Source organism: Porites lutea, chromosome 8 (assembly GCF_958299795.1).
Source record: "Porites lutea chromosome 8, jaPorLute2.1, whole genome shotgun sequence".
Lineage (NCBI taxonomy): Eukaryota > Metazoa > Cnidaria > Anthozoa > Scleractinia > Poritidae > Porites > Porites lutea.
In genome coordinates this window covers 17,096,495-17,168,583 of record NC_133208.1, presented here as the reverse complement: position 1 = coordinate 17,168,583, position 72,089 = coordinate 17,096,495, and the positions used below count along the sequence as shown (strand labels likewise).

The window sequence follows — 72,089 nt, the reverse complement described above, 5'->3', positions numbered from 1 at the left end:
GTCTTTCTCGGTCTTTCTTTCGATCTACGTCTCAAGAATATATTCTGTAGGTATAAAGTTTGCTTGGCATAATGGTTGGAAATGTTGGACTCTGGCCAGCAAAAACTTTCGAGTGGAGGAGAGTAAAACAAGGCTTGAGAAACAGAGGGCCACTTGAAATGCTTACAATAGCGAAACTGATAAAAAATTAAGGTACTAGTGCATTAGTTTTGAAATTTAATCATTAATTTACATTATATGTGCCTTTAAAGCTATATTTCGCCTCAAAAATATACAAACAAGTCGCACAGTTAATGATTAACAATCATTTAACTGACAACTGACAAAAAACCTTAAATTTAACTGACAACTGACAAATGGCCAAAATTTTAACTGACAACTGACATTTGTTTTCCCTATCCAGACCCTCTTATTTGTCAGAGAGATATGTCGCGATACGCCGTTTACACTATACTTAAGCTCTCTACGTTTTACCCGTTCAAATGAGTTAAATTCTGACAACAATCTAAGTATAGATTCCACTTAAATCTATTTTTTACCAGCTAACTTATATTCTCAAGTTTTTTTTTTTTCTCGCAACGGAGCTACATTATTTGTAAAACGGCGCCCCGTATAAACGTCTGGCCTAATTCTTAAAGTAAAAAGATAGATTCTGCATACAAGCCAAGGGACCCATCCAAGGTTGGAGCGTTAAAAGTAATTTTGTTTCCTTCCCTTTGGATAAAATGATATTCCATTGCAAGGTTACCCGATGTGATAAGAAAAGAAATACTATTGCCATCATAAACTAAGGCCCACGGGTCGTGGAGGATACACACTGCCATTCCTTGGGGTTAAAGATTTTATACTGACTTTTAAGTATCTTTAGTAGATAAAAGATTCAAGGCTTTAGGGACTGTGCAATAATTATCAGGAGGGGGACTGAAAATGAGCCCGACAGAGAGTGATATTATGTAGTGCCCTCTCCCAACTTACAGTTGCATGTTCTCTCCTTATGTTATACTGTAACGATTTTTCGACAGCTGCGACTAGAGCATTACCTCAAACTACGCAGTGAGGCAAAGCCAACCATTTCAGAACAGTCCGATTGCGTATCGTCTTTAGAATCCTCCTGTGAATCAATGTATTGAAGCTTTACTTTGGAACAATGTTGTCACTATTCGAAACAATGTCGCAACAATGTTGCAACGCTGTGTTGCGCTAAAAATCGTCGTTGGGAATCGTCTCAGTTGTAACATCACCTTTGGTGAGACAGCTAACCCACAAGAAAATTAGATACAATTGGCAACCCCCCTTTTTTAAAAAAAAAATCTGATATGTTGCCCCCCCCCCCTTCTTTGGGCTTTGAATTTAGCCGCTGCCTCCCCCTCCTCTGGTCTTGACCCCCCTAAAGTAATGCCCTGTAAGCATGGTAACTGCAAAGTGACTTCATTATAGCATTACTCGTATTGTAGTCTACATTAGACCAATAGACCTTTTTCATAATGACGGCTATTTGTTTATTCTTTTAATTAATGTAATTTATTTTCAATTGGTAATTAATTGTTATTTTCTGTTGTATTATTTTATTATTTATTCATGATCTATTTATTTTTGCTCTTTCTGGTTTCTCGCCTATATATATTAAATTTTAAACCAAACGTTATTGTTGTTATCATAGTGGTGGTCAATTAGAAAAACAAATGGTTCACTTGGCCATCATGCTCGCACTTTAATATTAATTCAATAGAAACGTTTATATTGTAAACAGCAATCTGAAAAGGCTGTAACTTTTCACTAGTTAAAATATTGACAGAAAATAAACTGAAGTGAAGTGAACTGAAATGAGCCTTCCTGGTCTCGTTTGAAAGGAAGAATTATTTTGAAATTTGCACTGATAAGTAGTTATGCTTCTCAGCAAACTTAACCGGATTTAGGTATAGGATAGGTATACGTATACATACACGTATAGGTAAATCATTAGTATTCACATACCTTCCTGCAAACTAATTCGGTATAGATATAGGTAAATCATTGATATGCATAAGGTCGAGTTTATGACGTCACCCATTGTTATATCCTGGGGAAAAAGTGCCTTCCTGCATATTAATTATGTGCCTGGTCAGTGTCTAGCTTGCTAGGTAAAAATGCCTTCGATTCCTACATCATAATTCGGTATAGGTTTACTAATGAGCGTCTCTCTACTACAATAGACACAAAAGGCTTGCCCGTTAAGTAACTTGAGCCAGGTTTTCGGACCGTTTATTGAAAAAATACTAATAAAAGAAGCGTTCACCAAGCAACGCGGGAAACTGCTTACTATATCTTATTTAGCGCTAAAACTCGGATATATAAAGAAAACACACACAGAAAGTGGTGCTGGAAAGTCTTATTTCAATTTAGCTTATGTCTTCCTATTAAGCGTTAAAACGAGGCTTTTCAGCACCACTTTCTGTATGTGTTTTCTTTATATATCCGAGTTTTAGCGCTAAATAAGATATAGTAATTATAAGCAGTTTCTCGCGTTGCTAGGTGATCGCTTCTCTTATTCGTATTTTTTTTTTTTTTTTTCAATAGACGATCCGAAAACTTGGTTCAAGTTACTTAACGGGCAAGCCTATTGTGCCTATTGTAGTAGAGAGATGCACTGATTCAGGTTGTTTTGCGCAGCTTTGTCTAAGAGGGAAACAACGCGATGGCAAGGCTTGAAAAAGCGGACCTTCATATCCGACGTTCGAGGAATTAGCCGCTTGGCCACAAAAGTTTTGAAATAAACGTTTCAGGCATTTAGTTCTTTAAGACAAACTTTTAGTATAAGGGGAATTGGAAAACACATATAAAACACATTAAGCTCCCGTCCCCCCTCTCCCATTCTATCTAATCTAATCTTAACTAGGTGGGCTGGAAAAAGTTTATAGCTCTTTTCAGCGCTTTCAAGGATCAACAATATCCAAGTATTATTGTATGTAGCAAATGAGATTGCTAAATCGGTGGTTTGACAAGCAAATGCTCCTAAAGTTTAATTTAAAGGCTAAAGGAATAAAATGTTTAAAAGACCGCGTATTTATAAACTCATCCCAGTGGTGCAAGGGACAGAGCGGGTATACTATGTTGATATATTTCGTGAATTTTCACGATCTTGTACCAGAAAATATAGGGCTTATCAGAGATGGAGCAGCAGAGAGCTGTGTTCGACACTATCTAAAATTATTAGGTTAAACGCGTCTGTCGAGCACTGGCTTGGTGAACCAATCTTGGACCCTGACAAAGAGCATGGAGAAGTCTTTAGATACATGCATGCAATTCGCGAATACTGCTTATAGCGCTCAAAATCCTATAAAAACAACATACTACGAACAAGGAACTTTATTGCGAGTTATGAAAACTAAATGAAAGCTAGAATAGGAGAAGCTTGTCATCCAGAGAAAGCAGCATCAAAAGTTGTGCTGTAGCAGCCAGCAAGAAAAACCGTTAACCGTAGACGAAGTGAAGACCTTTTCTTGACAACCTGATGAAGGACGCTGACCTCCAAAAACTATACAACGCCGTAAAGGCTTTGTCGGCCATACATGTATATTCTTTAAATGTGATGAATTGAGTTAAAGTACGGCTTTCACCTTCAAAACTCTGCTTATTTTCCTTGAATATATCTTTGAATTGTTGATAAATACAGCTCCACCAGTAAAAACAGAATTTTCAGGCAAAAAGCTTTAAACATTACAATTTTTACCCCGTTTTTTTTATATAACCTTTTCTTTTTTTGTTTTTTACCTATTGGTTGGTTTCAATTTGTTGCTAAAACTGCATTTACTCCGGCCTTCGCGAGGGGTTGCGATTAAAGTATTTCTGGTATAGAAAATAATCAGATGAACAAATAAAAATGACGTCATCGTACAAATAGGCTATTTTACCGTCTGCTGAAAGAAAAATATACATGGTAACAAAAAAGTTAAAAAAGAGAAAAACATGAAGTATATTCAATATTATTATTTGAAATGCTTATTTTATACTTTTTTTGTTGTTTTGTTAGAATCCATCGGTGGCAGCTATGGCGAAACCTCCAACGCATTTATCTTTTCTCTCAACAATAGTGAAGGGCTGGCACCGTTTATGAGCAAGGTGATGTCAGGAAAGAAAGCATTGGCAATTTACAAGCATTCAGATAATGGTCCAGGATTTGGTGACGACCTCGTCATTGAAGCCACAATCAGCAAGTCAAGAGCACGCTTGGGCTCTGCCTACTCTGTTCCAGCTTCAGTGAAGGACAGATTCGCAATCCTGAAGGGGCCTGAACAGTACTTCTCACCTGATAAGGTGGAGGTATTTCATCTTGACCCATCCCGCTAAATCAGTGCAAGATAACAGGAACTGAGTTAAACTGAAAGCGAAGTGATGCATTTAATATAACCCAAACTTCCAATCAATTCATTTCCTTGTTCTTTTCTCTTTTTTATTATAGAACAGAATTAATTTCTGGAATTAGGAAATGTAAGGTTGTCAAAAGGAATCATCAAAAAAAAAAGCTCAACGTCAGCCTTCTAACTCTAAAAATTTAATTGTCTGAATCTGCAGTGAGTATTGGATTATCAATTGCTTGTCTTAACAGCTTATTTTCTGGGCATGTATTAATGTCAGAATAGACTGTTTAGGTCACAGGCTCTGGATTAGTAATGCACGATATCAGATACTTTTCTTGCTCAGGCAACTGTCGCCGATCAAAGCTTAAAACGGACCGTTCACTGCTCATCACAACACCATAATCGCTCGAGAAACTAAACACGTGATCACAAGTATGATAACAAAAAATACTGAACTTTCTCTTCTATAATTCTGTTCTATAAATCATTAGTAAAACACAACTATACATAGGATACCCCGTATGCCAGAAAGTGCATGCTTTCTTAAAGTGTTGTTGCATCTCCCTGCGACTTATCTTACGGGCCGTGTAACTCTATTTTTAACCACTGCAATGTGGCCTTTTTTTTGCAAAATTAGGGTTGAACTCAGCGTCTTGCAGGCCACTTAAAATCGTTTGCCCAGAGATTTGTTTCGATTTTCTGATAGATTGGGGCCTAGTTAAGCAGTAGAAAGTCCATTTGCGTAATTTTAAATTATAGCGCATTGTAAAAATTTGCATTATTTTATCCCTATAATTTTGAACGGCAGAAATTGTCAATAAGGCCTATTTTTAACAATACCTTTTTGGCCACAAAATTGTTACAGCTTTCACAAATTTATCGACTTATAAGAAAGAAAGGGTCACAAAAACTATTCGTGTTTTTCAAAGGGTGCCAAATCGTTGTGGTTTGACGTACGAGTAAATGGAATTTGTATAAAATTTCGCTTTACCGGAAGTGGATTTTGAGCTCTGAATCGGCAAAATGCGTTTTCGCGAGTTTTAACAAAAGAACACGTTATTTGGAAAAACTAACTGCAGCATGGTCATTACTCATTAAGGGTTATCGATGAGCCAAATATGAGCGAAATCAAATTTTGAACTTGTGCCGACCGTGGGTCGATATTTACGGAAAGCAGCTCTTAAGCCAAGTGTTTCTTAATTTACGACAGTTCTTTTAATCTACGTCACAGTTCCCTTGTTTCCGGGAGGCTTGCGAAAGAAGACTAATTCAAGGTGTGCCAAAATGGCGGCAAATTTACACGTTTCACATTTTAAAGAATCACTTTGTGTTCAAATCGCAAAACATATGATTTTTTCGGGGAGGCTCTCGTAGCAATGTGAACTTTTAATCAAAAAATAAATGTGTTCTCGTGTAATGTGTACTTTTAATTTTAAAATAGAAATGTTTAGTTTATGCCGGGCACTTTAAGAAGTGATGCACTACTGAGATAAGCTTTTGCTCACAAAGTGCAACACTAAACAAGGTGCATAAATGTATACGTAGTTTAGCAAATATTTCAATGCGCATATGATTATTAATTCCTATACGTAAGCAACGTTAATTGCGATATATTTCCATTTATATTATCCCAACATTTTGTTCTTCAGTTGATACTTAACAAATATAACTTGCCACAGTACTTATTCCATGCCATCAGATCTGATGTGATTTTGCATTTTCATTACTTAAAGTGTTTCGATGCAGTTTTTTCCATACTGAAATGTACTGAGAGAACAGGTTACTTTTCAGGATTGCAAGAAAGAAAATATACCAAAGTTTCCAGGTAGCTAAATATGATATTAAGCAGCATTCTGACGCTACTTAAGATTAATTTGAGTTACTGAGAACTTTTTGGTCCTTTTTTATTAAATAATTTATTAAGGCTATTGATGGGTTTGGTTTGAAATACATTTACGTTTTATTTGAATTCAAACATACACATTTTTTTATTTCTCACGGAGGCTATTTGCTAAACACCACACTTTATAAGTTCCTTGTGTCGGATTTTCAGTAGCAGGTCTTAGTAGATCGCACAAAAGTTAGCTTTTATAGATTTCAAAGCTTTTTGTTTGTTGTTGTCATAGTAGCCAATATCGTGGCCTGAAGTGCTTCTTCTCTCCCCAATCTTCCTCTGTTATAAATCAAAGATGGCGGCTTCAAGAATACCAACATAAACAAGCAGCTTTCGCCCGCCATCAAATACGCTTTGCACCACAGGCTATTGTCATTCTGATATCGATTTTACTTAACACTGCAGTGGTTTTCTCGATAATATTCTATTCGCATAATATTTCAAAATGTTTAAGGGAGATTATGTAGTAAACATTATGTAAAATCGTACTATTATTACACTATGGTAACTATACTGTAGTTCATTTAAAATACTGTTTAAGTCTAGCATCTTTACTATTTAAGTTACATTTGTGCGCACACTCAGATTAGAGGAAAAATGTAAAATAAAGAGAGAGAGAAAATCCTTCTCTTTGGTCATTTCATGTTATTTTGCGAATTTAGAAAGTAGCAAAGGAAATTCTTTGGGTCGCCTGGGCTGCGAGCTTTACATATAGTATTAATTATTCAAGGTTAAAACCATGCCGGCCAGATACAGTTTTTCTAGTCAAAGTCCTTATTCTCTTAAAAGGTTCAGGAGGATTCAGTGTGGTAGTATAAAACACATGAACTAAGCAAGGAGCCTTCGTTGCTAGTGAAAACAGTTCGTTGCAGTGTCTCTGAAAATGTCTGCCGCCATCCTTTTTGGCCGTGCTTTAACGTAAATATCATTTGGAGACTTTACATTGATGTCCCTGAGACAGGTATGTTCTTTGTGAAGCTTGGTCACATGCTTGAATACCACTTAGCAACGGCTCACTGGATGGCAAGCCATCCAAGCGTTAATTTACGCCCCCTCCACAGGTATCCTGATATTTTTTAATCCGCCACTATTTCTTTCCGGATTTAAAAATTTCCACGCCCACGCGTATCCATTTTGAAATCGAATTTGGCCGTCCACACGTATCCGGATAATAGCCGGATTCACTCTTGACTAGTACTCGGTTCTCCTCTGGGAATATTGGTAAACAGAGCAGGCGTCGTAAAGTCGTAAAGACGGGTAAGAACAAAGTTAAGAGCAAGAGAGAAAACCAGGGAAAGAGGTTGCCACCTTAAATACAGCAGTGATGGTAAGGAACTGGGCTGGATCATGAAGAAAAAAAAAAAGCGGATTTAGCATCCACACGATTCCGGATTCATAGCGAATTCAAAAATTTCCACTCTGGAAAGCGTAATATAGTTCCAGCGCTTATAATTTAACCTTTTAAAACTTGATCAGTTTCATACAACACGAAAAAAGACAACAACACAAGCAGCACAAACGTCTTTATGACTTGCTTATCAGCGCTAGGATACTGAAGGTGTTTGCTCTGGCTTACTTTGTCTTTGCGTCGTTGCCTTGGTAGCACCAGTAGACCAACTCAGTCCAGGGGCAGTTCTAGTCGTATCTCATCATCTGACTATCGTCCTACTTATGAAAACTTTAAAACTATCCATCGGGGGTGCACGCGTACACAGACCTACCAACGTGGTACAAGGGGTGGGGGAGGGGGGGGGATGGGAGATAAGCCCCCTAGAGGTTTTGATATTTTGGAGTATTTTGGAGTATTCCGAAACGATTTTGCCTTCGGGGGAAAGCCTTTGATCTTCTCTACAAGATAAAGTATGTTTTATGAGTGGTGTCGCTGCTGGGGGCCTGTGACGTAACCGAGGTCGCCATCTGTGACGTAACCGAGGTCGCCATCTTGGATATCACCAAGGTTTAGAAATCAGGGTAAAACAACAAGGACTGGTGATTTTTTTGCTTGAGATGAAAAATAACACATAAATAAGCACTTTGTATTATTTAAGGGCCACAAGATTTATTTTTATTGTCGTAAAAAGTTGAAAAAACATGTACTTTCATCAAAAATGGCGTGACCACCTCTTACTTATGACGTCATATGACGTCATATCTCGAAACCATAGAAGCTGACCGTCACTGAACTTGACTCAAAATGCGCGCGACTGATGAACGAACAGCTACTGAAAACATCATGTGCTGATGTTTTATCCGGTAGAACAAAACTCAGAAAAGGAGTTGCATGTACCTTCCCCCTTGTATGTCCGAGGGTTAATAGATGATCGTTTCACTGTCACGCAACAAAAAAATAAATTGGAATGTTATAAAAGACTTATCTTTAAACAATTTGTCCAAGTCTCAGGTCTTTGTGGGCCACAGTTTCTGAGTTATTTGCCGAAACGTTTCACTCACCTTTGTAGAGCTTTGTATGGAGACGCCATATTGGTGCACTGTTTTGGTGCACCAATATGGCCCCCGGAAATCAACAGAAAATCTGAAGTTCACTTTTTCTAATATATAGATTTAGCCAGGGCTAAAAGCGAAGCTCCAATTAATAAATTTATAATTTAAATTAAAAAATAAATTTTTAATCCTCAAATCATTTAACTTAAGGGCACATTCATGTGACTTTTGAGAGAAAGGCTAAGTTATTTTAGAGTGAAACATCTTACATCGAATTGATAACCTTATATGTACACCCAAAAAATAGCAAACATCTTCGATCACATTCAAGATCACAGTGGATTAGGCCTCGAAAACAAATTCTTGGAAAACAAATCACGCCGAATTTTTTTACGTTCGAGAGGTTTACTTTACAAATTCTTGCCAACAAATCTGGGGGTGTTTAAACCAACCTTTTATAATTTTTATACATCACATTTGAGGTGAAACAGTACTATTTATCACACAGACCTCGGACAGAATGCAGTATTTCACAATTTTTCAAGACAAATTGCACTCAGTCAATATTCAGGACGATCAATCGTAAAGCGAAACCGTTTAGTGGGGCAGATATGTGCAGATTTGGGGCCGGATTGCTCACTTTTTGTTAAAAGCACCAAATTTTCAGGAATGACAGAACTAATTATGACTATTAATATGTGATATGGTGCCATCGCAAATTTTTCCTGTTTAACTGGTTTTTGGAGTGAAAATTAAACTGGCCGCCATTTTGACCGGAAGTAAATATCATCTAACCGAAAGTACACAAAATTAAGCACTTTTTTACACCAAAATAACGATGAAATTGTTTATTATATAAATTAATCGTGGCTATTAATATGTGATATGGTGCCATCGCAAATTTTTCCTGTTAAACCGGTTTTTGGAGTGTTACTAAAATGGCCGCCATTTTGACCGGAAGTAAACATCACCTAACCGTACACGAAGTACACGAAATTTAGCATGTTAAGGTCAAAATGAGGACAAAATTGCTTGTTCTATGTTTTGCCGGATTTTTATGTCATATAAAAAAGTCAACCGTGTTACAAATTAGCGGTTTAAATGAAAGAACCGGAGGTAAAAGCGGGATAAAATGGAAAATGCAACTCACTCAAAGCAATTCATTTCGTTAGTGAATTAAAAAAAATGTGAAACAATGATTCACATTTTTAAGCATAGGAAAGGCCAAACATACGAACAAATTAAATTAGCAAAAAACAAATGATTTCTTTTTACTTGTTTTAACCCTTTAAGTCCCAATAGTGACCAACATCAATTTTCTTCTGACTCACAATATCCCCTGATACAAGGTCAAGAGATTAGGTTTAAGAATTAACAAAATTATCACCTAAGAGAAAATACTTTGATCTTTTATCAAATTCTCTCAACTTATCCTTTTAAGGAAATGTATAGAGACCAGTTTGAAGAATTTGTAAGGGTTAAAAGAGTTGATCCACTATTAATTAGAATGCAGAATGCTTTACTGCTTTCAAAGTAATTTGAAGTATAATAGCTCCACCATTTTGTGTTATTGAGGAGTACAAATAACACTGTGCATGTACATATTGGATTGAAATTGCTTTCACGATAACGTCTACTTATTTCAAAGTTTACCATTTTCAAGAACCTTCCGGGAAATTCGTTTGGAAAAATGGGTAAATGGGTCCCCTACTCAGCCTACTCAGCCTACTCTTTACAAACAGTGTATAGGTTCTTTTACTTACCACAGCATTTTATATGAACAAGGACCGTGAGACCGGGCCTACAGGTTTTTTTTTAATTCCAAGAAGACTAGAACTGGGGTGTGACCGTTTACAGATGACATCGGAAAGCACTTTACGTCAGTTATTTAAAAATCCTGATCGACGATTGGTCCGGCCGGGGTTTGAAACCGCGGCTTCCCACTCATTAGACCGGTGTTTACATCCACCTGGAGCTAACCGGGCGGCGGTTTAAGTAATGGTCCAGATATGAAGGAAAGGACCAAAACGCAGTGAACACGTCGGAATGCAAAAAGGTGCTAACTTTACTATTGTCTCTACTAAGGTTCTGATTGGTTTAAACATCAAATTTCACGAAATCTTCGCAAAGCAGCATGTATATTAATCCCCTTTTTTCTATCCAACTTCCTTATAACACAATCTCGTCTGAGTCAAAGTAACACAGAAATCGTATGTGCGGATCATGTAAAATTGCGAACATTTCTTGGTCATTGTTTGCAACTCTTGTGATTGGTCGAAATGTTTTAACTCAAAATCACACCCTTTAAAAGTGGAGTTTAAACACATTGTCTTTCTTAAACAGCCTTGCTGTGGATTTATGCATTCTCTGCGTAAAATTGAAAACATTTCTATGTGAGGAAAGTGTATTGCGCCACAACAAAACAAATTGCCTCCTTCTTACCTGGATCATTACTTAATTCAGCTGTATTTCACTATCAAGTGAATGTGCGCCTCTCTTAACAGAAGTGAGAGTTCAATGTAACTCCCATGTCATTTAATTATCATGGACTGAGCAGCACTGATTATCACGTTAAAGTCTACACGCAAGAAAATAAGGAAAAACCGTTTTCCGAATGTGCATCACTTACGTTAATCCACAGAGCATGTAAAACGTATTCTCTTGGATATAGTATGTGACAAATATGTCGCGCCGAGAACAGCTTGAAGACTAAGATCTGGGGTAAACGTGTATCAGGAACTATACTAAGATACTGGAAAAAGCTAGTTCTTTTGTAAAGATCGAAACAAGCAGGTGCATTTTAGATTTCTTGCATATTGAGCAACGCATGTCGTCTAGGGCCAGATGTCCAGTCTTTTCCCTGCATCGTTTGAAGTCAATTCGCTAGAAAGCTAGAAAGCAGATTCCCTTCTTTTAAGTCTCTATGTTCTTTGTGTCCAAGACATTTTCGTTGAGTCCACTCTCCATTCTAACTACCCATGAAGCTTCTTTACCATGAAGCCAAGTTACCTTCCCTATCATATATTTGGTACTAATGTACATCGACGCTACCTTGCAACCTACGAGATTGCTAACGTATTTACTAAAAAGGCTGCACTTGCACTTTCTCCGTTCCATGCATTCACAGGATGTGACAAGGTGAATACTTCCGGTCACCTCCAGAAATAATCGGAGTTGCTTTCGCTTACACGTTCTTCTATGCGATAGAAAAAGTAGTTCTTTACTGTCAACTGACGAAACCAAAGGTAGTTTCTTTGTCCCGGCGGCCTGCATTACTTAAACATTTCAAGGGCACGGCGAACCATGCTGGCCTCATATGGAGTCAGCAGGCACTGGTTCCAAGCATCTCGGTTCCTAGTCTGCAAGATTGGGGCTGGATATCTCTAAGAGGCGAGTGGCGACTCTCCTGCACACCACTGTCAGTAATTACAAAGTTGAGGGTGGAACTAATCAAGTACGCTCGCGTAAGAAGGGTTATGCCCAGAAGAGTAACAATCGTGAAAGGTAAATCACAAACTCTTTTTTTCGATTACAAGCACTCGTCTGCATGAAGTATCAAGTCATTAGGTCACCGAGATATCATCTGTTCTTCTCCGATATTCTGTATCATAGCCAAAGTAGGCTCAAGTTTAGTACGTAATGGATTATATATGATGAAAACACTAAATTGAGTGTATACATTAGATTTAAAGAAAATATTAAAGTAAAGAAAATTAGCAGGCACAACAGAAGTTTAGGCTCATTCCTTAAAAGTTCCGACTCTGGTAGTTTTACTTCCGGTCTAGCTGGCGGCCACTCATATCATGTCTATTCTACTTTTTTAGACAATTTGCGTTAAAATAATATCTCTTTGAATAAAAAAAACAGCTGCCTTAGGCAGTTGCTGAAATTTTCTTATCCAAGTTGCTAAAATTCGGACGTTTAAAGAAAATGTTAATTTCACTTCCGGTTCAAAATGGCCGCCATTTTAAAACTCTTATTTTTCACACTTAATGGACTTTTTGGCGATGGCACCATATCCTATCTTTTTTAGGGCCTTGAAAACTATCATCATGCCAAATTTCATGCTTTTAACAGAAAGTGAACAATTGAAGCACATATCTGCTCTACTAGTTCAAAAATTTCCAAAATCACCCATATGGCTAGCCGGTTCTCGTTTCTATAGTGCAAGCTGTCAGTGTGGTCGAGTGTTTGAATGAACTTTAATAGCGTTACACTTCAACATAATAGCGAATTTATTTTTTTTTTGTTATTTAATGGTTTCAGTTATAACGATGTGTAATCTTATAAAGCGTTTGATACGAGCCACATTTTTGAGTACTCCTGCAAGCGATGTTCATGAACGATGAAAACAAGCGGCACAGACAAGCGATTAAAATTGCAAGAGAGACTACTAACAATCAAAAAAAGAAATATAATTCGGTGAAACATTTACAGAGATAACAATTTTCATTCATGAAGACAAGTATTAAAGTGTCTCTAAAAATCCTGAGTCTCGGCGTGAAGCTTTATAAGCCGGCTTCCCGGCCCGGGTGTTTACTGTTTTCCAAGGTGAACTCCTCGAAGCAAGAAAATCGCTCAAAGTTTTCTTTCTACAGCCAAATTTATAACTAAATATTCTTCGGAACGTTTTCTATCTGTGGTGAGCAAATATATCTGAAGGCTTTTTAAAGTTCTGTAAGCTTATATTAAACCGTTCAAAGCTGATACTAGGTCAGATCATTGACTCAAACTACGGCTACAAACGTGCATAAACTTGCCGCATAAACTGTCAGCGTGAATGTGCAAGACTTCATGAAATTAGATTTAACAAAAACAAACATCAAATACAATAGTTACTCAGGCTTACCATTCGAGATTCAGTTCCTGAAAGCTATCAAGGAAGGCCACAGTTGCTTGAGACTTTTAAACCCTCTTAAGCATTAAGCAGAGGTGAAAAACGAAAACGATGCCATCCGAAATCGAATTACCAAATTTTGACAAGCGACGCGTTCCTCAACCAAAAACCCAGTAAACAAACCAGCCATGAATAACAGAAGACTCTTGATAGCAGCTGTATTTCATTTTGTACATCCAGAAGAAAAAGACAGTTAAAAACATCACAAGTTGACACAAAACTCTTCAGCTTCAGCTGTCAAAGTAAACAATTTTCAAGATGCTGCATAATTTTTTCGCATGAACTCACCTGTCAAATTTTGACCAATCACAGTAAAAAATTGGACGTAGAGCGTGACCAAACGCGTGACTATGGTAAGATAAGGTCTTCCCCGCCTGTACTTTTAAAAAAACTGGCTGAATTTTCGCTTCCGAAGTCAGTTTGAAATCAAAATTCTAATAGTGCGGGGCCATAGTGACATAAACACAACATATTTGATATGAATCCTTGGAAAAAATAAACTTGAGCCTGCGATCATTTCAAACTGGTAATTTGTCAGCGGATAACTTCAAAAAATACTCGACCTCGATGGGTCGACACTTGAGCCCGCGCTACGGTCAGGTGATACTGGTCAGCGGATGCCCTGTTTTGACAGCTGTCAATTGATCACAACATTGATGTGAAATTAGTTTTCTCTTGGGCTCCCAAACTAGCTAAAATGTGAGAGTAAACATTGGTTTTCCTGTGGTGCGGACGGACGGTCGGTCGGCGGTCGGCGGTCGGTGTACGGTCACGTGATTACCAAATTTTCTGGGATGGGTAGATTTACTTAGCAATGGGGCTCCGCCCACGCGCGTCGCGCGCGCGTGGAGCTCCGCTATAAAAGCTCTATTCACTCGAGAACTAGCATACGTGCGCATAAACATATCTTCTAATACCTGAAATGGTTATACTGCTGTAAATTAAGAGGAGAGGCTCTTTTTTCAACGAGACAGCATTCCTATTTTGGTGTCACGGACTGTGAAAACTCGGAAGTTCAAATTGCTGTATTTTCGAAATGAGACATGCCACGGGAATGGAAACTTGTACAAAGATTTACTTTTTGTTTATCTTCAACCTAGTCGAAATAAGAATTCGTAAAACTTCGCTATTTTGACTTTGCAATTTGATGACGTCACTGTGAAATCCATCCATAAGCCCCGGGGCTCATATTTTTCAAAGATCCTTTTTGAGGGGCTTATTTTTGGACGGGCTTATCTACGGGGGAAATTTGCGTTTCAAAATCGATTGGGCTAGCCTTATAGTTGGAAGTAAATTTACCGTGGTTGCTTTGTTTTAATTTGTATTTGAGGGCAATTTTCCAAGTACAAGCCCCAGGGAGGTTTATACTTGGAGGGGCAATTTAACGGAGGGTTTTTTGCATTACCGGTTTGGGGGGCTTATGTTTGGAGGGGATTATACATGAAGGGGTTTATTTACGGAATTTTACGGTTCTCTGACTAGGCGTGCGATGTTGTTCATCTCCATCCAATGCCTATTTTTATAGGTTATAGTTTATAACTTCTAGTAATTTTTGGAAACGTCCAATATTGTTGTATTCCTAGACTTTCACTCAACTAAACAGGGACTGCCATTGGTTGATTCTTGGTCACATGGCCTTGACTAAAATCAAATGTATCCCGATCGTGATACATCAAGCAATGTACCCCGCTCGGGATACATTACAGTACGTGATCAAGGCATGTTGGAAAGTGGCGTGACAGAGGGCGGGAAAAACACTGCCAGTTTTCTTTTTCGTGAATGAACACAACAACACAAACATGAAGCCTCAAGCTAAAAAGCAACAATTATTGGATGAGGTTTTTGTGATATTCAGAATAATTAAGGTCGAGGTAGGGGTTATCGGCTGAGGCTGATAACCCTTACCGAGAACTTGATTATTCTGGATATCACAAAAACAGAATCAGACATATACATTGAATGAATCCTTTCTTTCTCGCTCCGACAGAAAATGTTTTCAAAGTTTGTGCCAACTCTTTCTTTTCCTCGGGTTCTCTCGGTTTTTTCGCTTTCACGTAATCAGCAACAGCTTCTTTGCCACCTTCGTTGACCTTTTTGTGTTTGTGACTCCTTGTCTTCACTACTTTTTCGATGCCTTGCTCGGTCAACGAAGCAAACCTGGAAGTCGATCATGCTTTCGCTTCTTCACTGACGGCAAGCAACACATAGCGAGCGAACTTGACATGATTAGAAAATCATGTCAAGAAAACTTAGAAATCATGGACCGCGGTCATACATGACATAATTACCGGTGACTTTGAGTGTCCTTGACATGATTATTGTATAATCTGCAGCTAGATGACGTCCCAGGCGCTGATTTCGAAAATTCACTTTAAGCTTTCGGCCAATCAGAAAAGAGATAGTGAGTTGAATGTATAATAATTAAAGTTATCCCAGAGGAGAAACAGCAGCTAGTGGTGGAAAAATATGCAGATAATATAAGGAAAGTACTTTGTAACTCATTCATTCAGTGGTTTTGAGAATTAAATTTGTGTCGTTATAAGTACCGAGTCGACTGTTTTGGTTTACTCCGGTTATTCTTTTGTTGCTGTTAAAATGAAAGTCTAGTAATATAACAAAAAGCACTCAATTTCAGGTCCCTCGGGAAACTAGCTAGTTTTGTTTTCCCTCGAGTCCCGATGTTTCCCTACATCAGCACTCTCGGGGAAAAAAAAAACTAACTGTTTCCCTCGGGATCTGACATTAAGTGTATACAGAAACTCATAAGGGGTTGAAACGTGTAACTGTCATATGTTTGCTTTGTCCGATGCTCGTGATTATTCATTTTCGAAAGTACCATCTTTGAAACGAGAAAAAGAGATAACTGACCAATCAAACTTCGTAAACAACGTGACGTAATTTTACTTCAGGATCCCGCGCCCGCTTAAAAAAATGGCCTACAAACGGGGGAAAAACTCCCGAAGCCGAGGAAGCTTTAAAAGGTTGAGACCAGGGATCTTACCGAAACACTGAGCAGGATATTATTGCCTTACTACCCGGGCCAAACGTAACATTATGAAACCCACTGACGTTCTCGCAACTACTTGAAGTTGTCACTTCAAAAAATGATGCCTCGTTGACCCGAGTCTGCACAGTAAACTTATGCTGCAAGTAGGCTTTTAAACCGTAAAAAATATTTTCGAATAAAATTCAATAGCTTGCTATCGAAAAGTGTCCAAAACCTGAACCTGACATCTTCGCAAAAAGCCGTGTAATGAATGTGAGAAGCATTTAAGCTTAAATTCAGCTTGGATGTTGTAGTCACGATCGTTTGTTGAGCTAATTTATGAATGAACAAACTCAAAACAATAGACAGATAAGCCGTTTCTTGAGAATTTTTATTCAAATTCCAAAAAGTTAATCCTTTAAAGCAATTCAGAAAACACTATCTGGATCGTGGATCCGTTCACGCAAGTGAAATCGGCTGAGCACATGGCAAAATTCAACACAAAATCCATCTCAAATTGGGGCACATTTTGTAATTTTTCTCTTAAGCGCCGAAGAGTAAAATTAATAAAACGTCTATGAAACATTTAAAAATACATAAATTCCCTTTCAAAAACGTAATTGTCTTGGCCATAGAGTGCAAAATGTACCTGAAAAACTTTACTGCCATGGTTGCATTTCAAAACAGACCATGCGCCCCGTCGTGAAGAAAACAAGGTTGAATTCCCTGAAGAACGATTTCTTGATGAAAAGCTTCCCTTCCTCCACAAAAAGAAAGCTGAGCATTCTGTGGATCTTTCTCTTTACAGTTTTTGTCTTTTAACGGTGCATTTTAAACCTTGAAATGCAGAACTCTTGTCTTAAAACATCTGCATGGTGATTGCGCGTCAGCCATTTTGTTGAAAATGGATATCTGTCATTAAGGTTTCCAAGTATGGTAAAAGTGAATATTCACAAGCATTGAACGCGAGTTACACGATTCAATCCCTTATGAGTTTCTGGTGTATAATATTAAACACTTTAGTTAATAACAGTTCCCGAGAAAAACAAAATTAACTGCTTCCCGAGGGACCAGTTTTTAAAAGATTTGTTATAAAACTGAAAATTTTGAAGCTAGAAATTCATTTAACCTCGCTGTAACAGCGGTCGTCGGTCAACATTCGCGGGTAACAGCCCACTGTTACCCTCTGACGTCATACATTTTGCAACGTTGCCCACTCAGAAATTTTGGCGGGAAACAGCTTCATTGTTAGATGGCATGTGACCTCGAAGTAACCAATGAGTGCGCGCACTGTCACGGGACGAAAAAACGGATTTACGGAACGTCAAAGGTGAAGTCAAACGCGCGATAAAGGCCACCTTTACACACCTTTGTACAACTTTGACGCGCGACAAATGTTTACCTTTGCCCGCGGTCAAAGGCGCGTCTTCAGGCGATAAAGGCCGTTTTTGTCACGCCTTTAACCCCTACCTTTGACGCGCGTCAAAGGTATATTTCATTAGCATTTGTACCCCTATCAAAGGCGTCGTCAAATATGTCTGAGATTGAGGCCAAAGGTGTGACAAAAGCGCGGCAAAGTTATGTCTGTGATTAAAGTCAAAGGCTTGTGAAAAGTGTCGTCAAAAGTGTCTGAGCCTCAGGTCAAATGTGTGACAAAGTTGTCGTCAAATGCGTGTGAGATTTAAGTCAAAGGTTTAACAAAGGCGTTGCCAAATATGTTTGTTTTTTTTCCTCCCCTCGCATCGCACCTCTCGCTCGTCTCGCGCTTCGCGTGAATTCCTCGTTCTCCTCGCGTTTCGCGCGAATGCCGCGTTATTGCCTCGCTAGTCATAAGCGCTTGATATAAAGGGTAGAATCCAAATTGATATTTTCAGTCAAATTCAATTGCGTACTGGATACCGTTTAAAAAGGTGGACAGATAAGAGATTGAGTTCTTAATCTTGCACTTTATTGTCCTAAAACCTCACTAGATGATTAGAAAGCTGAATAATTCCGATTAAAACTTTTTTAAACGCATAAAAATGTTTTTTTAAAACATTTTCACGATTTATTGTCTAAAGTACTCAATGCAGTTTGTCAATGGATAATCATAATGACTGCCGCAAATTTTTGAAGCACTATAAATGTTCCAGATTCACGCTGTTGTCACGGACGGCAACCTGAAAAATAGTTTAAAACACTCTTTCACGAAAGCCAGTGCTAAAATCATGGTAAGTAAGAAATGTTCTTGATCAGGAGCCTATCTGTCTTGATGTTATCTTTGCGAAGATTCTCATTCTAGAGTGCTTTTGACTCTTGATGTAAGTGAAAGACAAACGCCATGTATCTAACTTCAATCTTCCTCTGTTGTGTGCTTTTTTTTCCCACTGGAGACTTATCACTTTGCCTTGCTTCTTTTATCTGTGAAATAATTGTAAAAAAAATATAGAAATTTGAGATAAAAAGTTCAGTCATAGTGTTTTAAATAAATTTTTTGGCCCCACTCCCTTTTTACTATCGCACCTTTTCTTCAGAAAATCCCCCTTTCTCTTTACCTTTATCAAAACTTAAAGACCCTGTTAAAAATGTGTAGCGAACCTAATGCTTTTGAATGGAAACATTACATTTCGTGTACATGTATTGTCATTAAGTTCGTCACCTGTGAAATTTGACGTTTGAATCGAGCCTTATTATCACATAATAAAGTCCAGCAAAATTCAATCAAAATTTCCCTCGATGCCCAAAGCTTAAAATTAAACTAAAGAAACACTTTATATTATACCTAGCCTGCATAACAAGCGTTTCCAATCGAGTTATTGCGCGAGTTAGCCCCTCCCGGCCCCTCCTTCCTCTTTTTTTGCCCTCTTGCACAAAACTCGCGCGGAAAAGCTTGCTACGCGGCTATTTTTCTACCTTTTTAACCCGAAAAAGTTATTGTCCAGTAACAATAATGAAGGGACAGCTCGGTATGTTTGAATGATTGTTATTAAATGTTGAAACATACCCAGCTGCCACTGTAGTGGTAAAAAAATCAATGGAATATTTTAAAAATTAATTATGCAGTGTAAGCTCCATTACGTATAGAACCCAGAAAAATCAATAAAAAGAGATACTCACGTTCGCAAAACATCCGAAGTCTTCAAATAATCACACTTCTTCGTTTGATAAACTGCACTGAATCCTGTTCAAATAAGCTTATGTACTTGCTTCAGTAATATGCCCATCAAAGTCTGGTACAGACATTTTTATTGAAGTACACTGTCAATGAAAAAAGATATATGTAAGTCTTATATTATTTCATTACCTGAGTAGTTCTCGCAGATAAATATAAACTGTTAGAAAAACCAGAGTTGGTTAATCTTGATGTTAGTAGGTTCTCGCATGAAGTTTTGAGTTGAATTGCTTTGTGAAATATAAGCCAGGCATTACTTTTGCAGAAATGCATTAACCCTATTAAGAAAAAGGGCTTGATCTAATGTAAACTCTACTGTGATACAGAAAGATTTTTATAGTTTACTGAACCAGATTTAACGATCAGAAAAGCTGCCAAGCACGATATACACGCATGTTCGGAGTTGGTTTCTGTAAGCTTAACATAGTAAAACATCTATGAAGTTTGAAGAAGAACTATTGCATGCACACATAGAAAAGAATGACACGTACCTTTTGAACAAGTTTGTAGTCTAAACTCTATCAGAGATAAGGGCGAAAATATTTGTTAAAAAAAAGCTGGACTGCTTCGTACAAAAAAGCAGCTTTTGTTTTCTTCAGATCTGCGTAGTTTGTTTGTTTGCGCGGGCGGAGAGAGTTTGCAGCCGCGACAATTTCGCGCCAAAAACAGGGTGTCTTGCTTGGGTTCAGTCTTCCATCGTCCAGTTGTTGAGTCATTGTTTTGCGTCGCTATCATTTATTCATCGTATATTAATCGATCAAGGGGAAAATGATCCACTCAAGATAAGACAAAAACAAAACTCACTTTATTCACCTCGAAAAAGTACATATTCCAGAACATTTTCAAAAATAATTATAAACACCAATTACAATGATTACCAGCCTGTGTTCGGTATTGTCGTATAAATATCTTTAAAACAGTATTCATATACAGCTTTTTAATTTCCCTTCTTAAAATCAGTTTCGACATAAGTGTTTGTAGAAGTAATTCATTGCATATTTGCTCTCACCCTTGACACCATTCAAAAGTGTTGTAAAAGTGTAGCGGTCGTATTTGACTTCATTTTTGACTAGTATCAAAGGTGTGGTCACAGCCACTACTCTTTTGACTTTATCTTTGACGTGCGTCAAAGGTAAAGTCAAAGTTACCAGCATATTTGACAACGCCTTTGATAAGGGTTAAAGGAATAGCAAAGCATTGATGCATTTGACTTGATCTTTGACGCACGTCAAAGGAGAAGTCAAAGTTGTTACCAATTTGACTTCACCTTTACCGAGGTCAAAGGAGTAAGCACAGAGGTTATATATTTGGCGACATCTTTGACGCGCGTCAAAGGTGACGTCAAAGCCAATACCATATTTGATTTAACTTTTGACGCGTGTCAAAAGTGTCGTAAATCCAATTTTTCGTCCCGTGTGTAAGGAAAACATTTCCAGCTATATAACACTTCAGAATGTTCAAGGGCGATTGAGCAGTAAATATAAAGTAAAATCGTACTATTATTACCCTATAGTAACCGTAATTCATTTAAAACATTGATAAAGTCTACCACCTTTACTAGTGATCACGAGTACGATTTAAGACACGTTTGTGCACACACCATTTTAGGAAAAAATGTAAAATATACTATGTCAAGCGCAAATAAAGAGAGAAAAAAAATGTTTTTCTCTTTGGTCATTTTATATTTGTGGATTAAGAAAATAGCGAGAGCGATTTTTTGGATCGCTTGGGTTACGAGCTTTTCATCTTATATTGATTATTCAAATGGTCAAAAACATCACGGCCAGAAACATTATTTCTTTCGGTTGCACGAAGCCTTCTTAGGGTAATTCAAAGGTAAAGCAGCGTTAAATAGGCGTTTGCGCCTTTTCTTAGCAAATGTCATTTTTTCCTTTTTGTCTAATTTTTATTATCCCCTACATTTTCCTATTTTGGTTTTGGTATTTATGAATTTTCGATTTTTCCCAGGGACGCACGTGCGTATTACCGCACAGGGAGCTACAACCCCGAGCCATATAAGCCTTAAACAGTGCCTATCCTTTGACCTTTACATTTACGTTCTTTGTAGTCAAGGTAGGAACGCAAAACGACAGATCAAAGTGCAAGTCGACTTGTCTCCCTTTCTTACTAGAGTCGCGCGGTTGGCTGAGGAAAACTGCGAACAAAAACGACAACACTATCTTCTTATTCATAGATATATATAAATATCCAGTTGATAAGTTTATTTTATTCTGCTTGAGATAAAATTGCACAGAAATGTCACCGTCTTTTATCGGCGAATATCGCCATACTTTTAAAGCAATGACCGTGCTGCAACTTTCACTTGTAATTTCTATTTCTTTCAGTTCTAGTTATAGACCCTGTGCACAATAATGCGTTTTCAGTTTGAAATATAGGTTTAGATTTTTGCGCGTTTTGGCCTTGCATTCACACTGAAGCGATCAAACGGAGGGAAATACTATTGAAAGAGGAGTCTTTAGAATAAAAAAGTTTATCGTGAAGACGGGCAGATGAGTGGATTTTCAAAAACGGTGACGTCAGAACTTGTGACACCTTTAAAGGCAGGATAGACGAACGCTTTGTATCAGGGCGTAAGAAGCTAGGGTGTTGAAACGCTCATACGCGCTCTCTGGTTCAGCTGTGATGCGGAGTAGGACTGGAACTAGTTCTCTTTCTGCTCTCGATCCGCTGTCAGGGCAAGAAAAATGGCGCCGTCTAGCTGAAGGTAGGTTCGGATTTATTGCTTTATGTCTTTAGATCGCTTCAATCTATAATTAATTTAATATTTGGCGTATTTCTATGCGATATACAGAGAACATCTAGGTGATATTTTAAGGTGCTTTTTCCCCTTTTATGTTTATGTAGTGTCAAAATGGCCTATCGAATATTATAGGTTGAAGGTTGCGTTATATCTTGTCAGTCAAAACCAAAGGATATATAATAAACGGCTACAAAAAAAAATATGTAATGGTTTTATAAATTTTGTTTGTGCATGCAAATTTTTAGAGTGAACTTTTATGAACCTTTAAGGTTTTTTTACTTCTGAAGTGACGACTTCATAATGGCGATAGCAAGATTTTTGCTTTGCACGTTGGCGTTTAGCTTGTTAGTAATATAAAAGATTGCAGTTGCCCAATTTAGCGATTTTCCTTTTTTTTAATATACACTAAGATGGTAAATATATATTTTTTAGTTACAGAACCGCGATCCAAGAAGGTTCTGACTTTTTTCAAAGTTCTACTAGAAAGTTACATTCGAATGATCTCGTGTGACAGTCGTTACATAAAAAAACAACAAATTCTGCTTTACTGCGGTATAAATCTAAAGGTTGTATTTCACAGAAACAGAATGAAGCGTATGGAGAAATTTGCTTTCAAATCCCCACAAAGATTCCACTGTAAAATTAAGCTAAATTAAATCATACAGTGTGTTTGTTATTATGATTTTTTGCAGGACAACAGTGTGTGTTCGGCCTGAAAAGACTACTAGAACATACACTGAAAAATAAACGAGTTCATAATACCGTGAATATGAAGAAGAACATGAAGAGGTCTTAATTTAATTGCAAGTAGAATAAATTAAGACTGTGTAGCATTGTATTATTGTCATCAGAGGCTTAAGTGTGGTGTTGCAAGAACTACAGTCAGCTCTCAGATGGAAAGTATTGGGACTGGCACAAAATGTCTGTATTAATGGACAGGTGTAACTCTTACAGAGAGTAAAAGAAAATGACTAAAGAATAGTAGGGACCAAATCGATTTCCTGGAGGTGCCTTATCTTTTCATTGTACTACTGTATAATATTTCTAACATCATATCCTCTCTCTTAATATTATATATTGTAGTTATAAGGAAACAGGAAAGTATTTTTTGAGTCAAGTGTGATTAAGCCTGGCTGCAGTTAATAAATTTAACGAACAATGAAATTGAATCATACTGGACATGAAGTATACAAGTGTGCTAGGGTTGCTGGTCACACTGAAAAGTTTGGTTTTCAATGGTTTAATAGCTGTTACAGGCCATTTGTATTTCATTTGTGCAAAATTCTGTATAATTTTCTTGTTTGCAATATACTCAGTTTGAATTTGTATGTTACATAAATGTGTTATGTTGTATCTGTAATATATATACACCCGTTTTCAAAAAGGTTTTCATATAGAGAGATATATAGATAGATATATACTTTTGTTTTCTTGCACGTGCGCCCGTGTGCATTTACACTTGTTATTGTCCAACTTGTGAAAAAACTTGGTTCAACAATAATTTTTCTTTTCGTCAGGTTCTTTGTTCCAATTTGTCAATTAAAAAAAAATAATGCACAAATATTGTCTGCAATTCTCTTGATTTGCATTCTCTTAAAAATTAAAGAATAAGGAATTCGGTCACTTGTAGGTCATATAATTGTTGTCGTTACAGGATAAGGGGAAAAACGCAGATGAAAAGAAAAAAATAATGTGTTTTCGAAACCGCTGAGAAGGAAGATGTGACGGTAGATGGCCATATTGGATATCTGGGAAGGAGCAACAATATTATAGCAGTTGATTAAAACGGACTTAGACGTGGACGAGGTTCATAGAAGCGGACTTTATCATAACCATGATAAGCTGGTCATATATCTTAATTTCTCACCTTTTTTCGTGTAAAATCACGGCCTGTAAGGCAACGTTTCATTGAAGACAGAATAAACTCTCGGCCACAAATGCTTTCAAGTTAGTTTACAGTTTCTCTTAAGCACGCCCCTGGACAGCGCATTTTTTAATACACTCCATCAATAAAAATGCTTCGTTACTTGTTACAGATGCCATGGCATTTGACCTACCAATTCGGTGACGCCGTATTACTCGCGGATCGGCTGCTTCGCGGGATGTTTTCCTCATTCCCAAAATCAGCTATATAATTCGCCATTGCAAATTTGTATCGCAGGGCGCATGTATTTTTCTAAAAAAAAAAACCCTAAACGACATGTCAAGTTGGAAAAAAAAAACCCGACGACGAAAAAATTTATCGTTCAACCGAGTTTTTCACAAGTTGGACAATAACAAGTGAAAAATGCACACGGGCGCACGTGCAAGAGAACAAAAGTATATTTTTATCTATATATCTCTCTGTATGAAAGCCTTTTTGAAAACGGGTGTATATTTAACAATTATTCTTTGAAATCGAGGTGAATAGTGGCAAAATATTTACCGAGACGCGAAAGCGGCGAGGTAAATATTCCCAAAGCCACTATTCACCGAGATTGAAAAGAATAATTGTTTTAGTATATACACACGAAGTGATCTCAACAAAATCAGAGAGGAAACCATTCAAAAGTACGATTTGATTGACAGATCAAATCACGCGTAAGTTTAAAAATAGATCTTTGCAGAAATTTCAAACATGGCAATTCACAAGTTTACATTTCGCAAACAACAGCGTAATGGCTTAAATGGAACCGCTAAAAGTTTGAACTGTTTCCTTACCTGAGAAGAAAAGTAGAGCTGTGTTGTTTTCTGTTGACTCGCCAAGTTTATAGCCAAAAGGGTTTGTTGTGTCGTTCTTCGCATGAAGTGCTGACAAAAAGTTGCTCGAGGTAAGACGTCGTCTTTCTGTATCATTCTTTTTCCTGTTTACTTGAAACGTAGAATTTCTGCAAACATTTCCTTTTAAATTTGTTTGTCATAAATAAACTTCGATTTTTAAGCCAAAATTTTCTTCTTGAAAAACGCTGAGTTCACACAACGGCTTCTTCTACGCGAATACACGGGAGTTGTAAACAATCCATCGAGCACAAAACTCCTGCTCCAATAAATTGAAAAACGCCGTATTGAATCCTTCCAAGTCTTTTCTTGCCTTAAAAAAAGTCAGCCCTAGGATTCTGTCGACTTTTAAAAGATCGTTCTCTAAAAAATGGGAAAAACACCGAGCTCACACATTATCCACTCGCTAGGAGGTGGATATTGTTGAATAGTCCGAGATAGCGAACCAATCAGATTGCTTAAATCACCAAGATCACTGAGTGTGTATATACTAAATATATATATATATATATATATATATATATATATCTACCTGGAGTTTTGAAAACCGGGTTGCCTGAAATCTTAAGTCAAGTCCAGCACATTGCAGGCAATCTTTTAAAACTTAATTTGCTTAAAGCCCTGATACTTTTAGTGTAAAAATAACAATCTCGCTCTTCAGGACTAACCACCCTCACCTCTTAACCATGGGCTTCAAATAACTTCCTGCAAGTGACAGAAATCAGTGCAAATTCCAGAAAATTTGCACGAGGGGGGCAACAGTCCGTCCCGTAGGGACGGGCTGTTGCCCCCGTTGGCCCAGATAATATTTTTTGAGGGGGGCTTCCGTCAAACTAAGTGTCATGTTGTTGCACAGACACAGGGCTATCATCTGGTATGCATTTGGGGTAGCCTGGTTAAATTCCAGGGGGGTGGGGTTGTTGTAAAGACTATGCTTTGTGCTAGAGTGCAGATTCGCTGGGTTTTTGTAGCTGGGCTTACCCCTGTCTTTCAAAGCTCAATGTCTCCCTCAAATTAAGGGGGGGGGTTGTCTCTGGCTGGGTGTCATGTTGTTGCACAGACACAGGGCTATCATCTGGTATGCATTTGGGGTAGCCTGGTTAAATTCCAGGGGGATGGGGTTGTTGTAAAGACTATGCTTTGTGCTAGAGTGCAGATTCGCTGGGTTTTTGTAGCTGGGCTTACCCCTGTCTTTCAAAGCTCAATGTCTCCCTCAAATTAAGGGGGGGTTGTGTCTGGCTGGGTGTCATGTTGTTGCACAGACACAGGGCTATCATCTGGTATGCATTTGGGGTAGCCTGGTTAAATTCCAGGGGGGTGGGGTTGTTGTAAAGACTATGCTTTGTGCTAGAGGGCGGATTCGCTGAGTTTTTGTACCGGGGCTACCCCTGTCTTTCAAAGGTCAATGTCTCACTCAAATTAAGGGGGGGGTTGTCTCTGGCTGGGTGTCATGTTGTTGCACAGACACAGGGCTATCATCTGGTATGCATTTGGGGTAGCCTGGTTAAATTCCAGGGGGATGGGGTTGTTGTAAAGACTATGCTTTGTGCTAGAGTGCAGATTCGCTGGGTTTTTGTAGCTGGGCTTACCCCTGTCTTTCAAAGCTCAATGTCTCCCTCAAATTAAGGGGGGGTTGTGTCTGGCTGGGTGTCATGTTGTTGCACAGACACAGGGCTATCATCTGGTATGCATTTGGGGTAGCCTGGTTAAATTCCAGGGGGGTGGGATTGTTGTAAAGACTATGCTTTGTGCTAGAGTGCAGATTCGCTGGGTTTTTGTAGCTGGGCTTACCCCTGTCTTTCAAAGCTCAATGTCTCCCTCAAATTAAGGGGGGGTTGTGTCTGGCTGGGTGTCATGTTGTTGCACAGACACAGGGCTATCATCTGGTATGCATTTGGGGTAGCCTGGTTAAATTCCAGGGGGGTGGGGTTGTTGTAAAGACTATGCTTTGTGCTAGAGGGCGGACTCGCTGAGTTTTTGTACCGGGGCTACCCCTGTCTTTCAAAGGTCAATGTCTCACTCAAAGTAAGGGGGGGTTGTGTCTGGCTGGGTGCCATGTTGTTGCACAGACACGGGGCTATCGTCTGGTATGCATTTGGGGTAGCCTGGTTAAATTCCAGGGGAGTGGGGTTGTTGTAAAGTTTGATGTGTTTTTGCACTCTTATGCAGTTTGTTTGTGCTGTTTGCATGCAAGCAATGACCCACCCTGTTGATAATGTTCCTAGTCAGCAAGCAGTTGAACTGCTGGTTTTAGGACTTGGTATTGTTGAGCAGTGTTGGCTTAGATTGTTTTTGGGAGACCAGCTTCAATTAAATATGGGGTGAACTGGGGAATTGGCTTTGCAATCGGTGACACCGACACTAAAAATTGCTTCTTAAAATGCCTTATTTTCCAGATTAATGAGGAAAACTTCACTTTTGTTACTTTCAAGACAGATGATTCTATCAAATGGAAGCTCATGTATTCAATAATTTCTTTTTGAGGTGAGATTTTACTTTTCAAGTAACAAGGGCCATCAAATTAACAATCAGTGTGAGAGACTGACATTTTTTGGTAGCCCGGTTTTCAAAAAACCAGGTATATATATATATATATATATATATATATATATATATATATATATATATATATAGTAATGTCTGGTCTCAAATGACTAGTGAATGTCAAGTTTCTTTTAAGTTCCTTAGTATGTCTTGCATGGGTAGTTTTCAGTGACCATTTCATTACAAAAAGCTGTTATTATCAAACAAAAATATTTGCTGGGCTACTTATTTGTGTTCTTGCGACCTCTTTGTTATTTTTTCAAGGGCAGTGAGTTATATATTTTTTTTCATATACTTATTCTTCATTGAACAATAGGAAAAAAGTAATGATGATTTTATTATATTTTAAATTTACCCGGACTTTAGTTTTCACAATCTGTCCAACTGTAATGCTTAATAATGGAGATAACTCAATAAGGTTTTTAGGGAAGAATACTGATGTACACCAACAAATCCAAACTTTAATAGTGAAAACCGATCATCTGGCCTTGAAACTGGGTAGCAAAAAATAAATGCCATAGCAGATGATGAATTACACAACTTCATATTAAACTGAAGTAGAGAACCGATAATATTAGTCTAAAAATGATGTCAGTGCTATCATCTGAGTTGTGATGCCATTTTCTTACCAAGTCACGAAATAGGCCCTTTGCACTAAGAGGTGATGTGAAATCATTTTTATGAAAATGAAAGTTATATGATTTTGCCATCGAAGAACGATTAGTGGATCATTTCTTGAATAAAATAATAGTGATTTAGTTTTTTAAACCCGCATCATTTTCTTAAAATGAGTAAGATCGTAGCTGGTCACGTGACCAAAGTGTGATTTTTAAAACTATAAATTACCTCATTCTGAACAGACATTTTGCACTTAAACTTCAAGGAAATTGTTGGGAAGATGATGTGGTAACGGTTTCAGGACATCTGAGCTTAATTATCAAACAAAGCAAGATATAAGCAAAAAGTAGTCTTGGCCGCCACGTTGGAGGACAAGATGGCGGCCAATACAAATCATACTACTTTGTTGAAAAGTCAAAGTGCCATAATATATCTCCCTTAAATGCGTTTCCTGTCAAATTTCTGGTGTAAGATAATTTTAATGCGCTCCTTCAATTTTTTGGCATCAGCAAGATTCCAACTCATTGTTTGAAGGAAGCATTGGTCACGTGACCTCTTAGTGCAAGTGGCCTATTTTAATACAGGTCACGGAGGTGGAACTATATTCAATACAGATATTTGTTCGCGGGGAAAAAAATTGAACAAAACAGAAAACGAACGTGAGAAAAATAATTTGTTCCCTCGCTATTGCTTGCAGCAAATGAATACCACGGGATAATGGCTAACGTCCGCTGGAAAATCTGCCTGACGATCCAGTATAATGTCCGCCATCTTGTTTTGTCTCTTTGGTGGTACCCAGACCCTTGCATCACAGCTAGATCGCTCGACCACGTTCGTTTCAACGCCCTAGCTTCTTACGCCCCGCTTTGTATGCAGGCTAGCCTGCGAGCAAGCTCTCCCGGGGGGTGCAGTGGTGGGAGAGGGAAAAGGGGAAGATCTGATTGGTGAGATTTTGATAGCTCGACACCAGAGGGGCCATAGACGAATGCTTTCTACGAAGGTCCAAGAATGCCATAAAAGGCAAGTATAGACAGCACTTTTGATGCGTTTTTGCCAGCGAAAGGTAAGGAAGGCAAAGGTTTTTTCAAACAGAAATGGTGTGGAAGAGCCCTTAGGCTGAGTATGCCATTTTAGTACAAAACTTACTAAAAAAATATCGATCTTCGGTTTTGTTTTTTATTTTTTCGCATGGTCGCGTGCCCGCATGTCGCCCCAGCATGCATGCGTTACAGGAGAAGAATAAGCGACGTTCATATACATTAGCTGTGCTACGCCTGTTGCTGAAGAAACGCCGCCCGTCTGAAATTCTCTCGATATAAACACAGGACACCCAGTTCCACCTTAAAAAATATGAAAGTGTAAATGGGAAAGAGACGTGTCAAGCAGCAGAATATATCAGTCATTGGTCCATTGAAGTTAGCTGAACGGTATAAGAAAATGGATGCCACGAATGTCAGAGCACACGCTGGAGTCACTCTGCAATTATAAAAACAAACAAACTCAATCACAAACAACGCTTGTCACGTGTCTTTTACTATGTTTGTTTGTTTGTTTGTTTGTTTTTTCGTGTGCCTTTTCTTTTCGTTTTGTCTAGCTGCTCGTTTTAACTGTATTAAGCAAGCTGTTTTCACGAAAGCCCCGATCTTCCCTGCATACAGTACAAACATTGGAATTGTCATCTTTAACAAGTGGCCACCTTTCTTGTTATTTTTACCTTTGTTAACTAGCGGCCACCCGTAAATGTAAGAGAATGAAGGAATGAGACATTTCGGTGTGAGCGTCAGGGCTCATAAACACTGTTTGTCTGGTAGGTCTAGAGGAAAACGGATAGTGCCGTATGATAACGGTAAGTGTATTTACCTGTTAAGGTTACAAGTTAGCAACTTTGTTGAAGTGAAAGATCAATGCAGATCAGGGTCGCCCTGGTATAGTTCGCCTGAAAGGACGCTGATTGCTTTATTTTTTGATCGAATAAAGGATTGAATGAGGTGTTCTTCTGTAAAGACTATCAAAGTTGCGTTTCGACGGCCACACCCAGCGGGTATTTTCTATGATCTTTTATTGAGCGACCGCCTTCTTTAGGCGGCAAGTCTCTCAAGTACCAGGCGAGGGTGACTATTATATAAACAGGTCAGACTACAGCTGTCATTTTATATTATCATTTAAACTTTCCATACCTATTTTTGCGCGTTGGTTGGTTCTTCCGTTTCTCGTATGAGCCTTATTTCAGCCAAATTAAGTTTAAATCCCGGCCGGTCACCAACAATAAGGGATCTTTATCAAAGAGAAAATGTCATTCTGATATCTAAGATCTTGTCGGAAAAGGCAATAACAATACCGCGCAATTGATTATAGTTACATGGATATTTACCGGTATTCCCTCTCGAAATTCACAAATTTTGACGCATTTCGGAGACGTTAGCTATTATCACTTTCGCACAGTGTTGTTGAAGACCCAACTGCCACTATTGTTGAAAGAGAAAAGGAAATGTTCCCAGGTGGTGTGGTCTACCACCTCTTTTGTTTCACTAACCATACATAGCTGAACTTGATTTTGACTAGACACTTTTGGCTGTTTTACCCCTCTTTGAACCCTTAGAAATGACAGAATTAGACTCCAAAACTGCTTGTTCCAAATACTTTATCTCATCCCTCACATCCCTTTCAAAATCAGACCACTCACCACAAACTTGCTCCCAGATATTCCTGACCTTCGCTAACTCATCGTCTTGAACTGTTTCTAAAATGTCATTATATGCATCCACAAATACATTCCACAGAACCTGTGCCTTACTAAGCTCTTGCTTCCACTTTGATAATTCGTTACAATGTCCCCGAAGCAACGGTGTTTTTCTCAGAGCTCCCGTAAAAGTTGACCTTTTATTCTTGAAAGAGTTCAGCTTTATATCGTTTTTTATGATACGATTGACCTTATTTGGTTAGCTTCCTGATACGAACTTCCGACAAATGCTGTTCATTTTCCACAGTAGTTGCTTTCGCGGAATAGTTCTTTGAATGTTCCTGTACAGGGCAAACCATGCTTTACCCCTCTATCTGTTTTCGATGCACTACGTGTCGGCACCTTTGTCAGCTGGGTGTATTTTACGAAGCTTGGGCTGTTCCTAGCCCTCCTCTTGCAGATATTCATAAGACCCATACTCGTGGCCCATCACGTCTGTACACCTCCAAAATTTGAGCACGAATGATGGCCAAACTGAGTTTCGTTATTCCTGCTCTTCATGGACAAGAGCCAGGGTATTTTTGAAAAACGCCAAATGACCCTGAAGTTTAGTTATTAGTGTTAGGAAACTGAGTGAATCAGCTTTCATTTAAGTCCGCTCCCAAAGCTGTGCACATTTAACAGAAGTTGTGAGGGCAGCTTATGTTTTCCTTAAACCACTCTATGTACCGGTCGCGATCATGATCCAACAGTATTCTCGAGAGCTTTTTAAAAGTTTAGTTGAGCCATACTAAACATGAAAGTTGACCAAGTCCCTGACAAGTGTAATACAAGAGAGGAGTGTTTGTGAAGCCTGTGCGTGCTAGTTATTGCCTGAAGAGATGCATGTTTTCGTGGATATGTCACAAGCAAAAGCGTGAATAATTTACATGAATACACATTTCAGTTCTTTTGTTATGTATATTTGAACTTGAGCACGCAAAAAGATATTAATTTTTTTGACCAGGGAATCTCAACAAATCGTCGTGGTCTAGTGGTATGGCAGAGAGACAGGTACGCCAGAGCTACAGGGAAGCGTTGGTTTAAATCTAGCCGACTACCGAGAAAAAAAAAAGGAAAAAGGAAACCGGGGGTCACTGGAGAGAGTGGAAGGTGAATGAGAGGGGAAAAAAGAGAAAGAGAAGGTAGAAAAAGATTTTAAAAAAACAAAGAAATTGAAATCCTCTTTTATTGACGCAGTAAATATCCATTACCGTTGTATATATGCAATACTCTGGGGAATTCGCCATTGTCTTAGAAGACAATAAGGTGGATGCAGAATTAACGAAACAGAATGCATAATTAACGTATGGGGTTATACGGAATTTTTTCCAAAACGGCGTGTTATTCTACTTAGTGGCGGTAGACAATTGTTATTTCATTAAACTGGGTCTTTTTTTGGTCAAAAAACATAACCGAAAAAAATATGCGATAACCCATCTGTATTAATCTGCACCAGACTTTTAGGAACATTTTGATGTTCATCTTAATGACGCAGTTTGCAGAATTACAGAATTGCAGTGAGCTGGTTTTCGTATTCGGTTTCAGCGTGAAGTTTGGGCCAACATGTTTGCCGCTTTTCTCCAGCCATCACCCACTTGTCGAGCTTCTGAGGCTTCGGCAACCTACAAAATCATCCTGTTTCCTTGAAGATATACGCGTCCCTTTTGATTGCAAACAGCAAATCAGTACTAAACATTAGAAGCAGAAGACATCTCACGTCATTGTATTTAAAAAGACATCCATACAAAGTTGTTTTAGGTGGAATCCGTGCTAAACACTGTGCAAGTTCACTGAAAGTCTTCATTCGCAATTTTTGTTTACCCTCAAACGCCTCGCTTTCATGACTAGGCACCAGTTTTTCCCCGCGTGTCCGCCATTTGTGAATACGGTGTATTATCAAATTATTCTACTCTCACTGACATTATAAGGAATGGTGGGATACATTTTGCACCTCCCTGAAATGTCCTTCTGGTGTTTGTGCGCATCCCAGCACAGTAGGATTGAATGGTTGGCCTTTGATGAATACGAAAGGACATATGCATACAGTACATTATCAAAAACATGCCAGAAACTGGCATAACATAATTAAAAATTACTTTATATAGCAATTGATTAATGAAACTAAGTCATTTAATGACTTATTGAAGAAGGACTGGGGGCATAGCTGCCTTTAATATGTTGAAAGTTTACTTTGGTCATTTGAAGGAAATTTTGCTTATGAGCCAAGAAAACACTTCCCTGCTTTTGTTGGTTATGATAGGTTCATGTACATTAAATTATTAAAAGAGATCTAATCCAGTGAAAAGATCCTGTAGTTTCCTTAAAATGCCAAAACACAAAACTACTTCATACTATATAAGTTTAATATTGAAACTGTTTATGGATGATATTTTTTATAATACAGGATACACTGTATGTTGCAGGTAGACTGACTGCCAATGAAAACCATGCTTTGTGGTTCTTAATTTTTGTTTAAAGTACCGGTGGCAGTGTTGCTGTTTATGTCGTTGACAGTTAAAGTTTTAACACTTACTACTACGCGTGAATGCACTTTTTCATTGTATCATAGAATTCTTATTCAAGGCGGTAAGACCCATCCTCTAATTTTTATTGTGGGCACAAATAATTTTATAGAATATTTACAAAGCTACCAAATTCTAATATTTATTTATTACAAATCTTATTTTATTATTTTTATTATAATACAGTATACAGTGTATGTTGTAGGTACACTAGCTGCAATTTAAAACAAAAACATGGTTCTAATTGTCTCCTTTCAATAAGAAGAAAGTGATTTTTGTTTATTCATATTGTGCCTGGTAATATTGTTGATTTCTGAAACTCAGACTTTCTGAAAGAAACTCAAACTTTCTGAAAAAGTCACAATTGCACCTTCCTTCTGCATGAATTTTTTTTTCTTTACCTTCTTCTTTGTACGAATTTTTTTTCTTGTCATTTTCCCTTGCATGAATTTTATTTTTTGTTTTTTTCCCCACCCCCCACCTCCGCCTCATCACTTTTCTAATGGTCCGTCCCTTAGAGAGCTTAAGATCCGAGTTTACCGCGAATCTCTAACCGCTGGAGGCCACGTGACAAGTCTTTCGCGTCACGTTTGAGGTTTACGACGTGCGTTTTCAGAGATTTGTTTTCCCGTATGTCATTTACCTGAAAGCTTTTTGCGTATAATTCTTGTTTTATCCCACGTAATGATACAAAAATCTTATGGAGCAAGTCTTTATCCATTAACAGAGGCACAAATTCGGGCAAAATGCTAAATTTGATAAATCCTATTGGATCTTGAAAACAAGTGCCATTCATGGCTGCTGATTCAAAATGGCGGCCGTAAAATTGCAAGAAGAACTAATGTAGGAATTTACAGTTCTTTGCTGCTAGATAACCCAGTGTTACCGTAAATTTCTTTTATTTTCACTGATTGATTTTTCTTCTATTTCTAAATGGAAAAATAAACCAGAATCCACTCCTTTAATCCACTGCCAATCTAAATCGAATCATGTTTGAACGCCGAACCGCAAACGGATAACCGCAAACCGCGGTTAGAGGTTCGCGGTAAACTCGGATCTAAAACTCTTTATTATTCATTCTCACCCAAATAAAACTCATTTTCACAAGAAAGGTTGTGCACCTAGCCTCATATTGAAAGTGAGGGTTTTTGGAACTCGGAAGTGGACCATTCCATTGCCTTGACCGCCATTGATAATGACCTACTGATTATAAAGCAATGAAAAGGTGCGCTCCTCGGCCATCAAAAATTATCACTTTTTTTAAAATATATTTTTCAGAGGGCCTCGCAGCTGAGGAAATATACTGTATGCAAAACGGAACAACTTCATGAGGCATGTACATGTCGGGGTAAAATTTAGCATACTTCTGCTCTACGAAGCTGTCAGCGCCACGGTGAGCCTGATTCCTGGGTAGTGAAGGAAGAGGGAAGGAGGAGGAAGTGGCTCCCGGCTATATCGACCCAACTTCAACATGTGGAAGTTTGAATTACTATATTTAAGGAATTTTTATTTGGTGATACAAAATATGAACTTTACACTACCTATGTAAGTGGGAAGTATTGAGGAAATAAGTTGGCCTTTCTCAGTGCTGAACTCTGTCAGAATTCAAGCGTCTGCTGCCCCCCTGACGCGCACGTGATAAGATAGTTGTCAAGTTCAACTCCTTCGTTATCTTTCCAAGAGAATTTTTGTTAAGTAATTTAATTAATTTGGCCTTTTGTGACGATTGCAACAATATAAGTGATGTTTCACGAGGTTTTCAGCGCAGCACGGCTTTTAACATTGTTGACAAAATGGTATTTGTCCAAGAAATTTCAATGCTGTTGCATTTTGCATTGTTATATTTCCCTTTAAAAATAGTTCCATTTTGCGCCAGTCTTGTTACGTTTCGAGTTCAAAAGTTGTTACATTTTGGGTAAAAAATTGTTACAATTCGCTTTCATTTGCGTCAAAAGTTACAATGCGGCGTAACAAGCGATAGTCCTACCAAACTAACTCTACTGCAGTAATTGCCTACCCTTTACAATTCCGTTTACTGCCCTGAACAAGGTTAATCTGGACCCACCTTTAATTGGTACCTCGATCTCATTGGATAAAATACATCACATGATACAAACTAGCAAAAATCCTGCGTTTACAATGAAAACTAGCAGAAATAGAGTTCAAGTTACAACTCAGCAAGCAACAGTTATAAGGCAGGAGGACGTTGTCTTGAAGGAATTAAAAAGCAAAAATCTGTTATGGTGTGTTTAAGGGTTTAAGAATGCCACAATAAACGGCGGGTTCAACAACACACAACGATTAGAGTGCAAAACACTTTTATTTTCGTTTACGACTTATTGAAATAAAATCACATAAGTACGAGCGACAAGGAAGACCATGTTCAAAATATGTCTACAATCTAGAAACTTAAACTGTAGCTACAATAAATACCTTGAACTGAAACTAATAAAAAGCGAAAACACCCGCAATCATCAACCCAGGAAGATAGTGAAATAAAGGAATTGGTGCGTGTAAGGTATCACGCTCTCAACATGATAATCTCTGTTTTACCTTTCAGTAAAGTACAGTCAAACTCCGCTTTACGTACACGGCTTAATACGGTAGTTTTCCTTGTCCCTGGGAAAAGAAAGCACTTAAATTTCCTCTAAACTCTACCCGCTAAAGAAACTAAAAACGGCTGTGTAGCAGACTAACCACTCGCCGTTCCACTTGAAAGTTGAACATTTTGACGTCATTTCTGTAGTCTTGATCTATAATAGTGCCAATGGACATTATTTGACTATTCGATAATACTGAACATATTTATTCAGCTTCGCAGTTAACTGCTATCAATGCGGGCAAAACATACAGGTAATTATGCTAGAAGAGTTGATTTTTACTTTTCCTCTTATTACGTCTAAATAAGGTAATTATAGCTATTTATAGCTATTTCATATCACCGACAACAAGTGATAAATCAGCGACTACTGTAAACTAGGTAATAACCAAAACGACTCATTAAATATTGTTAATTATATAGCTTTAATTACTTTAATCTAGTTTGTCTGGTGTCAACGTGAGATCCGACTTGGCAATTTTATTACTACTTAGTTTCGTACCGCACGGCATGTACGGCACTCCTCAGATAAAATTGCCAACAAATTAATTACTTTATATAGACGTAATAAGAGAAAAAGTATCTATAGGTACAACCCTGGTATTGCTTGATCATTGTTTTATAGCCTGCGTGCAAATGTCTCCTTTTCAACTTGCTTTCGAAGCTATTTCAGTGACGTCTGCACGAAGGCAATGGTTTGGTTGCTAGGTTTTGCCAGCTCTAATGTAACCTGGATACTAGTGTTAGAATTAGAATGTTAGTTAGAACAACTGAGCGGTTTTCCGCGCGCTGATTGGTCAAGTATGTACCATGAAAAATACGTTTAGCGTGCCGTAATTTGTGTTTCCTTTCTCATCTGCTCAGGTCTCCAAGAAACTTCGCCAAAAATGGGCGATTAAAAAAAGCAGATATTTTAAATAAAAACAAACAATATAACTAAAAAAAGGGTAATTTTTAAACTCATAGGCGTACGGGAAATTTTTTGCCAGGGGGGGCGGTAAACCATTTGTCCAATAAATTCTCGCAAGTGTCCCAAATTTTTACAAAAGAGTCGAAGACACGAGGGCCCTATTCCAACAACATAGGCCGTACTGGCGTATGAAGGTGGCTCGATACAGTTTTTCAGGGTCAATACCAAGTTTGAGCATAAACTACGTCGCAATAAACAAACATTAGGAAAAATTACCACCACAGTAGATGAAAATTTGTCATGATCAGGGTTGCAATGACATCGGAGTTGTCATAGCATCGAAATCACGCCATTACCTATTTTACCGGGGGGGGGGGGGGCGAAGCTACTACCCATACATTCTCTTAAATGAAATCCAAACGATGTTCTCACAACTTGCAAAGCGATCAGCAAAGGTTTTGCCAGCGGATTTGTGTACTGATCATGCGCATTACGTCAAAATCCATAGATCAACGGTCTTAAGAAGAAACAAATACATGGCAGTCGAAGGCGGGACTGTTTCTCACTATTATATTTAGGTAATTCGTAAATTTATTGATTTCATGTCGCTTTTCAGATACAGTGGGCGCTTTTCTTTTTCTGTTAAACAATTTCCCTATGCAGAGTCTGGAATATGCAACATATAGCTCCGTACAGCTGATAAGAACCGCCGAAGAGTTGAGCTATCGAGCCGTGTTTTGCTGCAAGCCTTAGGAAAGTTAAAGTCGCTTCAAGGTACAGAGCTTTCAGTAGTAGTTCTGATTTGTTTATTAGGATCGTTTTGAATTTTAATTTTGGATTCAAGGCGTTGACTGATCGTAATAAACGAAGTGAAATGTTATGAAGTGTGAATGTTTAATCAGTTATGATATGTAGAGCTGTAAACTCATATTTATAAAGCTCTCAGAATATACTTGCTTGCGATAAATTTAACACTTTCTTCAGTAATTTTTATCAGCATGAAGTTATCCTTGCCCGGCAAGAACGATGTAACCCATAAAATCGATCGCGCCCGTTGTTGTTGGTTAAGATCTAACACGGTTGCGTTTTAATTTCCCCCTCAATTTCAGTACCGAAAGACAAATACGATATGCAAGAAAAACAAAGATGCATGATACTATTTTTTTCAATTTGTTAAGCATTTCTGACTTCTCTGCCGGTCCCTTCTTGCTTCTAAAAAGTCTAAAAATATTTACTGTGGGAAAATACTGCAATTATCCGCTGACCACCACGCAGGGTGACCGCTTTGCAAGTTGTGAGAACATCGTTTTTCGGTCCCAGACCTCGTCTCTTCGTCCGATTTGACAGTCATTTGACAGGTGTCCAAACAAAAAGTTTTAATTGGCGCACGAAAACAATAACACATAACAAAGGCTTTCCGAGAAAGTAAAAACAAATTCGCCATATTAAAAAAATTTATTCGGTCAAAACTAAGAGCACTGTAAGTTTTATCTTTTTAATGTAACGCTGGAGTATTTTGGAGACCGGACACTGTGTTTGTCTAGAAGTCGTTTCCATCTTGCCTCCGTTTGTCCTTGTGAAAAAACACCGCAAAAGGCAAAGAAGCTTCTCAAGGTAAGTCTGTTGTCATTGTCGAAGGATTCGCTCGTTAATTGTTTTTGGGAAAACCTCTCTTTCTGCCAGTTTATTCTCGTCTTTAATTGTGATCTGCGTTAAAATTTTCAAACACTGACTAGAATTCTCTTCCTCGGTAAGGTTACGATTCAGTTTCTACAACAGCTTCGTTCTCATCAAAACAAAGCTAGGTTAAAATTTGGAAAGGCAAAGTCAACATCCCAATCCTCAAGGTTGACAGGCGTCTTATAAGTTTATTTAAACATTTTTCCGAGGTAAAGAGATTTAGCCCTCCGAAATGAGCATTTTCTTTAAAAATTTTGGTCCGTATAGCAAGTTACGGACCGCAAATTGACCAATCACATGGCGAAAACAGACTCAGCCATATAATAATTACACTTAGCTAATTTACATAATCCAAAAATCTTGTTTTGAAAACACCCACCCAAAAAACGACCAAACTACAAGTGACTGCACGTTAAAGAGCGGTGGAATTACAAAAAATTAATTGTTTTTGGCGTGGGCAAGTTACTTAACCAGCTTAACGGCAACAGATAATACATCATCATCATCATAGGGGAATACCATGCTGCAAATAAAAGTTAATAAAAGAATAAGGTCTCTATACAATGATCACAGATAACAATGTACTTTTGTTATGGAGACTTTCAGCCTGATGCAGACTACCAGGTTTGGGGGGGGGGGGGGGGAGGGGGGTGTAACATCTCCATGAGGGTAAGCCAACCAGCAACTAATCAGTAACTATTACCTGAAGATGACTATTGCAAATTAAGGTCACAATGTAAGTTGAACACAGTGGCCAACAAGGCTGGAGTAACTAATCATAGGTCATTATATCTACAGTTGGATGCATAATCCCCCACTAAACCTGCTACTCGATTAGTCTTGGACTTATCCACAAACAGAAACGCACACAGCTCAGAAAGGAAATTGGCTTATCTTAATGTGACTGTGGCCATCCATTAGTAAAAGCTTATCACGTTATTTTTTGTTAATCTAAATTGTTAAGATGCGCAAGTTACGGGATAAGTCAGTTACTGATGTGAATATATTGGAGACTAGCACTTGGTATCTCCCCTTACACTTAGAATTTGTATCTGCGATTAGTTTCACGTCCGTCTCAATCAACAGCAAAGTTATAAAGAGACAAACTATAAACAAAGTCTTTCACAATTGACATTATTACAACTGTTATTGCTATTAGAATAACATACTCTTGCAGTCACTCAAATAAGAGCTTCTTCAGAGTACTTGTGGGATGAATGGGCTCTGAGTCAATAGCCATGAGGCTGAAGGCGGAATGGGCTATTGACTCAGAGGCCATTCAGGCTTGAGGAAAAATTGTTAATTATTATTATTATTATTATTATTATTATTATTATTACTATTATTATTTTGTTTTTTAAAACAGGGTTCGTGCGCTTCTTGAAAACCCTTGAATTTCAGGAGTCCGATTTCAAGGCCTCGAAAGTACTTGAATTTCGTTTTCGGTCCTTGAGTTTTTATTGAACAAGATCGAAAAATATCTGCTTTTACGGGTTTAAAGTAAATGAAATCCAGTGAAGACATATGTTCAGGTAAGCAAGGCATAACGCTCTGGAAATACTCACGAATTATGTGATAACCTGTGTTTTTCGTTGCCAGTGTTCTCTCTCCTTACTCTCGCGCATGTACGTTTAGCTACAACTGCACAGCGCATGTCTGGTTTGCACGGGTTTTTAAGCACTCATTTTCTGGTATTTGTGTATGTTTATTTTGGGTTTAGTTGAATGTCACAATGCCAGGAAAGTGTCATTTTAATGAAAAATGGCTGGAAAAGATGCCTATAAGTCATGGCTTCCAAAAGACAAGAATTCAAACAAAGCGTTTGCTTTGCTTGCAAGAAGAGCATAGACCTAAATGTAATAGGAGAGTCAGCCTTGGTGAACCATATGAAAGGCAAGAAGCACGAAGAATACGTAAAAAATCTTCAAGGCAATGAGAAGACCACGAAAATAGGCGTTTTTTTTTTTCGCGGGGCTCCCGCGCGCGCGAAGCGCGCGTGGGACAGAGCCCCATATTCATTGAATATGGTCAACCTCTTTTCGTTTGGTTGTCACGTGATTGACCGAGCGTACGTAAGTACGCGTCTACAGATTGTACGGGTAGGGTAGGGGAGGCTATCAAATGGAAGGGAGGGGTGTCTCAGGCGAGTCTTGGCAAGTCCACATCTTTTATATAGGACATTCACAATATGGTCAATTGACAGCTGTCAAAAAAGGATAGCCACTGACCAGTATCCCATGACTATATCGCGGGCTCATGTGTCAACTCATCAAGGTGACGTGATTTATTTGGAAGCTGTCGCTGACCAGTTGATTGTTTTACCAGATCGCGAACAATGTTCAATCTCATACTTTCTAGCTAGTTTGGGAACACAGGAAAACTGATAATGCACACATGTTGGACATCAATGTTTTGATCAATTGACAGCTGTCAAAACAGGGTACCCGCTGACCACTATTACTTGACCGTATCGCGGGCTCACGTGTCGACCCATCAAAGTCAAGTATTTTTTTGAAGTTATCGGCCGACAAGTTACTAGTTTTCAAGTGATCGCAGGCTCAAGTTTAATTTTTTTTTAAATTCATATGAAATATGTTGTGTTCATGTGCCGCACAATTAAAATTTCGATTTCAAACTGACCTCGGACGCGAAAATTCAGCCAGCTGTTACCGGCAGGGAAGACAGTTGCTTTTGACTTTTCTCACCATGGTCACGGATTGGTCACGCTCTACGTTCAGTTTTTATGCTCTGATTGGTCAAAATTTGACAGGTGAGTTTATGCGGAAAATTTATGCAGCATCTTGAATCTTGTTTGCTATGACAGCTGAAGCTGACAGAGTTTTGTGTCAACTTGTGATGTTTTTAACTGTCTTTTTGCACTGGATGTACAAAATGAAACTCAGCTGCTATCAGGAGTCTTCTGTTATTCATGGCTAGTTTGTTTATTGGGTTTTTGGTTGAGAAATACGTCGCTTGTCAATGTCGGAAATCCGATTTCGAATGGCATCGTTTTCGTTTTCACCTTGCTTGATGCGTAAGAGGGTTGCAAAGTCTGAAGCGATACTGGCCTTACTTGATACCTTTCAGGGGCTGCATCTCGAATAGTAAGCCAGAGTGTGTCAAATTTAATGAAGTGGAGCGTAGTTTATGCGAGTATTTAGTTTATGCACGTTTGCAAGATTTGAGACAATGATCTGACCGAGTATCAGGTTTGATAGAAGCTTACAGAACTTTAAAAAGCCTTTAGACAGTTTCTCACCGCAAATAGAAAGAAAACGTTCCAAAGAATGTTTAGTTATAATTCTGGCTGTAGAAGAAAGCTTTGAGCGATTTTCTTGCCTCGAGTTCGTCTTTGAAAAAAGCAAACACCGGGAAGCTGGCTTAAAACATAAACTTAAGCTTTAAGCTTAGAGGCTCAGGATTTTTAGGGACACTTTAATACTTGTCTTCCTGAATGAAACTTGGTGTCTCTGTATATGTTTCACCGAATTTTATTTCTTTTATTGATTGTTAGTAGTCTCTCTTGTAATTTGAATCGCTGTGTCGATTGTTTTCAGTCGTTCAGTGAACATCGCTTGCAGGAGTACTCAACATGCCGCGCGTTAAACCATTTTAAAATAAAAAATAAACACAATAAATTCTTTATTATGTTGGAGAGTAACTCTGTTAATGTTCATTCAAACTCTCGCCACAGCTCGCACTACAAAAGTGAGAACCAAATGGCCGTATAGGTGATTTTGGAAATTTTTTTAACGGTTTAGGGATGGATGTTCTGCAGTGGAGTGGGAGGTTGAAACTTTTCTTTCAAGTGTTACATGGCTCTTTAAAGATTCTCCAGCCCACCGTGAAAATTACACAAGTGTAATTGGGTCTACTAGTTTTCCACTGGATTTTTGCAGACATCGTTGGTTAGAAAATGTCCCTGTTGTTGAGCGAGCTCTTGAAATTATCCCTTTTGTGGTGCAGTATGTTACTGCTGAAAAGTCAGGAGAAGTTACAGAGCCCAAGAACAAATCATTTAAAAATGTTCCCATGTGTGACCCACTGCTCACAGCAAAACTTAACTTCTTCTTCTTGATGATTGCAAAAGAAATCCAACCGTTTCTCACCAAGTACCAAGCTGACAAGCCACTCCTTCCTTTTTTTGCCACTGACAAGAAGAATTTAGTCAAGGAGTTACTGCAGAAGTTTATTAAACCAGATGTCTTGAGCAAATCAGTGGTCAAATTATTAAATGTTGAATATGAAAAATTTCCAAATCATGTGGACTTATCAAAAGTGAACATTGGATTTGCAGCTGAGAGAATTTTACGTGAACTGAAAGGTAGCAAGAAATTGAGTGAGAAACAGGTTTTTGAGTTTAGAATGAGTTGCAAGGCTTTTCTCATAAAGATGGTCAAGAAACTTGTAGACAAATTCCCTTTGACCTACCCTCTCGTAGGTACATGAATTTCCTGGATCCCAGAATCTTCATTGCAAAGAAAGAAACATCTGCTGAGAAGCTTACACGTATGCTTCGCATAATGAGTGAAGCTGGACGTATCACAGACAATGAATGTGATAAAGTAATGCATCAGTTCAATCACTTCCATGACAATTCTCTCACTGCAGATTCTGAGGCCTTCAAAGGTTTTTCAGTGGAGACTGGTAGAGTTGACACCTTTATTTTGATCGGCTGGCTAACAAGGCTGATTTGAAGGAGCTTTGGAAAGTTGGCAAGTTGCTCCTGGCTCTCTCTCATGGAGAAGCTACTGTGGAACGTGGTTTCTCCTCCATCAAAGAAGTCATGGTTGAGAATCTTGCTCAACATTCACTAGTGGCACAACGAGTCATCTGTGACCATGTGCGAAGTGTGGGAGGTGTTCTTAATGTTGTCTTTTCCAAGGAGTTGCTGTTATCTGCAGCAAGTGGAAGACAGAGATACCATACTGCCATTGATGAGAAAAGAAGAGAAAATGAAGCAACAAGGAGATCAGAAAGGAAGAGATCCTTACTTGAGGAAATTTCCACTTTGAAACAAAAGACGAGAAGATTGGAGACTGACTTTGAGGCACTGAAACATTCTGCTGACAGTTATGCTGACAAAGCTGAATCAACTGGGCGGTTAATATTAATTGCGAAGTCTAATGGAATGAGAAGAACTGTGAGGGAGAAACAAGAACAGATTCCGTCACTGGAAGATGAAATTAAAAACAAGCTAAAACAACTTAAAGGGTCACTGTAAAAAACTGGTAATGTTCTGCACTATCTGTAAACCCAAAACACTGATGTTAACACAAACATTTTTCTTGGTTTTGAGGTAAACTGGTCATTAAAAAAAGTCCGTGAAATTTCTAGTTAGGGTCCTGGAAAGTCCTCGAAAAGTCCTTGAATTTTTGGTCTGAAAAAGTGTACGAACCCTGTTAAAATCTTTTCCAGGTATTTTAAATTATGCTTGATTACAATGTTAACAGCTAGGCACAGCATTTGCCCTACTGCAGCAACTAGCACCAGCTAGCAGATTATCCCTCGTTGGACAATGGCCTTGAGAATCATATTTTGGGTTCCATTTAAGCTCTTACGAGTCACCTTTCTAAGCTGGTTGGGTTTCCAGGGTTACCTTTATATCAGCTGACTTCGTTGTTTTCTTGCAGCAGCAGTGTTTTGTGCAACAGATCAAAATGACTATCAATACTATAAAACCAACAAGCCCTCCTATGCTGATTCCTGCAATTTCCCCTCCTGTCAGAAGCAGAAAAGAAAAATAAACTGGGATGAGACTGTCACCTTCCATACCAGCTTATTACGGGAATATCATGTCAAGAAGTGAACTTTTCTTGTAGTAGACATTTAATTGAAGGTTTTATCGTGTCAGGCTTCCTCAGAAAAGAAACACTTGGAATTATATATCATACTCATAATATTATGTCCAAAACTGTGATAGGTTCAAACCATGGAGTCATACATGTAAGTAGGTGGGATATGATTGCCAGCTGGGTCAGGGTAGTGCGAATAGGACTGAACATGTCTAGCTGTGTATAACAACAAATCACAAAAACAGGAAAAACAATACACACATAAATTCAACAAAATATTAGTCAACCGAACCTATCAGTAGGTGTTTAGTAGTATGTATGATATAGGGTGTATGATCACCCGCCTAACCCTAACCCTAACCCTACCACCCCCCCCCTCCCCCCTCCCTCTCTCAATGGAATTTCCAACTTGGTTTGGCACCCCCTGGAAAGACTGTGTCTGTCAAAAATGCTGTTACAGTATACTATTATGCGAAAGATGATTGTTTTTTATTCATGTTCACGCAGCGTCTAATAATCTCAATTTTACCTTGTAAAGATCTTTCTTAGTTAATGATTAACAGTAAGGTACTCAGAAACATGGACGCGATAACTTGCACGACACAAATGATGCCGTCTGTTTAAGAGCCAGTTAGATTAAAACTAAACACCGAGGCCCGAGTGGGCTTTCTTTACTTGTCTTTTCTAGAACCCAACGACTTTACGCTGAATACTACAAATTATATTGTGTAATAAAGCAACAGCTAAATAACTGGAAATTTATTCACGAGTCGATGACAACTATCTATCACGTAAGCTGTGAAAAAAGCATTCAGGCGATTGAATTGATAGTTTTTCAGCGATTGTTAACAGTGAAATGACTGATAGCTTGCTCAACAGAGCAGCTACTGGTTTTTAATAACTCACCAATCTCACTCAGAGCCCCCAGAAATCCCCCGGAATATCTTCAAGAGGTGGGGGCAGATTTTTGTGAGAACCATTTCTAGTAAAACACATAATAATGCAAAGAAACTGAAAACTTGGATGAAAAATCTAATTATTTTCCTGTTGTATGAAAGAGATGGTTCACAAGAGAGTTTTTCCTTAATAATAATTCCAGATGTAGGTGTTTAGTAGTATGTATGATATAGGGTGTAATCACCCGCGTGAATGTACTCCTGAGTGGAGCTGTTGTGTTTTTTTGTTTTTTTTATCGACAAGAATGCTCTTAGTAGCGTTGAGTCTCGCTTGCTTGGAGATAACTGTCGTTGTCAAAGGCGCTTACTTTTTCGTTTGGAATACAAAACGAGTGTTATATGTCATAATGTAAATACTCAAAACGTGAAAAATTGCAAGGAGAGACAGGCCGCACATCTTAGATTCAAAACGGTGTGAAACCTTTGTAAACCTTCTACATATTGATATTGCTCCATTGAGGAGAACTCTTTCAGGGATTTTACACTCAAAACATTGAACGATGATTTTTTATCGATATCAAGAGCCCATGACTCTGTCAGTATAAATGTACATAACTTCTTCGTAGCGGACAAGATACGGCTCGGTACAGTATATGTTCAGTACAGGAAAAATGTGTAACACACAGTTAATTCAGTTCGCGCGTATTCCTGCTGAATTTGTTGTCCGTTTTATAAGATATCAATATCGCGTGAAAGTAATGAAATTTTCCATAGCTGCTTAGTATCTATTTCAGTTTAATATCTCCGTACAGTCTCAGAGTATAATGTTTAGAGTTGTACACACAGTATCACAGTATCACTGGGAAAAAGAGTTTCATTTTCCAGGAAAATTTCACTTTCTCGTCAAAACAATCACTGACTCAGACAAACTCGGATTAGTTTACTTGAATTTAGTGTTCAGTACAGCGAACGGGGTTATGTTCTGTGAAATTTATCTACAGTCTGCGGCCCAAATCAACACTGATCCACGATTTATTTATTTATTTTATTTTTAAGTTCTTTTTAACCAATCCTCGATCCCTGATTCCTCGATCCTGATTTTCCAGTAAACCTTGAAGTTTTGCTCATTAAGAATTTTTTGTTTTCGACCACTGAAGTGATCGGTTATTCCAAAATAATCAACACTTTCAAGCGATATAATTCTTTGACCAAACCTTTCCGGAAAAGCTCGGTATGGGATTTCTATTCCATGAGGACCCGCATACGACTTTTTTTTGTACACCACAGGACGCTGGCGTTGTTAAGGACGCTAGGGTTTGAGTGTCAAGCAATACACTTCCTACTGCGAAAAGTAATTAGTTTCTTTACCGTTTGGTCCAATCATCAGTGGTCAGTTATTCGATAAAGCGTCACATTTTTTAACAAGATTAAGGCGGCATCTGGCGATAAAGTAATTGAGAAGAGATTACAATTTAACATACGCCAGAGATTTGCTTTCTTAGCTCACGAGTTATAGTTACGGATAGTCAAGTTCATAACTATTCGTATAAACACATCCGTGAAACATACGTAACGGTAGGGTGGATTTCCACTGACGCGTTTTTGGCTCCGCACGTTAACGCACGTAAATTTTAATTACGTAAATAATATAGAGGTAAGATATAAAGTGTTGAGATTAAACGTCAAGTAAGGAAGTTGAGCGAGTTTCTACTTTTACGCTTACATAATTGTACGTGCGACCTTTCATACATTGTCTCTATTTTATTTGCGAACGTAAATTTTACGCACGTACGCACATAAAAATTACGCGACAGTAGATACTTGATATCTCACGTATTTATAAAGTGCAACACGACTTCACGTCTTAAAAACTGCGAAAATCTATCAATTACATACACAAAACAAAGTGAATCTATTTAACCGTAGATTTCCCGTAATCGCCACAATATTCTGAGAAACGTAACGCCTTAAAACACCACAAAATAGGATTTCCCCACCATAATATTTTCTGATCCTGCTTGGGGATATTTCCTTTTTAATATGCCTGCAAGTCGTGCATAATTACACGAAAATCAAGGGCCTCCATTCGAGGAAAATTACACCATTGCCAAACTTACATGCGTCATTTCAGTCATCGCCGAAAATATACCGCATGCTCATTACGAAACTCATTTGCATACAGTTAAAGTCGCCACGATTCTTATCCCCAGTTTCCACAGTCTTCGCGAGGAACGAGTGGCCTACAAACTAGGTCCCACCGACAAAAACAAAGAAATGACTGCATTTTTAGAGCCTCGCTCTGCTAAAGCAAGCTCGACTAACAAAAATTAATCACACAAACCGGAAAAACGACACACACATAACTTAAATAAAACTGAAAACCTATATATCAACAATACCTTTATACAACATGCAATAAATAATGTAAAGACACTGAAAACTTGGATATATCTAATATTTTTCTTTTGTATGATGGTGATGGCTCACCAGAGAGTCCTTTCTTAGTTCCAGCAGTAGGTTTTGCAGAAGCTTTAGTTCCAGTAGTAGGAGCTTCAGCGGTTTTGATAATATTAGTTGAGCCAGTTGTATTTGCTGGGACTTCAGTGGGAGGCATTAAACAGCTACAAATCAAACATAATAATATTATTATTAAGGATGAGGTGGTAAAAAAACTGAACAAACCAGATAGTAATTAAGCTGACGTTATGGCTCCAGTAACACAACAGCCTTGCACTATTATAAAATTTCATTCTAGTCAATGGAAACAAGGGGTCGGTAAATACAGTTAAGAACTGGTTATCCTTCAAATTTACCAGTACCTGAATATTTCTGTTACTAACCAATTATCATCTTGTGCAGGTGATGCACCAGACGAATAAGTCAAGGTTTAACACTACCACCCTCTCTTGAGACGCGAATCGTGTCGCAGGCTACGTGATTCTCGTCGCGCGCTACGTGATTTTCATAGCGCAATGGCCAAAAAACTGTAAGTATCATGGCCAAAATTCTTTAGCGATTCCAAGAATCAGTGGTAATATAAAGCTTTACCGTCACTAACACGAGTACAAATTTTTACCTATGCGACCTATAGACTGTTGAGTATAATTCGCTTTGTGAAGGATCGGTATTTACGTTTTTGTGCAAACTATGCTTTTAATAAAGTCGTTCTGCACCACCTTGAAAACTACATTTGTTCTAAAAACGTTGAGATGATACAAAATGTAGCTTCGCTTGTAACTGCCTGCAGGTTTTGCTAAACATTGTAAAATAGGGTGTTTTAGGTCTTAATGGTTGTACCAGGCTACTTAGAGTACACCAACAAATTCATGAAAGACAACATGAATAAAAATAACATTAAATTCCTTTTCTATCCCTTTTTAAATTGTCATATTTGAGCAGCTGGCCAGCTACTTGCAGGGAGAGGTAATGATTATTTGTAACCTAAATTATATTTTCCATGTGGAAGGAAAAGAGCGGAATTCCATCTCAAACTTTAAAGAAATGTATAAATTCTCAAAATTCCTAGCACATCTTAAAAGATTTCTTACCCTGGATCCACTTTGCCTAAATAGAAAAAGAAAGGGAAAACTTGTATGTTATATCAATTTCTGACTGTACAACAATTAAGCTAGAATTGATATACTTAGCCAATAGTCGAACTGTTTTTTTTTTTCTAACAAATTACATTTGTATGTGATTTTCCTAAATTGTTTGATCAGATGCCTTTTGAGGTCATTAAAGGTCATCAAATTGTGCAAAATTGTACCATTGGGTAAATCAGAAGCTGGTCTGCCTATATGTGTATGTTACTTTATGGCAGCTATTATAATGGTAATCCTACTTATAGTACCTTCATATGTGGCATAACCAGCCATAAAACCAGTGCCAACTATCCCATCACCATCAGAAGAAAAATTGAAACCAATGGCCGTCATATTCTTCAGGACAAAAGGAACCAATGGCAAAAAACACACCCTTACATTCTGGAACTCATAGCCTGTAGTGTTTGTGCCTTTAGATGAATGGGAGAATAATGACAGAATACCATTAGAAATGTGGGTAGAAGTGGAGACCTGCAGCTCTGCTTACAGTCTGATTGAAGGTTATCACCAGTTTACAAACAGTTGTCTGTTTGCTAACAACTAATAAATTGATAGTAGAATTAAAGGAAAAATCTAAGAACAGTACCACAAGAGTTGCCAACACAAACTACAACAATCAGTCAATAATGTTCCTATGCTTGTTTAAGTTACTGACTTACCATTTGTCACAGACATATTCCACTTAAAAGATAACAGAGCTGGGTTTTTTCTCAGTCAATATCAATATATTTTTATGGGACTTTAATGAGTAAACATGTTCAGCTGTCATTGTACCTGTGCTTAGCAACTAACAACAGTGAAATTGTAGATTTATGTTGGTGTAATTTCTTGTAAAATCTTTGTTTGTGTTATACCTTTTATTTTCCTTAGGTTCTCTGTTGTTTTCTTTCTTTTGCATTACTTGTTAGCTTTTCATGTTTACCAAGGATGAGCCAAAATAGTGACGTCCGACAGGCTTTTATAAACAAACTAAATTTATTTGTAGTGACAGTGGAATAAATAGATGCCAAGCCTGGACCCTCTCCTTCCAAGTATTATGCCAATATTTACATACTGCAGATATAATAGTCTTGGATAGCCAGAGTCCCGCAAATTGTGCAGTCCAAAAGTGTGATCCTCGATTTTAACAGTAAGTTAATTGAGAACATGCGGTTTTGTATTTAACTGCCTTAATGGAACAGCATGTTTTCCATTTCAAAATTATTTTCAGCAATTATATCATAATGCATTAAACAATAGAAACAATGGGGAAACAGCAAAACTGCCAAAGGTCAAACTAGATTTTACATACTGTATACATAGTTTTTATTTTTAGGTGCCTGTAAGTTTAAGAAACAATAATTCTGTTGCAGTTTAAAACAGTTTTTAACTTAGTGCATGTTTGCTTTTACAATATGCATTTTATTTTATATACTTTAGTAATTCTTATTCCTTAGTTTCTGTTTCATAGTCATGCTCCAGCAGGACCCATTTGATAACAGTGGCTACTTTTTACTGATGGGGTTATCCTGGATAAATAGTCATTATTTATTATCATCATTACTATTATTATGTGCATGTCTCACACCTACAGGTGGCCTTATTCCCCAAAGCATCAAGCTATCTCCTATGAGCCTTAGGTGTCTGGGGTCGTTCTTAGGGTCTATGCTATTCCCGACAAACCAGCTTTCTGGAGTAATGCAATGGTCCCTGGTGTTCCCACTGATCCACATCCTTACTGTGTAGGTGTTTACTCACAGTTCCAAGAGCTCCCATTACAATAGGGATGACAGATACACTTCTGCAATTTCAGATCTTAATTTGCACTTCCACTTTTAAGTCCTTAAAGTGGTCAATCTTCTCTGTTTCTTTTTCTGCTACCCATGTATCAAAAGGGCAAGCTACATCGACAATGAAGCATACCCTCCCGTCCTTTTTCAGAACTACAATATCAGGTCTATTATTATTATTATTATTATCTCACAGTATAAAACTTTGGAATGCTGTCCACATTATGAGTAGTATAGGGCGCATAACGTAACCTACACCACTTGAGAAGCTATACTTAGAAGTAAAAAAAAGGTCGGTGCGAAACCTAATACAATCCTAATTTACATAATACATAATGATATGAGTCTCTCTACTTAAAAAGCCAATTTATTATTATTATTATTATTATTATTATTATTATTATTGGAAAGCAAGACTGGACAGATGAAGACTGCAAATGGATCGACACAGCATGAGGCAGCAAGCCCAGGATTCATGTGGAGGACAAATGTTAACTTAAATTGACTCTTTCATAAAGAACACTAGCTCCTAGAAAGAATTAAAAGCCTGCATGTTGGACAGAAGTGTGTGGTATGATATAGCCCAACTTGAAGGCTCAAAATGATTATGATGATGATGATACAACCTTATGTGATAACTACCTCGAGGGACTTCATAGTACTAAAAATATATAAAACCAGTTTATATTTTAGTAAACAAAGCATCAAAAAATCAATTTAAACTATTTATGTGACAAAGATAGCTATATAACTGTACCATATAAGATGCCAAGGTCATCAAATCCACTGGGCTTTGGTATTGGACATGAGTTTTGTTCTTCAAACTCAACACTTGTGAAAAAGAGACGAACAATCTTTCCCAATGGAGGACTGAACTGCCACCGACAATCCGCACGTGGGTAGTACTTGAGTGGCCAGAAGGGGCTAAAGATAGTTCCATGAGAGGAGGTCACAAGATCATTGCTACTGTAAAAGAGAAGGTCACGCTTTACTTTCAAAGGTGTATGAGTGCACACCAGAGACAATTTCTTAATGAAATAAAAACGAATAAAAACCTGCAAGTAAGAAATAAACAATGCCTTCCCAAGTGGGCCTGAAAAGGGCTCTTTTTCTCCAAAAATAAAAATCACTTTGTAGCTATCAGAATTCTTAGTCAATTTTTAATCTGCATACCAAATAGGTATTAATGTGAACATGGTTATGATACAAAAAAACTGAGGCTCTGATCACATGATTTTTGAAGTCATGTGGTCCTACAATTTAGTTTGATTTTCAACATTGGCTTTTACATTTTTATTGGACTGATAAGGCACATGTGTCTCTGTAGAGGATCCTACATGCTAACTTATGTTATTAGTCGAGCTTCCTTTAGCGAGACTCCAAAAATGCAGCCTTCTTTTTTTTTTTGTTGGTCCCTTGCAAAAAGGGGGGTCCCAGGCGTTCCTAACGGAGACCATGGAAACTGCGTATAAGAACCATGACGTTTTTTAATGTATGCAAATAAGTCTTGTGACGAGCATGCCGTTTATTTTCGGCAATGACTGAAATGACGCATGTAAGTTGAACACGTTTTGGCATGATGTAATTTTCTCCAAATCGAGGCCCTTGATTTTCATGTAATTATGCACGTGAATTAAAAAGTAAATACCCCGAGTCAGGGGGGCTGGCAGCGAGGTCTGGAACCGAGTTTACATGATTGCCCCAGTTAAGAAATTTGGCTGAGTGAGACTGAGTACCAAAGGTCCTTCAAAACAAATATGGCTGAGAGAATAAAGACACGGAAGGAAGATGAATTTTTGCTCGCTTTCAAGTTTTCCCACGTTCAAACATCAAGAAAAGGTTTTCATGAATTTTTTTTAATGGAATTTGTGGACATCAGGAGGCCTGATGCATGAACAGTTCATGGGTGACTTCACTTATCGTGATTCAGCATCTCGGCAAGTTCAGTTATTTTTTAGCCTCGTGAATTTTTGAGCAACCAGCCTGCTCCATCTCTTATATTTTTCCACTTACAGTGGTTTTAAGACTCTCTTCCTTATCCTAAAAATATGCTACGAGCACACTTTAATATATAGATCAAGCCAGGGCTAAAAGCGAAGCTCTGGTTAATAATACTTATGAATTTAAAAAAAATTAAATCGTGTAATGCTAAATGGGGATGGCAATGAAAATGGCATCAAGATCGATAGATCTAATTAGCAAAAAAACAAATTGCACGTGTGGCACACCTTTCTTTCTAATTAGCAAAAAAACAAATTTGCATGTGCGGCACGCTTTTTGTCTTTCTTTGCCGTTGTTTTGCACAACTACAACGCTGTTCTGTAGGACTAAATCGTCAAACATCCTAGTTACACATTATTTTTACAGAGGATCTGCCGTATGTGCTTACCCAATATTTTGTCTCGTGTTCATGTTCGCTTTTATTTTTCACTGCCCTCATTTTCACCTTGCTAGCCGCTAGCATTTCTCATTGTCTCACCACCGCTTTGAATTGTCATGTTTTTCTTCCTACAAAATTTGTCTCTTTTGTTTTTAATCACTCGCTCTAGCTCTTTCTCTGTTATCCACGTGAGTGTAAACATCAAAAATAATTTCGAAAAAGACATGACTTTGTTGTTTTTTCTTTCTTAAAGCTCGGGCGGCCATGCGATTTCCTTCCAACTAAAACCTTAAGCTGCAATTCGGTTTTCATACCTCTTGATTGAATTATTTTACATTGGTATGCCTCTGAGGCAGACGGACTCTCGAGCGGTCGGTCGGTCGGTCGGTGTACGGTCACGTGATTACCAAATTTTCTCGGATGGACAGTTTACCACATTTTCTTACCCATGGTGCCCAATAAAGTATAAGTCTTGCAACAGTTAAGTGTATGATCATTAACCCAATTTGCTACTTCGCTGTTTGTAAGTTTGTTTGTACACCGGGAGCCATAACAAATATTTATGGGCGTAAATCAGGGCTCGAAATTAACTTTTTCGTTTGGGAGCCAGTTGGCGACTTATGGAAAAATTTTGGTCGCCAGATCATAAATTTTGGTCGCCAACTTATTTTATATATAACTAACACGTTATACGTTACTTTGCATGCAAGAAAAGTCACAACTGAAGAGCGAAAAACAATTAGAAACAACACGAGTAACACTTAGTTATAAAGCTACCATTGTTCTCAGGTGATATGTCTCTGGTCAGAAGGTGATGGTTGTCTCCATAGTCATTTTAAATGAAAATCAAATCAAATCAACTTCATTGGTACATCCAATTAATATGGGTTTTCACATACCAATTACAATAAAATTAAATATGAATAGAAATCTAAAATTAAACATTTGAAAGTGATAAAACATTACCATATTATTTAAAAATATAAAATATGCATAATTACACCTATTGAGTTGAAAACTCGTCAAGTGCACGTCCTTTAATCGCGTTCTTAAAAACATTAAGTGACTCTATGTTTGCTAATCTTTCTGGAAGGTCATTCCAGAGCTGAACAGCCCTATACGAGAAAGATCGCTGACCTGTTGCTGATCTAAAAGATGGTATATGAAGTTTATCTTTTTTCCTAGTATTTCTAGTATGCACCTAGCTTCTTATCGAGAACTTATTACACAAGGATGGTGGGGGTAATGCCTTTATACATTTGAAAGCCATTAAAATGTCTCTAACCTCCAGTTGCTTAGCAACAGGCAACCAGTGGAGTTCCTTCAACATCAGCGTGATGTGCTCATACTTTCTTGAAGCGAAGCATAAAACGTTTTAAGTCCGTGGTTTTCATTCTGAGACAAACACGGGTCCTTGTGTATTTGCCCTTTGCTACTTCTATGAAATGCAGTTCTTTATTTTCGACTTGCTTTCCTCAATGCCTCTCGCTGCCGACAAACAACGCCATGCTTGGCCTAGGCCTCTACACAACGACATTGCTCGCACCAGTCTCAGACCGGGAGGAGACAAAAATGGTCTTAGTGCAGTTTTTAGGTCTTAGTTTCATTTTAGACAGAACGTTTTAGGAAAATAAAACCTAAAATATTGCAGGAGTTACGGAAGCACTATCTCCTTATCTTAAAGTATAAAGAAACGCTGTTATCAACTATTCACTCAGGTACTTTTTCTATTAGTGATAGTTATACGCATTTATTAACCATCCACTTTCCCTACATCAACAACTGCTGAATGATTCAAAGTTTGGATTAACCTTTTGGCTGAATCTTCATTCCCCACACGTAAAAACGCACGTAATTCCTTCAACTGATTTGTATCTGCCGCCATTTTCGCGGCAAATGAAAAGCACATGGTGTTGAAGTGCACTTGCGATCCCAGTTTCGGAAGAAGCCGCTGAAACAATATGGTGCGCCGTGAACGCAGTATCGACGTGTCGAAATACATTCAACTTTTTCGATTATCTTGAAATATTCAGACATCATTTTACTGGGGACGGAAAGGTGAGTTGTATACTAGCTACCATATCCGATTGATTTCCTAATATAAAGATTTAAAAACAAAAGTTGTGTCGTGGTTTTCTTTAGTCATCAGGCGCAAAGAAAGAACTCCTATCTCCTGCATTGAGGCTGACGGTGTTCAATACTGCAGCAATAAATCTATCGCCAAGATTCTCAATGAACACTTTTCAACAATTGGAACTAAACTGGCGCAAAAGCTTCAGTCTTGTAGATCCCTCATCTACTCGGCGCCTGCGGTAAACTCGAATCTACCCCATGAATTTGCTTTCGAGCCAATTAGGGAAGACTTCGTTCTTCGTCAGCTTAAGCAGCTCAAAAACAATAAAGCCATTGGCCTAGATAATATCAGTGCCCGTCTACTGAAAGATTCAGCCTCAGTAATCAGTGCCAGTCTTACTAGATTACTTACTCTTTTCCTGGAAACTCACACCTTTCCTTCTCTTTGGAAATTTGGAAAAGTGGCAGCGTTATTCAAGAAAGGTGATCGCTGTGATGCTAACAATTACAGACCCATTACTGTGCTGCCAACGATCAGTAAAATTCTAGAAAAAGCCGTGCACACCCAACTGTACGCTTATCTTAAGAACAATGGTATCCTTACATCTAAGCAATTTGGGTTCAGACCGAAGTTATCAACTGGAACAGCCTTAGCTCATTTCACATACAATATCCTCCAGAATATGGACGCTGGTTCCTTTACAGGTGCTGTTTTTCTGGACCTGTCTAAGGCCTTCGATACAGTGGATCATCCCTTGCTGCTGCAAAAATTGACGAACATCGGTCTTACCACCTCTACCACCCAGTGGTTTAGATTGTACCTCATAAACAGATCACAAATTACATCAGTTGGAGATGCTCACTCTGCATCTACCGAAATGCCTATTGGAGTACCCCAAGGCAGTATAAATTGGGACCTTTATTGTTTTTAATTTACGTGAATGATCTTCCTGACTGTCATCTGGCAAGCGATATTATTCTTTATGCGGACGATACTGTACTCTATTACTCATCTAAAAGCGTCAGTGATCTTGAACATCACATCAATGCTGACTTGGAGACAGTGTCTGAGTGGTTCTCTAGAAATCTCCTGACGCTATTTTATATATCCAAATGTAATTTTGTTATCTTTGGAAGTCCTCAAAAACTGAATCATATTCAAGGCATTTTCGTTAAAGTAGAGGGCACTTGTATTGAAAGAACATAATCATTCAAATACCTAGGTGTAACGCTTCAATAGTCTATGTCCTGGGCAGATCATGTCGATGCTATCAGCATGAAGATTAATCAGAGAATAGGCCTAATTAGAAGAATCAGGAATCTATTGCCGTTACAAGCTAGAGTTGCGTTGTACAATGCCCTAATCCTCCCTCTTTTTGATTACGGAGACGTTATACGGGGGGACAAGAACAATGACACCATCATGTCAGAATTACAGATTCTACAGAATAAAGCTGCTAAAGTTATGTTGGGGCAACCACTCCGAAACTCGTCAACTGAAGCACTGAAGAGTCTAGATCTGAAGTCACTGTCCACAAGAAGGTTTTTTCATCGCTGCATTGCAATCCACAAGTGTCTTATTGGAGAAACCGATTTCAACTTTAATTTTACTTAAACTCATCACCAATAGATGAGCTTGGGCGTTGGTGCCTTCGAAGTTGGTGGAGCCGGGCAATGCTCTAGCATGAGGAGGAGGAGGTATCCATGGCAACCCTGCGAGCGGCGCCCACCAGGCAACGTCACACTGAACAATTCAGTGGAATACTTACCGACCCAATACTTACCTAGCCCACACCAAGAGGGAGGGAGGGATGGGAAAAACCAAAGCACAAACTGGCACGCAAACAGCAAGCAATTGAAACAACACTTTGCGAAGAACTGCAAGCAAGCAACTGCGTATATAAGTCACGAGGTGCCCCTGCTAGAGACATCGGGCCACCCCTAATATAGCTGGGGAAACAGCTGACCAGCATTGCTTCGAGGTTAACTTTGCCTAAATTACATTTAGCCACCTTTAAACTCATCACCAATAGATGAGCTTGGGCGTTGGTGCCTTCGAAGTTGGTGGAGCCGGGCAATGCTCTAGCATGAGGAGGAGGAGGTATCCATGGCAACCCTGCGAGCGGCCCCCACCCAACCGGGATCTCCTTGGTGCTTGAAAAAGGAGGGGCCAGCGAACAAGGGAGAAATGGAACCTCCGACTCCAACAACCCCAAGCACCAAGCGCAGCAGTTGCATCGAAAAACAAACATACTTACCAAATGAAAGCAGCTGACAGTGACAGCAACGCCCAAAAACTGCAGTGCAAGCCCCGAGCAATTCGGTGCTAAACTCGATCGCAATGTAGAAGGAGCTATGGATAACCAACGGCAAGGACACACGATGTCAAGCCAGCTGACCAGAGAAGCCCGCAAGAGCTTCCGACGGCGTGCGAATATAAAGCTGGTATGCGTTGCTAGTCCAACGTCCAAGAGCCTGAATCAGGTGATCAGGAATGCCGTTGCGAGCTGCTACTGTGGCTGCCCCAATGCGGAAGCTGTGGCTGGAGAAATTGCCCTCAATCCCCACGGTAGAGAAAATTTGCCGCAGCCAATCGGTCAAAATTGCGCGAGACAGAGGTTGACCACTTGCAAGAAGGAACAAGGGGCCAGGGGCCTTTCCTCGTATGGACAGGTATGCCAGCAAAGCGTGAACTGCGCAGAGGGGGGCCCTTCCCAGACCAATATGGATGTGGCAGCCTTGACGGAACGGATTCGTTTTCGAGGCTTTTATCCTAACACGGAGGCAGGTTGGCGATTGGCGCGAATCCACTGGGATGTCAGCCACTGAAAGATGAATAGCTGGAGAAAAGCTGGCTAAATTGGGGACTGTAAATTCAGCTGGCACGCAAACAGCAAGCAATTGAAACAACACTTTGCGAAGAACTGCAAGCAAGCAACTGCATATATAAGTCACGAGGTGCCCCTGCTAGAGACATTGGGCCACCCCTAATATAGCTGGGGAAACAGCTGACCAGCATTGCTTCGAGGTTAACTTTGCCTAAATTACATTTAGCCACATTAAAACTCAAGCTGTTCATTCATATAATACAAGACACTCTTAAATGATATTTGCTTACCCCTACCCAGAACAAACTGGGGTAAACAAACTTTTATTTTTCACGCCGCGAAAGACTGGAACAGCCTTCCAAATGATTTAAAAGAGTGTAATATTTTATCTATTTTTAAGATCTCAGCTAATTTTAAACCTTGATATTTTTTGTATAATCGATTTTAAGATTTTAAATTTTTAAATTTGTTTTACTTGTAAACATATTTTACTTTTTTCGTAATAATTAATTAGTTAGATTAATGCATGAGGGCCCCACTGAAAACCGCCTTGGCGAGTTGGGCTCCCTCTATATATGTTATTATTATTATTATTAAATGCGAGTCACCAGCTGGCGACCAGTTCTGAAAATTTAGTCGCAATTTTGAGCCCTGTTAATTTAGTAAGTTTGTTTGTTTGTTTCCCACACGTTTGCCTACTCGTCAAGATGGAGTCAACAACCTTGACAAGGGCTATTCAGTTGCTAATAAGAGTGAGTACATCAGGAAAGGGTATGCGTTGAGAAAATCCCTCAAAGGACTGAAGTACAAGAAACAGAAAAAAGAAAACTGAATGTCTTGCAAAGTTTATTGATTATCATTCAAGTGATATTCTAGTAAAAATTTTGAAGGCTCAGTAAACCCCTCCCAGCCTTCTGATAATAAAAATAGCTTATACTGACAGACCCAGTATAATTATGTTAAGCAAAGTGGTCGGAACATTTGACGAGTAGGCAAATTTGTGGGAAATTACAGTGTTTGTATGAGAATCTAATGCCAAATAATTTCTGTGAAACGGATGTTCTGAAAAACAATAACACTTGTAAACTAAAGCTACAAAAGATGGCATCGAAAACCGTGACAAGGTCTATTAGCCTCTTGTTCCCACACTAAACCATTATAATCATTTCAAGTATAATTCAGAACTAAAGGGTAATTTTTGTACAAACAAGGAAATACTTGAAACTGAAGTCTAAATTGGCCCTGTATTCTGCATTTACACCCATAAATATTTGTTGTGGCTTCCAGTGTATACAAACAAACTTACAAACAGCGAAGTAGAAAATCAGTGGTTTAATGAACATTCACATATGACTGTTGCAAGACTCATACCAAGATATTGTGCTCGTAGCATATGTTTAACATAAGGAAGAGAGTCTTAATACCACTATAAGTGGAAAAAATGTAAGAGATGTAGCAATATGGTCGCTCGAAAATTCACGAAGCTCAAAAATAACTGAACTTGCCGAGATCCTGAATCACGATAAGGGAATTCACCCATGGACTGTTCATACATCACGCCTCCTGATGTCCAAAAGGTCCATTAAAAAAGTTCATAGAGACCTTTTCTTGATATTTGTACGCGGGAAAACTTAAAACCGAGCAAAAAGTCATCATCCTTCCATGTCTGCATTCTCCGCCATATTTGTTTTCAAGGAAAATATGTACTCAGTCTCACTCGGCCAAATTTCTTAACTGGGGCGATCATGTAAACTTGGTACCAGACCTCGCTGCCAGCCCCCCTGCTGAACATCAATGCAAATATGGGACCCAAAACACATGTTTGCAGATTTTTTTCTTTCTGAACCCAAATAAGTTTTTCTGTGATTTCTAAAGTTCTTTTTAACAACATCTGTATTTCATTTCCTGAAGCTTGAATACATATTTGAGGAGATTTACGCTTCACAATTATTTCACCAGAGACTCGAGACGAGACGAGAGTGTATGTGAGTTCTTCGACTGATGATATGAATTTAAGAATGAGCATTGGCGCAAACGGCTGAAAAGGAAGTTGTTGGTTTTAAGATCTTACAGAATAATTGTAAATTACAGACTTGAGCATTCTTTTTCTGTTAAGGGCTAAGTAAAAGACGTTTAGTTTATTGCATTCCAGTAACTCTTTAATATAATTTTTGGCGACTAGGATACTTGTTCTGGCGACCAAAAATAAAACCATGGGGGCCACAATCAAGCACTGCTGTGACCATTCAAGTTACTTTTCAGTACTTTATTCTATGCAAGCTATTGACTCATGATAAATTTTACTTGTCTGGTTGGATGAGTGCTTTATGAGTTTCAGTCATCTGAGGCCAAAACCTACTCATCTCAGATGAGTGGACAGGTGAAAGTTTTTTGCCCTGATTACCACAAAAGTAATACAGTAAACAGTTTAAAACACAAAGTCCTCTTTACATTTCAACTAACAGTTTGACAACATAGATGCCAGAGGTGAAAATGGAATTCAGTATTATTTTAAGGCTAATCCACTAGAATCACCCCCAACTGGGTGATTAATACAAGTATAATACTATTCCTCCTAAGAGTAAATAAACACAGCAACTCCTTCAATAGTGCAATAAACATTGGGCAAGCCAAGTGAGTTGTACATACCTACAATTGTTATTGGGATCCAATCTTGTTACATTGTTATCTGTCGTAGTGTATGTCGCTAGAAAGCCCAATCCTGCATTGGAGCCATCAGATTTGAAAACAAGAGTCAGACAGTTGTCATAGGTATAGATCTTGTCTGGCATTGAAAGATTTGAACATGAACAGAATTTGCCAAGTGATCTCTTGAGGTTCCCGCATCTGAAATTGAAATGGAAAAATTCACTAAACTGTCAAGGTCATCGAGCACAGTTAAGTGGGGAGGGGCAGCAATATGTCTGACATTTTTCTGCATTTGAGAAGGTTTTCTTGTGAAGGGAGAGGGTTGGAAATTTTGGGCCAACTATTTTTATTAGTTAACACAAATCTGGCATAGTTTTATCTGGGTTAAAAAATTTATTATTCTACAGTAAAGACAGTACAGAGTTACAGTTTATGACCTTTGTACCTTTTTTGTCTCCACGCAACAATGTTGGTAGGACTTTCAGTTGTAAATTCTGTATCATATGATTATCGTAGCTGAGTACCCAAAGGGAAAATTATGCACGACACATTTTGTCACACAACCATTACATTTAACAGAACAATGAAACTTAAATATAGAGACATGTCCTAAGAAGGGGTACATGTGTCCATACAAACTGAATTCTAAAGGATAAGACCATGCATGTCCCTTGTTGGTATTCAACCCATCTTCATATTGTTTTTCACCATCTCATTGAGTCTCACAGTGTACAAGTATGTTACTGCAGTTTCAATGCAGACATGTTGCTTGATGGAATTTACCCTGACAGGGCCTTAATATATAATATACATGTCCCAACATAGCCAGTTCCAAGTGTTCATGTAGTGGAGAGCGGTGCAAAGTAAAGAAATCGATGAAAAGTAGAAGGGGACTGGGGAGAGAGGTGCAGTAACGCTTGTAAAAATTTTTAACAAAAGTGCGTTCCGGTATACCAGATCTTGGTATACCCTTAGCCTGAGATCATGCCCTCTCCCTATTATCCCTTTATGTCTCTCACAGGAAGTCAGGGCATGATACATTTCTTTGAATGTAATTTCTCCTTCAGAAACCTGCGAATTATTCTGAGCAATCTTCGCTTTCACAACACCTTTCAGTTTGTAAAATATGGTGCTTCAGCCCAATTTTTTTAACCTGTGAATTCTTTATTTTTTGTAGCTGTTAAATAAAGGTACTGAGCAGCTCTAGCTAGCAGTATTTTTTCATCACAAAAACAACATATTTAATTTTTTTTTTAGGAAGAGCTATATGAACATGGACATACTTAAAAAATTTCTTTTCCCTAAAACTGATTTCAAAAGAGACATTAAAATTTGATTCCCGAATGGTAAACGCTTATTGGCTAATAACATGACAGGTGAGGCAGACGTTACATTATGTAAATTAGGGGGCGGTAAGCGGCTTGTTAAATAATTGTATCGGGTGTTATTTTTTTCCCTCTTGAGCCAAAGAAACAAAGAAGCAAAAAAAATAACGCCTGATCTCAGGTTGGGTATACCCTCCGATTGGTTGATTTTGACAGTTTTGGTCAACAGTGGAGCGTCTTCAATCACAGAGAGAAATGCAATATGGCGAATGCCATTTATGATTGTTGTGGTAACCCCATTGATTGCCATCATGAAAGAATAGTGGAACTTTTGAACAAAATCGGAGTAGCGGCGGCAATGATGGGAGCTGTGGATGAAGCCGTTACAGTGGAAGCTGTGAAATTGTATACTGAAGTCCCAAATCGTGATTGTCTAAGGAATGGACAAAAGGACTTCAAGAAGGAAAGCTTGGAAAGCAAGTTGCAGCTATCGCCATTGATGAGGTCCACTCAATCACCGAATGGTACATTTTCCTTTTAATTGTAGTGCATTTTGATTGCTTCAGTTAAAAATCTGTATTGAAACGGCTTTCTATCGAAATGAGCGATATTTGTTTGTCACTTGATTCATAATTTTTTTGTCACGTACACACTGAAGTCATGTTTTAACGCTGTAAATAAATTCATTGTGCATGAATACTTGTCCCACTCTCTATTGTCTGAAAGTCTTTCATTATAGGTTTTTAGTAAGATTATGTATACATAATATTAATTTTTGTTCTGAGAAATTTTGATTTATTCGCAAGAAAAATAATAAATGTATGGGGCTGTAACACCAATCTTGATTGAAAGGTGAAGACCACCTACAGCTGATGCGGTCTGAGTGGGCATATGAGTCTATTTGAAACAAATCTTACAAGCGTTCCCTTTCTCACCTCTCTTCCTCCCCCCTCGCTTTTAATTTTTTGTGCTCCTTTTTACTTCGTACCGCTCCCCACTACCTGAACGCCTGGAACAGGCTCGTCCCAACAAAACAATTTATTAACAGAATTAACACTTAACTAAAAACCTATTTTACAGGTATAAACTCACAATTAAAAGGATAATAATAATTATATGTTGCAGGTCAATTTTAATTCAGGTTAATTAAATTTTGATTTAACCTGGGTTGATTCTCAATAATTATATTATTATCATTATTTTCATTTCCTTTTCCTTTTAGCCCTAAGAGATAAAAATGTACAAATGTATAGCTATAATAATTACGTTGATTTTAAAATTTAGAAATAACTCATCTTAAAAATGATACCTGATAAAAAAAATGCAGATTGGGGAAATAATTACCGACTGGATATAGGCCTTAAGTTTTCTGATTTTATTTTTGAAAGACTTGTCAGTTGTAACTGTTTTATAATATTTTTTGGTAGACTGAGTCCCATAACAACAACAAACAACAACAACATCTTTATTTCTTACATTAAATATACAAAATATCACACCACCTGCAAATAGCAAGGCTAATCAAGGCAGGTAGTGTGTAGTTCATATATGATTTATTTCATATATTATTAACAGTCATTTCTTTTACGGGAACCCACAATTGACCTGTTCCCAACGTCAGTGGCTTCATAGCTCAGTTGGTAGAGCATTACACCGGTATCGCAAGGTCATGGGTTCAAACCTCATTGAAGTCCTGAATTTTTTCAGGTTTCTTTACGCAATTGCATAAATTGCGTTCACCGCGACGATCATTCTTCATTTTCATTTCATTTCTGCAGTACATATATGATTTATTTCTTATATCATTAACAGAGGAAATTATCTTTGGTAATAAAGCAAACAGTACAATCAGAATGTGAGCAATAAAAATAGTAAGTAATTTTTATCTTTACTTTTATCTGCAGCAGATATTGCATTTATCATGTCAAGTTCACAAGCTATTGTGAATTGATTGAATGCTCTCAACCAATCAGATTTTTCATAGTGAGTCTGATGTATAATAACAATCATTAACAGCGCATGGTTGATTATCATACAAAAATCCTGATAATCGACATCGTTCGAATTATTAACAACTTTCCTTTCATGTCTCATCTGAGAAGTTTGAGAAACGAATAGACCATCACCCAGTTATCTTGGGAATGACGTGAGAAAGTCGAACAATGCCAAACACTTTTCTGATTAAAGTGACTGAATGAAAACTTATCCGCGTCTAGCCTGTCACTGGGAAATATTGAAAGGTATAAGTGAAGCTCACATAACTTGAAGAACGAAGCACGACATTTGAAAATTCGCAAGGGACATACTTAAAATAATTGCTTTTCTTTCAAATTCCTGAATCTAGCCACTGATAGAAGCGATTATTGCTTTTAAGCTTATACTGTATATTCCGCTTTGAGAGAACATGCATGTGATACCGCGTATGTGCAAAGCTAGTCAAAACATGTCTGCAAGACAATATTGGAATCTGGATCTTATACTTACCCGACAATTATTTCCAGAGAATCCTCAGGACAATTTGGCATACTTCCCAAAATATTAAATCTTTTAAAGTCAAAGGCAAGAATTATTCTTTTTCCATCAGGAACACGAATATCATAGGTGCAATTCTGGTTCGCAGGGTACTTTCCCGTACTGTAACCAGGTGACTGAAGTGTGCCGTTCAAGTCCGAGTAGTTCGAACATGGGTAAGTAGCCGAAATAACACCAGGAAAACACAAAAATGTAGTGACAAGCAAAATTCCTTTGGTTCTGAACATTTTGCTAGGTAGGAAGCGCTGCAGTTGTGAACAAACGGATAACATCACAGGATACTTCCGTGAGAACGAACAACTCCCTCGTTGGCCAAATAACGAACTGCGCAATTTGCGCATCTGCGCATATATGTGACATCACTTGTTTACCGATCGTACTCACGCACCAGCGCGTACCCACCCAGTAGATCCTTTTCTCGGTCACGCAACAAAAAAATAAATTGGAAACGGTCCAGTGGAAGAAGCCAAGAAAATGAAATGTTATAAAAAACTAATAAATAAAAAATTTGTCCAAGTGTCAGGTCTTTGTGGCCCACAGTTTCTGAGTTATTTACCGAAACGTAACTTGGTGGAGCTTTGTATGGAGACGCCATATTGGTGCACCGTTTTGGTGCACCAAACTAGCGTACTCGCGCATAAACATAACTTCTAATACTTGAAACGGTTATACTGATGGAAATCAAGAGGAGAGACTTTTTTTTAGCGAGACAGCATTCCTATTTTGGTGTCACGCACCCGATGAAAACTTGGAAGTTCAAATTGCTGTATTTTCGAAATGACACATCTTACGGGAACGGGAAACTTGTACAAAGGTTTACTTTTTGTTATCTTCAACCTAGTGTAAATAAGAAATCGTAAGACCTTGCTATTTAGACTTTACAATTTGTTGACGTCACTGTGAAAACCATCTATAGGCCCTTTGCAGCTTTTGCAGCTAGCCATTTTCGTGGTACAAAACCGTCGTGCTGGAGAGCAAAAGTCGCACAGGGACAAGGCAGACAAAGAAAATTACCATTTAAAATTATGCATGTCTTTTGTTTGTCTTGTCCCAGTGCGACTTTTGCTCTCCAGCGTGGCTTTTTTGTACCACGTGAATGGCTAGCTGCAAAGGGCCTATTTTGAGCTTCTTATCCGACCGCCAAACAAGGAAAGTACAGCAGGGCTGAAAAACGACTGCGCATGCGTCAGGCGAGGCGATTGTCTCTCATTTCGATCGTTTGATCAATGAAAAGTATGGCGGTGAACGCGGCCGTTCCAAGGCAATGTTTGGTTACAAGATGGAACTGAGAGACGCAGTTTGTGAACGTTTTCAGTCAACGGAAATTCTCTGACATGCTGAAAGGATTCAAGGGGAATGTTCGTTTAAAGCCGGCGGACAAGTTCCTGAAAGCGTCCCTTCTTTGTGGAAACGATGGCAGCTCTTGGTGAGTAGGTTTGATTGATTTTATACACTTTAAAAATATAATCGAGTTATTATCAAGTAAACTTTCAATGGACGTAACGTAATAAATTCCTTCCAATCATAGTTTTATTAAAATTTGACTCCCAACCAAGCCCGCATGTAAACTGCGAGATAAAACTGAAATCGCGCGGGAATTGAAGTCTTCATAAATAAACCAGCAAGCTTCACGTAGACATATATATTAAAATACACCTTCTCGAGTTAAGTGACAGTAATCCCTGTCATTGTTGACTTGTTCCTATATAAGTACTTTCTTGGAAGTTTGTAGAGGGGATTTTCTGGCATGATTCATGGACCAAAGAAATAACTTCTACGAATTACGGATACTAAAATGTCATTTCAGGTTCAGTTATTGGTTATCAATTTGAGTTTTTCTCGGGCACGATCCACCTTTGGTCACAGGGCACTAAATAATTATCTTATTGAATTCAGGATTCATGACTTTTATGAAAGCACCCCTGTACGGCCCTCTTTCTAGTTGAACGTCACGTTGGTGACAGTTCCAAGTGTGTATTGGAAGCCATTAATTCTCTTATACCAAGAGAGAAGTTCAAATGAATGCTGCCACTCTGTAAAGGCAACTTGGGCTCCACTGTTCCCATGAAAATGACTGTCTAAAAGAAAAATTCCCTGTGTTGTTGGAATAAAGACAACTGTGTTGGACCGTAAAATAAATACTGATGTTGTTCGCCCTTTGACTAGAGCTTGTCTCCAGTAGTAAGGCAAAGAAGCTGTGGGATTCGTCTCAGGGACAATGCTAACGGGCAGTTCAGGGCCCACGGTAGTATTCCCAATGATGTTGTTCAAAACCCTAGAGGTTTGAAGTGCCTCCAACACACCAAATGTTCGAGGTATACTTGTTACTGAGTCATAGATAGAGTTCCCAGCCAAAATGCCTTGCACAACTATCTGATAGACCCATGTCTGGCTTAGTGGACTCCCAGTTGCAGGAATTTTGACATTGGGTGAAAAAAACATTTTGCTAAATAAAAGGGCAATAAATGTGCATGCATTACTTCCTGTTCTTCCAAGGATTGTAGATTGAGAAATGATATGTGGGAAAGACCAGTAGGTGACATTACCATCGTGATAGGGTTGGATGGTGATGGGTGTGAGAACATGAGATGGGGTATTAGAGTTGGATTCATGTACTGTTGGTTGAGCTGAAGAGTGATTGTGGTTTGGATGGGATGGAAGAGGGATTGCTGCATAACTATTCACTGTGCTGTCAACCTTCGTAGCCCATTCTGCTGAGGAATAAAATGACTGAGCCTCTGTCACACTCATGGCTGCTGGTGTACTAATTCCTTCTTCTTCGTGAATGTCTTCGTTACTTTCAACAGCAACAGTATCATTAGAAGTTAGCAGTCCAGTGTTGAATGTGTTCACTAATTTTTCCACCTTTTTCTTCAGGGGAACCAGACAGATCGGGCAACAATCATGCGATGAAATGCAAGATTGGTGAAAACAGTGGAAGCAGGCCAATCTCATGACAGTACTTGTATCTCTTCTTGTGCAAGTTGGAAAGTCACAGTAAACATTTGGGTCAGGTTCCAGGCCAGGTTCCACATCCTCCAAGTTATAACTCAGTGGAAAACACTTTGTGTCAACTATGGTGTCAAATGTTGGGAGATAATACTGTGGCTTTCCCTTTGGTCTTCCATTATTTGCAAGGGAGCGTTCGACCTAAAAAGACAAAACCAAATGAGGTCAGTAGAATATGAATACACTGAAGTGTACTTACAGGTGTATGCACAATGCATTTTGCATATTTTATTGTGCTTCTTTACTTTAGTTTTAGTTCACAACTTTGTTTTCTTACTCTGTGGATTGACTGTATAACTTTTTACCAATTCTTTTGATTAATAGAGCAAAAACTGATAATTACTTTTCAGATGAAGTAATGTCAGTGTCATCTCTTTTTCAGTTATTAAGAACATAGCGCCAGTTACTTATCAAGCCGTATGGTACCTGTGTTATGGGCACCTTTAAAACTTTATAGTTCACTGTATTTACTTGCCAGAAACAATGTAATAATTATAAATAATTATTTGTGATATGTTTTTTCCCTAGGAGTGTTACCTGGTGTGATTTCTGACAGTTTCTTGAAACACTCCTAAACAGTTCAAGTAAGAATTCTGCTGTCTTCCCTGCGATAAGCCATAAGTTTGGTTCAGCATGACCGCGGTGGTATTGAGGAACAAAGGACTGTATAAAATCATTTAAAAAACCTGATGATGCGATAGACTTTGCTGTGTCTTCAATGCTTTTTGCATCGTCAAACTTCTCAGTGTTTCTTCGCAGTACAGAGTGCCAAACTTCAACCTTCTTTTCTGTGATCAGTTTGAGAACACTTGCCTTCTTTGACCAGTATTCTGGAAGATGTTTACACTGGTATGCACAATCACTCAAAAATGACAAGGTTGATTTTTCATAATGTCTCCTTTTCCAGCATATGAAAATTATAGCTATTTGTGCCATAACTTTCTCATACAACTTTAAGTCACCACTTCTGAAAATGTTATACTAATAGAACACAAGGGGCAAAACATGTTCAAGCAAGTGTAGAATGGTGACAAATTCATGTTGCTTGCACTTTCCAAACTTTTCCAGTAACTTTTGTCGTATCAGTTGCCAACCAAGTAAGGCAGCAGTAACACACAGGGATGTCTGGTATGGTTTGGGTTTCGATGCCAAAGTACCTCCAAAAACATACGAAAACAGTTTGTCAAAAAAAAATTTAAAATTCAAAAGAACATCTTCATAAGCATTCAGACACACATGAAATGGCCCTTGTTCTGGAATTATGCTAATGTTGGGATTCCATCCACTTGCTATCAGCTTTTTGGGATAGTACCACCCTGGCCAGTCAGCAGGCAATGGTACAACAAATTTCTTGCTGTACAGGTTAAGTTGAGGGCATTTGTTCAGTACACGTTCAAGGGCCATCTTGTAATGTTCCATGCTCTTTAAATCTTGTTGAAACTCATCAACTAGCATACAAGTCTCGAGCGTCTCAATGTCTTGTGTTGTTGGATCTGAGTACACCCTGTTCAACAGACAGACATTACAGATATTTACAATTTCATTGCAATTATTAAGTCTAATTTTTTTTGCTGTTAACCTGTTGTCTTTCTCTTTTGTAATAGACATTTTTCTGTGATAAATGGGTAACAAATAAGACTAACGTGTACCTTAGTTCATGTAGTGCTGTTTGTAGTCTTCCTGGATCAAGGCTTTGCATGTAACTTGGTAGCTGGTCCCAGAACTGTTTATTCATATTCCTTAATGAGTTTGTTATTGTTTGCAGGACGTCGTTAATGTCAATTCCGCCAGCACAGGTCCTCTGCTCTCCATTTACATTTATTGTGACTTGTCTGTGTAAGGGCAATGCAGGCCGAGGGACTGCATGAACTGATGGATGAACATCTGCCAAACAGGATGCCATGTGGATGACATTTGTACGTACCAACTGTGATGGTGTATGGAGTGAATGGATGTTGTGGAAGTCATCAAGCATTAAAACTATAAAGCATTGCAGCTGTTAAGAAAGACAAAAAGCAAAATTAAACACAACACACATAAATGTTATTTACTGTATCAGGAGATTTCATGATGATTCTCTTTGTTTCAAAGCTTTTTCTTGGGCAACTGGTACACAACTTTTAGCTATTAGATGTATTTACACCCAAGGGACTCACCTCATTTACCCTGTGAAATTGTTGACAAATGAAGCTTGTGTGTTGTACACTCAAATTAGCTTTTAACTGCTGTATTGTCCTGGGGGTTGTGCTATATCCCAACACCTGGCCAGAAGATAGTCCCCGTAATGACATGCCACAATTGGATGCATGCAGTCCACTTTCCTTCTGTAGGGCAGACGTTTTTTGTGATCTGTGACAAATAAAACAAATGTTATTATACCAGTTATAAATGACTGTGTGCAAAATTATATCCCAGATCACTAAACTCAAAGTACATACCTAAAATAAGCCAGGATGTGAAGTAAAGCCACTACTCTCTGCTCTTGCAGCTTTCTTCTGTTCTCAGACAGGCTTTTACCTCCTGTAACACAGGTAAGAAGATCTTGAAAGAGTCCGGGGCTGTTTTTATTCACAAACTGTTTCATGGAATCTGTATCATAAATCTTTATGTCAGGTGTGGTAACTTGGTGCCTGTAAAGAGCCTTTTGAAATTCCTCTAACTTCTTGTCAATTGTTGATTCTAAAATAAAGGAACCCAACTGTTTAATACAAAATGTGTCTTATGGGAAATGCAAAATAGTTGAGGGATGTAAAATTTAATTGCAGCAATGCAAAGTAAATTAGTAAAACCTGTGTTTCCTGAGAGCTGTTGTTTCAGCATCTCCATTTGTGTTGTCAGGGTGTGACATTTTTCAGCCTCCTTTTGGTAAAGTTGGTAAAACTCTGTCTCCTTTTCCGTTAAACTGGTCATGATATCCATTTTCTATAAAGAATGTAACAAGAACATGTTGGGGAAAGTGAGTACTTGTTAATGACTTGATAAAATGTAAATGCAAACTAACCCGGGAATTGCCAATATTTACCTTACTTCGTTTTCTTCTTGCCATACCACTTTCTCCTTCTGTTTTTTTGTAAAACTTCCTTTTACAAGCATGGCACCACTTGCTCCCTGGTCGGAAGTTTTCGTTTTTTCGGCCGTAATTATCAATAATTCCATAATGTGTCGCTGGAATCTCTGTAAGTTTCTTTGAGTGCTTCTCTTGAAAGGGTGCAGAGCACCGATTGTCTTGGCTCTCGATCATCCGCAGATGTCTGAGGCAAACCATCGTGTGCTCCGGCAACTCTGCTACTCTCGCTAACCCTGGTGGTAAGGGTTTGCTATGGCCATAACAATCCTCTTTCGAGTTTCTGGTTTTACCAGAAAACCAACACCCAAAAACAGACGGCAAAATGACAATAAAAAGCCAACAAGGTGTTGTAAACATCGCCGATAATTTTCACTAATTAGCCGGGTTCGCAACTTCACTTAAAGATCACGCGAATGGCCGTTTTCGGCGCGAAAACAATTTTTTCAAAATTTCTACACTCACTAGATTTTAAGGAAAATGTTTTTTCTTCTCAAAACTGTTGTTTAAACCCTTATCTTTTTAACTGTGACCTTATTTTTTCAATTTAAATGCCGTCTGTTTATTTCCCGCGAAACTGGAGTCATTTTGAATTAGCGCGCGCCTGAGCCTGCGTTTTTTGCCGCATGACATAACACATGCGCAGTCGTTTTTCAGCCCTGCTGGAAAGTACTACTAACATCGACCTAAACCAGATGAGTCATCGATATGTCAGCGGCGTCTTACAAAATGTTGGTAGGTACGTGGTGTAAGCATCATATATAGTGGTTCCCCGTTAGTTACCAGAAGCAGTGTACATAATCCTACATAATCCTACACAGCCCTACATAGCCTTACTAGCCATACATAGCCATACATGGCCCTACATAGCCATACATAGCCATACATAGGCATACATAACCATACATAGCCCTACATAGCCCTACAAAGCCATACACAGCCCTACACAGCCCTACATAGCCATACATAGCCCTACATAGACCTATATAGCCATACACAGCCATACACAGCCCTACATAGCCCTACATAGCCCTACATACCCATACATAGCCATACATAGCCCTACATAGCCATATATCGCCATACACAGCCGTACATAGCCGTACATAGCCATACATAGCCCTACATAGTCCTACATAGCAATACATAGCTATACATAGCCCTACACAGCCATACATAGCCCTACATAGCCCTACATAGCCATACATAGCCCTACATAGCCCTACATAGTCCTATATAGCCATACATAGCCCTATTTAGCCATACATAGCCATACATAGCCATACATAACCATACATAGCCCTACATAGCCATACATAGCCCTACATAGCCATACATAGCCCTACA

The 72,089-nt window shown here is 38.4% G+C and overlaps 3 protein-coding genes across 3 annotated transcripts; all 3 read right to left on the bottom strand.

Annotated features, from left to right (window-relative positions):
- Positions 1 to 35,932: 35,932 nt before the first annotated feature.
- LOC140945811 (ovochymase-2-like) lies at positions 35,933 to 64,806 on the bottom strand. The gene is made up of 8 exons (XM_073394862.1): positions 64,622 to 64,806; positions 60,813 to 61,010; positions 51,640 to 51,848; positions 49,362 to 49,523; positions 49,060 to 49,075; positions 47,999 to 48,132; positions 44,420 to 44,541; positions 35,933 to 39,343 (listed from the first exon to the last, which is right to left on the bottom strand). The coding sequence occupies exons 1-8, from the start codon at positions 64,660 to 64,662 to the stop codon at positions 39,326 to 39,328; spliced, it is 900 nt and encodes a 299-aa protein (XP_073250963.1). The 5' UTR covers positions 64,663 to 64,806; the 3' UTR covers positions 35,933 to 39,325.
- LOC140946602 (uncharacterized) lies at positions 57,439 to 60,526 on the bottom strand. Its single transcript, XM_073395722.1, has 2 exons — positions 60,523 to 60,526; positions 57,439 to 58,214 (listed from the first exon to the last, which is right to left on the bottom strand). Exons 1-2 carry the CDS (start codon positions 60,524 to 60,526, stop codon positions 57,721 to 57,723), a joined length of 498 nt encoding a protein of 165 aa, XP_073251823.1. The 3' UTR covers positions 57,439 to 57,720.
- Positions 64,807 to 68,644: 3,838 nt separating the features above from the next.
- LOC140945816 (uncharacterized) lies at positions 68,645 to 69,581 on the bottom strand. Its single transcript, XM_073394867.1, has 2 exons — positions 69,328 to 69,581; positions 68,645 to 69,182 (listed from the first exon to the last, which is right to left on the bottom strand). The coding sequence occupies exons 1-2, from the start codon at positions 69,579 to 69,581 to the stop codon at positions 68,660 to 68,662; spliced, it is 777 nt and encodes a 258-aa protein (XP_073250968.1). The 3' UTR covers positions 68,645 to 68,659.
- Between the last annotated feature and the right edge of the window lie 2,508 nt (positions 69,582 to 72,089).

Bases quoted from the DNA above. Each gene is read 5' to 3' on its own strand.
- LOC140945816 (XM_073394867.1), bottom strand. From the start codon at position 69,581: ATGGCATCCTGTTTGGCAGATGTTCATCCATCAGTTCATGCAGTCCCT. The intron at 69,183-69,327 runs GTACACGTTAGT...TCTGTTGAACAG, and splicing joins ACAGCACTACATGAACTAAG to GGTGTACTCAGATCCAACAA.
- LOC140945811 (XM_073394862.1), bottom strand. From the start codon at position 64,662: ATGCCAAATTGTCCTGAGGATTCTCTGGAAATAATTGTCGG. The intron at 51,849-60,812 runs GTATGTACAACT...TCTCTTTTACAG, and splicing joins GATCCCAATAACAATTGTAG to TAGCAATGATCTTGTGACCT. The intron at 49,524-51,639 runs GTACAGTTATAT...ATTCATCTAAAG, and splicing joins TGACCTTGGCATCTTATATG to GCACAAACACTACAGGCTAT.